The sequence below is a fragment of the Herpailurus yagouaroundi genome, unplaced genomic scaffold (genome assembly GCF_014898765.1).
Source record: "Herpailurus yagouaroundi ecotype Mexico unplaced genomic scaffold, PumYag 141, whole genome shotgun sequence".
Classification (NCBI taxonomy): Eukaryota; Metazoa; Chordata; class Mammalia; order Carnivora; family Felidae; genus Herpailurus; species Herpailurus yagouaroundi.
This window is the reverse complement of record NW_024412396.1, coordinates 67,835,180-67,891,765: the sequence shown is the minus strand read 5'-3', so window position 1 is coordinate 67,891,765 and position 56,586 is coordinate 67,835,180. Positions and strand designations below refer to the sequence as shown.

At 53.1% G+C, this 56,586-nt stretch overlaps 1 long non-coding RNA gene across 1 annotated transcript; it reads right to left on the bottom strand.

Annotated features, from left to right (window-relative positions):
- Positions 1 to 3,413: 3,413 nt before the first annotated feature.
- On the bottom strand, positions 3,414 to 51,988 carry LOC121032258 (uncharacterized). Its single transcript, XR_005791169.1, has 3 exons — positions 51,252 to 51,988; positions 50,644 to 50,982; positions 3,414 to 5,917 (listed from the first exon to the last, which is right to left on the bottom strand). It is a non-coding gene; the product is annotated as an uncharacterized LOC121032258 (long non-coding RNA).
- Positions 51,989 to 56,586: the final 4,598 nt, after the last annotated feature.

The following is a 56,586-nucleotide window of genomic DNA, read 5'->3' as shown; positions in this document are numbered from 1 at the left end:
TGGGGGGGCTGCTTAGAGGAGAAGGAGGAAAAGGGAGGAAACACAAGAGGGAGAAAGAGAAATACGGAGAGAAGGGGGCGGGAGCGGGGAAGGATGACGGCGAGAGACACTCTAACTGAAAGACTTCCTGCGAGGTCGTATACAGTTGGTGCCAAGACGGGGCACTTGTTCTCCCAGGCATTCTGCTGGGAGCTGTAGCTGCACTGTCTCATTGGACTTTCCTAATGACCTGGGATCGGGGTGTTACTGTCAGCTTTGGATAGATGAGGGAAGCCAGCTGAAGAGACAGAGACTACACCTAAGACCAGCACAACCACCTGGGTCCCGGGCTCCTGGCCCAGGTCGACATCTGGTTCCATCTGCCTCACTGCCTCCAAATATGCCTGATCACCTGGGAGGCCCTGTAAAGACGGGGGCCAGGCTCCACTCTGGAGCTGGGATCTGGGAGAGGGTGTATGTTTCCTGAGCATCCAGGGGTATCCCACCGTCTCTTTTGTTTGGGCAAGTGACTTCCGCAGATACTGTCCTTGTAGCTGTGGTGAAGGATACCACTGAGACCACTCAAAGGGGTCACGGGAAGGTAAGGGAAAAATGCTCGGGCTGCTTTTGAGAAGGCTTGGAGGTTGGTTGATAGCCAATACTGTTGACAACCTGACGGTCCAACAGTAAGAAAACAGGGACACGGGTGATGCTACATCTAAACAGCAGGATCCCAAGATTCATTGATACGCGACCATAGTCCGGATTGTTAATGACAACGTATCTGGGAGCAGTGTTCATAGCATGGCGCCATTTGTATAAATTATAGTTTCTACCTCCTCCCGAGGAAGTGTCTGGATGGCTGTTGACGATGGCCGTCTGGAACGCCTTTGGACCCAGCCAATACGAGGAACAGAGAAAGCTGTCCATTATAACAGGGAATGTGGGGACAATGACCTAAAGACTGTGCCTTGCCGGGGTGCCTGGGTGGCTCAGTCGGTTAAGCGGCCGACTTGAGCTCAGGTCACGATCTCGAGGTCCGTGAGTTCGAGCCCCGCGTCGGGCTCTGGGCTGATGGCTCAGAGCCTGGAGCCTGCTTCGGATTCTGTGTCTCCCTCTCTCTCTGCCCCTCCCCCATTCATGCTCTGTCTCTCTCTGTCTCAAAAATAAATAAAACGTTAAAAAATAACCATTAAAAAAGAAGACTGTGCCTTGCCTAAACGTGACACTACTTTAATATTTCAAGGAAAATGGTCTCTCCAAACAGATACACAGTCCACCTGGTCTATAATGTATACACTAAATATCATCTTGATTCTGGGTGGTGATCGCTGGAGATTATTTTAATTTTTTAAAAAATGTATAGAATGTTTTAAAAATTGCAATTCTTGGGGCGCCTGGGTGGCGCAGTCGCTTAAGCGTCCGACTTCAGCCAGGTCACGATCTCGCGGTCCGTGAGTTCGAGCCCCGCGTCGGGCTCTGGGCTGATGGCTCAGAGCCTGGAGCCTGTTTCCGATTCTGTGTCTCCCTCTCTCTCTGCCCCTCCCCCGCTCATGCTCTGTCTCCCTCTGTCCCAAAAATAAATAAACGTTGAAAAAAAAAATGAAAAAAAAATTGCAATTCTTTTCGGCTGGGACTATGCATGTGTGATTCATGGAAAGACAGACAAGGATGAAAGATAGGACTGGGCTGCTGGGTCAACTGGCCCCCTTCTGTCGCGGCATGAAGAGGTCTCAGCCCCCGCTATGCAGGAGGGCACCCCAAAGCTGTGCTCCTTGGGGTTAGGATGGCACATTATGGGCGATAAGGTGGGGGCAGAACTCAGGGTTCGCGGAGAAACCGTTTGCTTTGCACAGAAATCACAGAAACAGGCAGTGGGAAAGAGCTTTGTGGTCCATGTAGTATCCATGAAAGTCTTTTAAAAAGAAAAAACCAGTCTCTATAAACTTTCCCCAGACTTCCCTGGACATCGCTGGACTCGTGAGCTACGTGACTTGAGGGGACTTGATCCTGTCTGCGTTTCAGATGGTTTCCCGGGTTAAAAAAAAAAAAAAAAGGAAAAAAATCTTCGGGAAAGGGTCTCTGCCCTGGCCTTCCCCCATCCCGTAGAATCAGAGGGACCCCAAAGGCCTCCTCTGCCTTCCCAGGGTGTGGGTCCCTCTCACTGAACTTGGAAGGTCTTTGAGGCATCCTATGTCCTCCACTGAATCTCAGGCTCCCCCAGGGATCTTTCTTTCGGGGTCTCAATGCCGTTCTTGGGCTGCAGTGGGGAAGACCGCGCTTGGGACTTAGGCTCAGCGCCTTGCTGCGTGACCTCACAGTCCTCGTGCCTTTGCCAAGTCAACTCACCTTGCAGGCCACACTTTCTGCACCAGTTAAGTGAGGTAAACATATCCACCTGATGGGATTAGGGGGCTAGCATCACCCCCATTTCCAGGGGAGGAAAACCAGGGATCCCAGATCATAAGAGCCAGAAATGGGGGTCAAGCCACAGGCAAGCACCTCGCATCTCCGAACCTAGGCTTCCAGGATCCGGCTTTCGGCTTTCGGAGGTCCCCCCTGCAGGGGTTGAAGCGAAAGGCATCCATTCAGCTGTGCTGCCTGGGCCAGCTGTGGGGAGCTCAGAGCGAGGCAGGGCTGGTGGGAAGCGTTGGGCCCCGAGCCCGAAGTGGCCAGATTCCAGCAAGCTCACCCCCACACCTTGGGCCACGCGAGGTGTGGAGCCAGGAGGTCCGATTCCACTTTTCCCGACCGTGGTGCAACCTTGGTGGAATCAATTGGCTTTTTCGAGAGCCGCTGCCTTCATCGTGTAAAATGGGGAGAAGGATACACGTCTCATGGGGTGGTTGTGAGCCCCGCACCCCCCGCCCCCGCCTCCAGTAGCATGGGCGCAATGTGCTGGGCGTGGTTGTGATCACTGTTATTAATCCCCGGGCTGGGCTCTGTGCGCGCGTGAAACTGGAGACCCGAGGCCATGGTGGCCTCTCCCTTCCCCGTTCCCTGAAGATGCCCCTAGACCCTCGGGAAGCTGTGGGTTTGCCCAGTCTGCGCTCCTGGGTCCTGCTACATGAGGGTGGAAATAAGACCACGCAGGCCAGAGACACGGGCCAGAGCGCCTCCCCTCGGCCCGGCAGGCACTGAATGGGCAGCTTTATTTCCGGGCTCTGGATTACGATGATCTCGAAGAACCATCTGGAGGCTGATCCGAGGGCTGGAAGGGCAGTCCCCCCCCCCCCCCCAAAATAAATTTCAAATGAGTATACTTGAAAAATCACGGGGGCTTCTACGGCCCAAACCAAACAGGTCTGCTTAACAGAATCACATTCAGGTGTTTGGTTTTTTTTTTAAATAAAATAAAAAATAAGTATAGACAAAGGAATGACAGTGAATGACATTTGAAAATACCACAGTGTTAAAAAAAAAAAAGACGTTGGTAGTATTTTTTTTAATCCATTGCACCTTTATTGTTTACTCTGTTCACTGTTCAGAATTTTCATACAGTCTTTCCAGAATCACACACAACCTGGTAGATGGCTCCCTCCCCCTGACAGCCCATTTTATTCCCAACCAGCCGCCTCTTGTCCCTCGTCCTTACTTGTATGATATTCTGCCAGTGTCCAAGGAGTTCCCAAGGGTTATTTATTTTTATGGAGGAAGGGGGGGGGTGAGATGTGCAGAACTGGACTTTCACAAAGCCATCGGGTTTGTGAATGACCCTGAGGGCCCTTTCTTTCCTGCGTCTTCCCCTCCTGTGCATCATCTCTCTCTCCAGCAGCCCCGCAGCCCTCACTGGGCTAAGGAATCGGGCAGATCCGGGCAGATTCAGCCACAATGTCTCGGGGAAGTTTCCTGATCTCTCGGAGCTCTTTCTTCTACAAATGGTGGGAAAAGAGCCCCTCCCATCTCGCAGGGGGATTACAGGGTTATAGGGGGATTTCAGTGACCTAAGGAATATAAAGTCTCTGGCACACAGTGTGCCCTAAATGCATGTCTACTTCCTTCTGGGAGGGAAGAGAAGACACCTGATGAATACTGTCAGAGTCAGGTGCTCGGGGGCATCTGCTTTATAAAAGAACCTGGTCCCTTAAAAGAGCACAAGAAGTGACTCTCTAATGGTGGAATTTCAGACACCACAACAAGGAGAGGGAGAGATCTGGCGGTAGCGACCCCCTGGGCATCATTTGAACCCAACCAGGCGAGCTGCTGCTTCTTTCATCCACGGGCAAGTCTGGCACCGGCAAAAGGAACCGTGACCCTCTTTGTCAGGGTATGTCGCCACAGCCAGGCAAAGGCCCTTCTCAGGGAGCCAGGAGCAGAGGGCAAATTTGTATATATTCACCCATCCCTACCAGGGAGGAAGTAGCTTTGTGTGGCTGTAAACCAGGAGCTTTAAGAAGCACAGCAATCTTTTAGGGTGATCATTGCATCTCCTTCTAGTGCCCTTAAAAAGTCACCTGTCATGGGGGTGTCCTTGCAGAGCCCGAAAGAGCCACGTGAGCTCTCATGCTGGACAGCCCACGTGCCATTTACACCCCACCTCCTTTGAAAAAGGTCCCAGGCAGCTCGCTAACTAAGGAAGGAATTATGCCCCTGTGCTGGCCTTCCCTCCTCGTTCTCCCTAATGTGCACGGTATGTGGCCGCTAAAGTAAAAATCTGATCAATGTCACCAGAATGAAAAAATAATGCTGGCAATAAGAAGCCGACGATTCCGTCCTAGAGTTGATCTGTGAACGTAGCTGCCCTCTCCTCTTCAATGACAGTCCTTTTTACGTTTCTTCGAAGCTGATCTATCGCTCAGTCCTCGTTCATGCAAAATTCTCAGTAAGGATATGGTACGACTAAGGTCCACATGCCCACAATCGTTTTAGATCTCCCATATAACAACAAAAAGCCGCTCAACGGACAATCTTAAAACATGCATCCACCAGGACCAGGGCTGGTACTATGGAAAAATGTCCTCCAGACCAAAGAGAGAGAGAGAGAGAGAGAGAGAAGGGGGGGGGAAGGGAAAAGATTCAAGATGTTCGAAGCAGGACTAGAATGGCTATACCACACAACACCTGCAGTCTACAGGGCGAAGCAGATAAAACCAACGAAAGCTCGAGGACTCGAGGAGCGCCTCTCCAAATATTTGGTTCATGCTAAAAAATAGAGCACATTTATTAAAAATATATATTTATAAACGTTGATATGAACAGATACACACGTCAAGCCAATGAAAAAAGAAAAATAAGTTATCTCCCCAGTATCAAATAGTTAGCCACTTTTGATGGATGGGATTCTGTCAAAGGGTTGCCCCTGTGGTTTCTCGTCCCGAACGGCTCGTCGTCGAGTTAAGGTGAAGCCCGTGTCCCAGGAGATGCACCGACGAGCCTCGCCCGCCCTGTTCCTCCTTTCCAATGCGTGAAATCCATCAGAGACCCGGGATGAGGAGTTTCTGCACCCATCCGCTCACCCATGGCGTCAAAGGCTGGTCTTCTGAGTGTTCTTTCGGGCCCCGGGCCAAAGACGTTGAGTTCCTTGTTGCGTGAATGAGTTTTGTTGGGTTCATTGTGCTTTAGTGTCTGCTCTTTGTAGCAGGAGTGGTTTGTTTTTGTGACCTCTTCTACAGTTCGAAGGTGCATTTGCTTGAGCAGCGTGTGTAGGTCAGGCCTGCTCGCTTGCACGGCAGCGTCCGATCAGTCACCTGCCGACACACAGGACTCCCGTCATTCGGCCATCCCCGAGGCCCCTCAGCACCCTCTGAGCCATTCACAGAGTGGTGTATATGTATACAAATATGATAACAATCAGGTTCAGAATGGTCCCGATAATCCCCAGCATCGCCAAGACGCTCTCTTCCTTACTCTCTCTCTCCTGGCCTCCTCTGTCCTCATCATTTCCACTCGTGATTACCATCTTGGTGGCAAACGTCTTTATCTTCCGCCCCAGGCTAACCTGTAACGGAAAGAGGCAGCACAAAAGACGATCATTTATGAGCATCCTCTCCACGGCAGGGCAGAGCCGGGGCAGAGGGGAGGGGATTTCATGCCTGGGCACTAGACCGTGCGTGGGAGTGAAAAATCACCCAGGGATCCCATCCTGGGACACGCCGCTCTGAGCCACGGAGCAGTAGCAGAGCACGGCTTGTCAATTTCAAGGGTGACTGTCCTGACACTGGCTCGAAGAGATCGGCCCAGGAGTCCAGCCTGGGTCCACCTTTTCTACCAAGCTTGATCTCTCCCCTCTTCCTTGAAGCAGAGAACAGAAGCTACTGCACAGCAGTTGAACGAAAACACAGGCTCCCTCCACGGCAGCGGGAATTTTACGTGCATTCACGTCCTACATCACACCCCAGAAACGTCCCATCCTGCGTATGTACAAAGAGGCGTTCCTACACACGACAGGAGCGCTGGCTGACCACGTGGGCAGGGGTGGTCAGGACCCAGGGAAGGTGAGTCACTGGGACCAGAAGGACGGCAAGAGGCTGAGAAGACTACCGTAAGAAACTCTAGCAGGAGTCTGAGTTGGAAAGTTCCTTGGCGTTAAAGGGACACATCTTGTACAACAGGGCTGGGCACCTGTGCACTTGGGGACGTGGGCGAGACGCTCCTACAAGCTCCGTTTGTGACAGCAGAGGACCAGAAGCCACCCAAACGTGCATCAAGTGTAGAACAGATGGACCCGTGGTGGTCCGCCCACTAGACACGTCTGGACGTGATGGAATATTATACGGCAGTGAAATGAACAAGCTAAGGGCACCTGTGACAAGGTGGAAAAAGCCCCAGCATGTGATGCAGAAGACTTTGTGCAGCAGGAGTCAAACCACAAACGCTGAGAACAGGCACAGCCAAACAAGATAGTGTTTAGAGACGCGTACAGGAAAAAGCCTTGGTTTCCGAGCATAATTCGTTCCGGAAACATGCCTGTAATCCAGAGCACTTGTATATCAAAGCGAATTTCAAGAACCACTGGCTCAGTCGTGATCATGTGACGTCCCGCGTCACGTACTACGCGCGCTGCAAGACATCACTCGTTTACCAAGTTAACATTTGTGAGCAATGTCTGCTCGTCTTGCGGAACACTCGCAGAACACGTTACTTGCGATCCGAGGTGCTACCATGTTTGGTTTTTAGACAAAGCAAGCGAATAATTAACGCAAAATTCAGGAGAGAGGCTTCTCACAGGCGAGGACGAAGAGGGAGGCCATTTGGAAGGAGCACCAAGAACCTTCAATACACTGGCCACTTGCCCTTTGTTAAGCTGGGTGGGGGACACCTGGCTGTTCATTTTTTCCTCATTATCTTTTGAACTGTATTCATAGGTTCCAGATTTTTTTCTTGTATGAGGCATTTTGCAGTAACCGAAATCATTTCTTTTTTTTTTAATTTTTTTCACCTTTAATAGCTCTAAAAGCTAATTGTTTAGATTTTTAAAAAATATTATAGGGTTTATAACAAATGTAGAACTAAAATACATGTGATAAGAATAGCACAGAAAGTGGAGATAGTAAATCTGTTGTAAGGATCTTATATTTCAGGGGCACCTGGCTGGCTCAGTCGGTAGAACACGCGACTCTTGATCGTGGAGTCGTGAGTTCAAGAGCCACCTTGGGGGCAGAGTTTACTTAAAAAAATAATAATAATGATGAGCAAATAAATAATAAAAATTAACATTAAGGATCTTATATTTTATGTGAAGTACTTTAATAGGATTTAGAGATCGATGGTGGTAAGTTAACAAAGACTGGAGCAACTCCTAAAAAAAAGGAAAAAGTAGAAGAGCTAGTCAGCCAATAGTGGAGATAAAAACTGAACTGTAAGATATAATCAATTAGTCCAAAAAAAAAAACCCCAGGATAAAAGAAAAGAGGAGCAAAGAACAGATGAGACAAATAGAAAACCACTACAAGAAAACCGTTTTCCACCAGCCACTAATCTGAACCGTATGTAAAAAACGATCAGTGTGTGTGTCACGGCAGCAGCTTGTCAACTTGATGGGATGGGACTCAGACCAGGCCAGCACCCCACCTCACCCCGGGTGCACTTCCTCCTTTACAGCCAGGAAGTGTTTCAGGCTCCGGCACTGTGATGGTTAATTTTATGCGTCACGTTGCCTGGGTCGTGGGGTGCCCTGACATCTGTCAAACATTATTTGGGGCGACTCCATGAAGCTTTTTCTGGATGACATTCACATGCGAATGGAGAGACTGAGGATAGCAGATGGCTCCTCCTGAAGTGGGTGGGCCTCACCTAATCAGCCGAAGACCCAAAGAGAGCAAAAGGGCTGAGTAGGAGGCGTTTCTCCGGCCTGCCTGCCTTTGAGCTGGGGCATCACTTTCCCTGCCTTTGAATTCAAACTGAAACGCTGATTCTTCCTGGGTCTTGAGCTTGTTAGCCTTTGTCCTGAAACTAAACCCATCGGCTCTCCTGAGTCTCCTAGCTGCTGACTCACCCTGCAGATCTCGAAACTCGCCAGCCTCCATCATGACATGGGCCGATTCCTTACAATAAATCTCTTTTTAATACAGGGGTCAGAAGATATCTCAGGGCAAATACCCGGGAAGGATCACAAACAGGAATCCAGGAAGGTGGAGGGTGTGGCTGCAAAGCGAATTATCTACACATCTCTTCCCCTGGGCCTGCGAATCCCCAAAAGGGCTGGGTAAGGCAGTGTGGATCAAGTCTAGATTTGGAGCCCAGTACATGCGAACAGGTGTCTGTGTCAGGGACAGACAGACAATGAGTGAAGACAGGGGAATTAATGCAGCGTGAATGCATGCACAAATGAGTGGATAAATGTCTTGAAGCGAAGTCCCATTTCGTTCACAGCTTTAGTATAACCGGACAGGCTCAGGCTAGGCCAAGCTTCCGGCTGGATCTATTCGGTTGTCTTTCTTCTTTTTCCTAGTACGGTTTTTAATGATGCATAATACACACACAGAAAAGTGCACAGACTTTAAATGTATAGCTTGGCAAATGTTCCCACCTGTTTAGCTAGCATCAAGATCAAGAAATAGAACCTTCCAGAACCCCAGGAGGCCCCCGTGGCACCCTATTCCATTTACTATCTTTTCTGCCTTCTCCCCCCCCCTCCGCCCCCCCCCCAAAAAAACCCACTACCCTGGTTTCTACACCCTAGGTTAGTTCTGCGTGCCTATAAATTTTACACGAATAGAATCATACAACACATCCTTATTCTCCCCCTCAGTCCTATGCTGGTGAAATTCACCTGTGTTGCGTGTAGCTTGTGGCTCATTCATTCTTACTGAGAACAGTACCCCATTATATAAACAGACCCATGATTTATGTCTCTATTTACTGCTGATGGACATTTGGATTTCTTCCAGTCTGAAGCCACCATGCTGCTCGGAACGTTCTTGCACACGTCTGCTGGCAAACGTTAAAAGCGTGCATTTCCCCCAACGTTTTACATACAAGTTTTCAACATAAAGAAAAAAAAATTTCCAGCGAGCACCCACACACACACCATCGGAATGCCACCATGAAGAGGTTACTACACTTGCTCTAGCAAATATCTGTGCGCCTACCCGTCCATCTTCCTTTTTGGGTGTATTTCAAAATAAACTGCAAATATGATTACACGTCTGCTTAAATCCCGCAGCATGCATGGGTTAACTAGCGTTCAATATTTGCTTGCAATTTTCCTTTTGATGTAAAACTTGTACGTGTGCGATGTCCTACTGGCTACCTGAGCCCGGGAGAGGAACCGCTGAGGTATAGGGCGTGCACGTGTTGGGGTTTACTAGATGGTGCTCGACGGTCCCCCAAAGGGGTTGTGTCCGCTTGCTTGTTTGTGAGTGCTAGAGTGATGATCGTCTCTTTTCTTCTGGTCACTCCATAGCCCAGCCTCTGCACCAAGTCACGAGAAGGTGCAAGAACTTTAGAAACCCACTCCTTTCTCTGCTCTGGACAGACATCTAGCCAATGAGTAGCCGTTATCTCCTTAGAGGGTCTCTTGTGGCTTGGAGTCTCTTTAGCTGGACCTCGAGCCCCAAGAGAGCAAGCTGCTGAAAGTTCACCTCCAAGCACGGTGCCCGGCGTGGGCCGGGCGCTGGGAGAAGCGTGCAGAATGAATGTGTACTGCGGACGGACGGGCATCTCCCGGTCTCTGCAGGGCAGGGAATGCATCACCACGGTTGGTCTAAAGAGACGCTGTTAGTGTTGCCCTTAAAACCCAAGACTGATCATCACAGTCACTCAAGCAAAACAAAGTGCCTGTCAGGGAGGCAGCTTGGCTTCAAGGCTTAATTTAGCCTCTTCCCTGAGTTAACCCGAGATAACTCTGACTCAGGGGGAAGCGGAGGGGAATAATCAGGTCGACCATATTTACTTTCTGAGGGCTCTGCAGCAAACCAAGGCCTTCTCCGCCTCACAGAAGTCTGTTACACCCTGAAGTCTGTTTCTACAGTGCTTGACTCATCAGCCTGAACTTCCCCGTGGAAACCAGGCTGGGAGTGAAGCTCCCAGGGGAGCTACCGAGGGCTTCCTAGGAGAGAAGTGGTTGGAACGTTCTCTTCCTGGGACAAAGTTGTCTGGCCAGAGTGTGCAGGATGAAGAGAGGGAGATTAGCCTGGAAGCCACAGCAGTAATAAACGTGGGAGGAGAAACAAAACCAAAATAACACAGGAAGCAAAGTCTGGGGCTGAGCAACACGGGACATGAAGCTTACTTCCATTCCTTCACTCCCTCGTTCACTCGTCCCTCCCTGCCCGGGACTGGGTGGGAGGGGAATCAGAGAGTGACTGCCTGATGGATGCTAAAAGCACTTCTTTTGGGGTGAGAAAAATGTTCTAAAACAGATTTTGGTGATGGTGGCACAACTCTGTGTATATACTAAAACCATGGAATTGTACGCTTTAAATAGGTGAATTTTGTGGTTTGTAGAGTGTATCTTTTTTTTAAGTTTATTTATTTATTGTATGTGAGAGAGAGAGAGAGAGAGAGAGAGAGAGAGAATCCCAAGAAGGCTCTGCACTGACAGCACAGAGCCCAAAGCGGGGCTCAATCCCACGAACCGTGACATTGTGACCTGAGTGAAAAATCAAAGAGTTGGACGCTTAACCAACTGAGCCACCCAGACATCCCTTCTGTATCTTAATGAAGATTTATTTAAAATAATCACAAGCATGTGTAAAATCTTTATAAAGAATATCAGAAAACTTTACCGACAGACTTAAAATTAGACCAACATAAAAAGGGAGAGATAGACCATCTTCATGGAGTGCAAGATTCCACATCCCCAAATCATCAGTTCTTTCCAATGTGATCTACGGATTTGCTACCCTCCAGGCAAAAGTTCTTCAGGGTTTTTGGTGCTATTTGACAGGCTGGCTCTAAAATGTGTATCCAATTGAGAAGGGATAGCGATACCTAAGATCTTCACTAAAGAAGAATAAGGGAGGGGGATTTGCTCCAAAAGACCTCAAGAATCACCATGCTGCTTGACTAATGAAATCTTAGACGGACAGACCAAGAGAACAGAAACAGCTACATGTGCATGGACAATGCTGATCAGTGGGAGGAAATAGGCCTGTGGATAAATAGTGCTAGAGGAACTAAGCATCTGGTGGGGGGAGGGGAATGGAATTGAACCAGTATTTCATCAATTCCCGATGGATTAGAGACAGCTGTGGAAGGGAAAACTTAAGACCTTTTAGAAGACAATAGAAGTGACTATCTTCATGTCCTTTTGGTAAGGGATATCTTTTTTTAAATTTAATTTAATTTTTTTAATATGAAATTTATTGTCAAATTGGTTTCCATACAACACCCAGTGTTCATCCCAACAGGTGCCCTCTTCAATACCCATCACCCACCCTTCCCTCCCTCCCACCCTCCATCGGCCCTCAGTTTGTTCTCAGTTTTTAAGAGTCTCTTATGGTTTGGCTCCCTCCCTCTCTAACCTCTTATTTTTTTTTTCCTTCCCCTCCCCCATGGTCTTCTGTTAAGTTTCTCAGGATCCACACAAGAGTGAAAACATATGGTATCTTTCTCTGTATGACTTATTTCATTTAGCATCACACTCTCCAGTTCCATCCACGTTGCTACAAAAGGCCGTATTTCATTCTCATTGCCACGTAGTATTCCATTGTGTATATAAACCACAATTTCTTTATCCATTCACCAGTTGATGGACATTTAGGCTCTTTCCATAATTTGGCTATTGTTGAAAGTGCTGCTATAAACATTGGGGTACAAGTGCCCCTATGCATCTGCACTCCTATATGGATATCTTAATAAGATATATAAGATATATATCTTATATCTTATATATATCTTATATCTTATATCTTATATCTATCCTATATCTTATATGGCTATCTTAATAAGACATAAGGCTCAAGCTATAAGAGAGAATACTAATACAAGCAATCACATTAAATTTAATGTTTATCAAAAAAGACCATAAAAAAGTGAAGTTATTAAATCATAAACTGGGATGTACACGTGTCATATATACACCTTATATATACTCTATATATCACACAGATCTTGTTACAGTCAAGTCAGTGAGAAAACGATAAACTTCCAGTAGAAAACTGGGCAAAAACCATGTTCGGGAACTTCCCAAAAGAGTGAACGGCCATAAAGAAGCTAAACCTCAGTGATCAGAGAAACGCAAATTAAAATACAAGCTGCTACCCAACAGTCATCGGCTTCACAAGAGCTATAAGATCCAACCAACCACCCAACACTGACGACACAGCTTCTGAAGTGACAGGAACACAAGCTGGATGCCGTCACTCGGGAAAGCAGGATGACATCACCTTGTAAAGCTGAACATACGCAGGCCCTGTGACCCGCCATCCCACCTTCGGGCTCCCACCCTGAACACACCTGCGACGACCCACCAGGTTACACAGCCGTGAACGTTCACGGACAAGGTCACCTGCGGCAGCCTGGACCTACTGTCCCGTTTCACACATGGCACTTACGTACGGCGGGGAAAATGCCATCGCACACACGTATGGATGGCTAAAGCAGCGATGTGTGAAAAGGCTTGTGGCCAAAGAGCACTCGAAGGGTGTTTCCCTTTATAGAAAGTTTGGAAACAGCCCTACGTTATCCAGAGATACAAACGTGACAAAATTCCAAGGAAAAAGCGAGAGAATCACAAACACGAAGGCAGGCGAGCCCATACTAGTGAGTGGAGAGGGGCAGTGGATGGGGTCAGGGAACGGTGCTTGGGGGACCCCAGAGGTACTGGTGATACTCCTTAAGCTGGAGAGTGGGTACATGGGGGTTTGTTCTTTATACTTTGCATTTTGTAAGGATGCTTCTGGTATCTAAGAAACGATCAATCAATTAATTAATCGTCATTACAGTGGAGTAACTGTAAAACAATATCGATAACAAAGTAACAATAGCCACAGCGGTAACAACAGGAGTCGAAAGACCGGGGGCATCGAGTCTGCTCAATGTCAGAAGCAGCTCCAACCAGGAAGGGGGCCACCCAATTGACGGACAGCTCCGTTCCGAGCCCACCTGGGGGCCACCCAATTGACGGACAGCTCCGTTCCGAGCCCACCTGCCAGCTGGTCCTCTGCTGGGCCGCTTCTGAAAACCACGCTCATAGTTTGCCCAGTGGGGACGTAGGGCCTTGGAAAAGAGGCCACAGGAGTACAGGATGCGGGGTGCGGCCCGGGTGTGGGGGCTGCAGGGCCACGTGGGAGGGGAGCCCGGACAGAAGTCAAGGCCCCCGTGTGGCCCCTGCAGTCACAGCCCGTCAGGGCCAGCAGGCACTGCAGTCGCTGGCCACCCGGCCTGCCGGCGTCCACGCCCTTCTTTTGGTGACATTTCCACCCAGGCCGAGTCCATCAGAAGCTCCCAGAGCCCAACCCCGGGGTAGGGCGCTGAGGGCGGGTCGGCTCTAAATGCTGGGTCATCGCGGCCAGGGCTCCAGAAGGAGCCTCCTGTGGCTGGTGCCACCTGGGTGCCTGGAGCCAGCCTGACTTCTGCCCTTTTTCAGGTTCTGTTGCCCGTTTCCTTCTGTCCCATAAATGACCTTCTCTAACTACCCTGAAAAATGCTGTGTTTTTGCTGAAGGCAGTCAAACCCACTCCTTATCCATATCCGCCGCTTATGACCAAGGAACTTGTACTCGCACAGAACACACATTAAGTGCATTTTGTTTGCTTCCTCATCTGCCCTTCGAATCCCCCCCGCAGGAGCTCCACTGTTGTTTTCTGGGTACCTCCTGTCACTCGAACTCGCCACTGTCAGGCCAGCTTATTCCACCTGCCCACAGCTCAGTCCAGAACGCTCTCCCTTGCTTTCAAATGGCACATCCTCGGGGCACCTGGGTGGATCAGTCAGTTGAGCATCCCACTTCAGCTCAGGTCACGATCTCACCGCCCATGGGTTCGAGCCCCGCGTCGGGCTCCGTGCTGACGGCTCGGAGCCTGGAGCCTGCTTCGGATTCTGTGTCTCCCTCTCTCTTTGCCCCTCTCCCACTCACGCTCTCTCTCCCTCAAAAATGAACATTAAAAACAGTTTTTAAATGGCACACCCTCACGGTAACCTACATCCACTGGAACCACGTGTATGACTGGGAACTAAGCAAAAACAATCCCCATTGTCTTCTGCAAGGCGACACTCGGGTTTGGAAAAACTGATAGGAAGTGAGAAGCGTTGGCCTCAAAGACATCAGCCCTGACTCCGTAGTTCGCTAGTTGTGTGACTTGGCCAAGCTGCTTCAGCTTGATCAGTATGAAGTCAAAGGCAGGGAAAGTGATATCAAGACAAGGGGAGGCACCAGATCATCCAAATTCTTTCCACGACTCGCTGACCGTGTTCTCTGGAGTGACTCAGGCTCAGCCACCATTCCTAGTGTTTCTCGGTCTCGAGGAGCCTTCTGTATTTTGGGATGAGGAAGATTCACTCCGATCCACTCCTGCCTGGAAATTCAAAATCGCCCGAGTGGCCCATCGAAGGGATGCGGCGGAACCCGTCCCCAGAGAGAGAGACCTCCGGGGTCACCTAAGGACCGTGCTTCCAACAAATATGCCCAGAGCACCCGGCTGATCCAAGCTCCGGACTAAGCCACAGGCAAATGCCGAGAGACCAAGGCCTTTGGTGTTCAAGGACCTCATGACCCAGGGAGGGGGAAAGAGACCAGCAGATCATGGCGGCGATGTGAGCGCCAGGCACGGGGCAGCACGAAGAATGCAGCAGCCTCAACCTGCTTGGGAGGGCACATCGGGAACTGTCCCTGAAAGATGGGCAGCGTTGAAGCGGACGTGTGCAAGTCCAGTGGGACCAGCTCGGCGACGGCAGAGGAGGGGCGTGCAGTCAGCGGACCAGCAGGTGCAAAGGAAAAGCAGGAGGGTGGGAGGCTGCAGCCTGTCGGGGTGATGAAGCCTCCTGGCGAGCGAGGGAAGAGCCGAGGCTGCAGGTGCAAAAGAGGCCAGAAAAGCAGCTCTTGCAAACCACGCAAAAGAATTCTGGAATTCAATAGGTGCAACACACCCGACTCGTATTTACTTTCTCGACGGTCCATGTAGGCATGTATACTCTTTGGTATGCCCGAGATACCTCGTCATAAATTTAAAAAACCCATTTGACTCCTATAATCAGGCAGGCTGCATTAAGCGGAAGCTGGTGACCTGCTCTCTAAGTCAGATGGAACGTTCTAGATGGAACGTTTCCATTGGATGGCTCCTGGCTCTGCCACCATTTGAGGCCTTGCTCTTTGCCTTTTTGGGCTTTGGGAAACTCACTGGGAGCCTCTCTCCAAGGGGCAGGACCCCCGCACCCAGCTGAGGTCCTCGGCAGGGGCTGGGCGTGTCTCTAGAGGATGAACCCCTCTGCATATGCCCGTGCCCAGCCCGGGTGGCCACAGAACGGCCTGGGAGCCACGGATGGCCACTCAGTGGAGTGGCAGACAGGACAGCCCCAGGGACCGGAATTTACTCCGAGTCCCCAAGAGTCACTGAAGAGAAGGAACATTTGCAAAGCGTTTAATCTGCTCAACAAAAGTTCACGATTCTTCTCACGAACAAGTAGAGCACTGTCCCTCCTTAACCGCCAGAGGGTTGCCGGATCTGCCTTTGCACACGAGGCCCACCTCTGTCATGCTGTGGCTCGTAACTGCTCCTCTGGCTACACACGGCCATAACAATCACAGCTGCTAATTAGTCAGCACGACGTGTGGGCCAAGCCCTGTACCCTGTACCAGCGGCTGGCCAGCCGCTCAACACAGGTTTATCCGGCACCTGCTATACTCTGGGTCCTTTTCTAGAATAATGGGATACAGACAAACGGAAGTGTTATTCCTATTTTAGAGATACGGAATTGAGATTCAAAATAATTACTCAACACCTACAAGACGCCAGGCACCGTTGCAGGCAGGAGGGAGACAGCAGTGAGTAAAAGAAAGAACTCCTCAAACAATGGAGTCGGGATTGAACCCAGCAGCCAATTCTGCTACCCAAAGCTGCCCATCTCCTGCCCTGCCCCCGGTGCACCCCCCACGCGGAGCTCCTGCCACAGTGCTGCCTTTGCTCACGCTCCCTTCTTGGCTTGGACAACTGCCGCCCGTCCTTCCAGGCTCAGCTCGGTTGACAGTATCTCCAGGGACCCCCCTCTTGATGTCGGGAGGCCCGCTGTAGACCCCATCTGAGCATCTCCTGCCTGAGTCCGTAACTATCCCTTTATCTTCAGTCTCCCCCACTGAACTGTGATGCGAGTTCTTCAGGAGGGACAGGCCTGGGTCCCATTCATCTCCCTGCCCCTGCCCCCGCCCCCGCCCCTGGAGTTCAGATGGTGCTCAGTGTACCGAGTGAAAGGAAAGATGGACCTCAAGCGAGCCTGGGGAGGCCCAGCTTCCAGGTCAAGGGAGGGCAAGGCATGGGAGGCAGCTGAAGGTCCAGCCCAGCCGGCTAGAACTTACTAGAGAGAAACAGGCAGTGAGAAGAACCTACGGTCAAGAGGACACGCCCTCTTCCCTGACTCTCCAAGCAGGGGGCCCACCAGGGTAGGCAGGCTGGGCTAGTGAGTGTGTGTGTGGGTGGGGTGGTTGGGGACACCTGGTGGGGAGCCCAAGGGGTCCTCTGCTCTGGGACCGGGTCAGAGAGACCCCTCCTGCCCCAGCAGCTCCTGGCCTCTTCCTTCTCTTGAGTGCAAGTGCCACACTCAGAGCCCTGGACAGAGTGGGACCTGCCTTCCCTTCTCCTCCCTCTCGGGAGAAAGAGCCTGGGTATATCTCCCTGGGCTCAGTTTGGTCATGTGACCAGGGAGCGCAGGGACCCAGATGATAAGGTACAAGGGCCTTCGGTGGACTTCCTTCTTCCCTAACTAAGGAGGCTTAGTCTACTGTGTGTGGAGTAAGGGAAGTGTGAACACTGATTACAAAGAGAAAAAACAGCTCCCGGTACTAACACTTAAGGGTAAATTAATCAGTTATTTCCCATGTTCAGATGAGAGCGCATTCCTTAGTTTTGGGGAAAAGTAATTATAGTAGCCTAGATTTCCCCAAGGAGCCCAAGTCATGAGGTAGCTCTGTGATGAGGTGGCTTAAACCAAGAGGAGAAAATGAGACTCAGGCCTGTGGTATGGCCCACCAGCCCCATGGACAACATCACACCTACCTGCCAAGCACCCACTTGGCCACGGACCCCACTTGCCTGTAGACTCCACCCCCATTATCCAGGACCAGCGGGAAACAGGGAAGGAGCCTGGAACTCTAGAGAGCTAGCTTTGAGTTCCTGACTGGCCCCCGATGAGCTGTGTCACTGAAACACATGACCCGCCCCCTCTAATACTCGTCTGTGATGGACTCACGATGGAGACGAACCGTTGACTTGTAACAAGAAACAAGTATTTTCCAACAGCTGAGCAAAAAACTTCTCAGAAAGGCAACTTTGCAACAAATGCACTGGCTCACCAACGTAGCGACTCGACTCCTTGGACTCTACCATGAAGATAACCCCCAGCTCTACAAAAAATACACCTGCAAGTTCATTCACCGAAGCATCATTGGTAAACGCAAAACTATGAGAAGCAACCTAAGTGCCCGGACAGAGGGAAGTGGCTGAATAAACTCGGGTACCTGCACACGTGGAGCACTGTGCAGCTGTAAAGAAGGGAGGGGTGACGTGAACAGATGTGGAGAGAATCCCACAACATACCATCCCATTAGAAAAGCAAAGGGTGAAAGAATAGTATGGTCTGCTACCACTGGCGTAAGAAAGGGTTACAAACTACACAACCCGCTCTTTGGACAGCAGGAGTCAGATATGGAAGAGACGGGCTCTCTAGAGGGGTGGGCGCTAGAGGAATGGAGTGATGGGGATGGGATTGGGATGCAGAGGACAGAGGGAGTGACCCTTCTCGGAGTGGGTCTTTCAGGACAGATCTGACTTCAAAGCACTGTATTGTTCCACGCGCCCCTCATATACCCAACACACAAAAAATGACTGTAACCAACCAAGACGAGAGGGAAACCCAAAGTGGAGTATTCATACCAACAGATGGACCAAAACAGTACAAATACATAGCTTACCCACATAGAAGGGGATAGGGAAAAAACAAAGAACAAAACAAAACAAAATAAAACCACTCACCTAAGAGACTTTGGAAAACAGGGTCCTGACCAAACAGTGGAGAGCCAAAGACAAGACACCAAACACAGACGCTGTCACCCCGTCACCGACTGGGAAAGTGTTTCCCACAGGGGGTGTGGGTTAGCAATTCGGAACTCCTGTATACTTGAGTTAAGAAAATACATCCTAGCTACTGAGGACAGCCTCTCCCGGCTGGAGAAAGAAGTTACAAATAAGGAAAGGGGAGACGGGTAACGTGGAGCTCCTGCTGCTGCGACTAGAATTTGAGAGCTCGGAGCCGACTCATGGTTCTCAATGTACAGACAGGTGGGCAGAGCCAGAAACACATGTGATGTGTTAGTGCGCGCCCATGTTATCCCAGCGCTGTCCCCTGAAGGGGCCTAAAAGCAGTGATGCCCCAGAAGCAATGAGTATACTCGGCCTCCAGACCTTGGTTTCCAGGCACCTGCTCCAGGGACAGGACCCAGGGCTCCTTGGAGAAGGACTGATTGTAGGGCTGGGGAAGGGAAAACAGAGGCTGAACCCTGAACACCGTGTGATTCGAGAAAGCAAGAATGTGCCCCCGGAAAGACAGGGGGGCACAGGCTGGCCAAAAACACAAGCACAAAATTGAAGAAGATCCTAATATGAGGCTAAGTCTGACACAATCTGAGCCAGAAAATGAAAAAACCACCGTATCAGATTGTAATTCATAGAAGAAAAGAAATACCCGGGGGGTCTATACTGATGGAAATAATCACATGAATACACACATGGGGGAGGAGGGCTAGTTCTTTCTTACAGTAGAATTTCTAAGCAATAAATGTGGAAGGAAAGCAGGAATTAAGAAAATCACCGTTAGACAAACTTTGCAACAGTAAGTGCTGGAGACAAGATCCGCCGACAGATGCTAAAACTAACAGGTGGAAGTTTAAGGAGAAACCGGATTTGCATGGTCTCAAAGTACCTCTCCCAAGGAATTTGTAGGAAAGATGGCGACTTGAGGGTAGAGGAGCCTGGCAGACACCATCCCGGCCAGTGATCAAGGTCATCATCAGAGTGACAGGACATGGACACCATGACCAACCCCCCCCCCGCCTGCCCCCGGCAGGAGGCATGGTTCTCGCCCAGAATGCACACCTTCGAGCCACTCCTGACGAACCCAAACCTCAGACAAACCCAAACTGAGGGACATCCTACAAAATAACTGATCAGCACTTTCCAAAAGCACCAGGCGCGTGAGAAACAAGGAAAGTACAAGAAGCCCTTCCAGACGGGAAGGGACCAGGAGACCCAGCTAAAAATAAAGCCCTGTGGGGTCCCGATGGGGTCCTGGGGCAGAAAAGGACACGAGCGGAAACCCTGGTGACGTCTGGACAAGGTTCAGTCGGTCGTGTTGTACAAAGCTCCCTTTCTGGGTCTGGTGACCTCACTCTGGTCATGCATGCTGGGGACCTGAGGATAAGCTGGGTGAGGGGAACCTTCTCAACTATTTCTACACCTTTCCAGTCTAGCTCGGTGTCTTTGTTTAGAAATAAGAGGCCGTGTTTATTTTTATTTTTATTTTTTTAAATATGAAATTTGTCATCAAACTGGTTTCCATACAACACCCACTGCTCGTCCCAACAGGTGCCCTCCTCCATGCCCCTCATCCACCCTCCCCTCCCTCCCACCCCCCATCCACCCTCAGTTTATTCTCAGTTTTTAACAGTCTCTTATGATTTGGCTCCCTCCCTCTCTAACTTTTTTTTTCCTTCCCCTCCCCCATGGTCTTCTGTTAAGTTTCTCAGGATCCACATAAGAGTGAAAACATACAGTGTCTGTCTTTCTCTGCCTGACTTAATTCGCTTAGCATAACCCTCTCCAGTTCCATCCGCGCTGCTACAAAAGGCCACAGTTCATTCTTTCTCATTGCCACGTAGTATTCCATTGTGTGTATAAACCACAATTTCTTTTTTTTTTTTTTAATTTTTTTTTCAACGTTTTTATTTATTTTTGGGACAGAGAGAGACAGAGCATGAACAGGGGAGGGGCAGAGAGAGAGGGAGACACAGAATCGGAAACAGGCTCCAGGCTCCGAGCCATCAGCCCAGAGCCTGACGCGGGGCTTGAACTCACGGACCGCGAGATCGTGACCTGGCTGAAGTCGGACGCTTAACCGACTGCGCCACCCAGGCGCCCCAAAACCACAATTTCTTTATCCATTCATCAGTTAAGACGTCATGTTTAAATTCATCATTCAATTATTCCACTAACACTCATGCCAACCCACCAGGCCTTTGCTGGGCCCTACTTAGGATTTGTTTCAGTGGGAATCCTTTGTGGGGGAGGCAGGGGGACAGATGCTAAGGGGTCTGAGCTCTGAACCAGAGCTTCCGGGGACCTTTGGTCCCAGGTCCCAGGTTGGTCCTTGCTTACAGAGAGATCCCCAGAACCTAAGGGAACTTCTGGAACATTCTGCCCAACATCCTCAGTCAGAACCAGCATCCTGAAGGGAAGGGGTCCAGAGTTAGGCCCTGTGGGGTTCTCTCGAATTCCTGGATCCCCCTGCAGACGCTGCCCACCGTGGTTCTTAGAAACAGTTGGGATCCGAAGCCACCATCACTCAGGAGCTCCGTCTCAAGGGCCCCGGGTTCCGGTCACTTCGGATTCTGTGTTTGGAGCTAATCATACCCAGGCTCTGTCAGCACACACCTGTGGCTTTCTTTTTAGGACCAGCTTCTGACTGTGCAGGCTCTGTGAGTTCCTGTCCCGGAAGCCAGCTTGGCGACCCTGGGTCTGGGCTGTTGACTTCTGTGCCTGTCCCCACCCTCCAGGGGCAAGTGCCCTACTCGAGAGCCCCAGCTGTTCTGCTCCTGAGGCTGTGGGGGGTGGGAGAGAAAGATCAGGCTGCCTGCCTTCCTGAGTCCTGCCTGTGTTCACCTCGCCCCTCCTGCTCCTTGGCTCCTTAGTCTTCCATCTTTCAGCGGGTCCTCCACTGCCCGGTGCCCCACAGACCCTACATGCCGTCTGGCTTGTCTGGTCTCAGTGTGTGTGCCAGATGGGCTTTTCCCCAGCTCCCCAAAGAGGCAGATCCCAGTCTAAGCCAATCACCTGGGCCACGCAGCCTGTCTCCAGGTGTGGCAGGCCAGGCTCCCGATCTTTCCTGAGGGACTCAGCAGACGCTAGGTCACGTGGGAGTGAGCAGTCAAAGGCGTTCAGACCCCACAGAGCCTGCCAAACGCCTCCTCCCCAGCTGTGGTGATTACAGACCACAACAAACCTGCCATCCTCTCCCATCGAGACGCAAGCATCTGTGTCCCCTCCCCGTGGGTGACAGCCTACAGTGGCGGTGACCCTGGGAAGTCTCTGGGCCCAGCCCTAGGAGACTGGCCGCGTGCACCTCCCGTCTCTCGGAGCACACCGCTCCGGGGGGGAGCCAGTCACCAGGTCGGAAGTCCAGTGACCCGGGGACTGCCTGCTACGAAGAAGCCCGAGCGAGCCACCTGGAGAGGAGCGTGGAGACAGAGGCCAGCCGGCCACCAGATGTCCCAGTGGGGGGTCCTCAGCTCCAGCACAGGATGGCCCCACATCAGAGCTGCCCAGCTGAGCCCACCCACCCACAGAACCGCGACAGATAATAACGACTTTTGTCTCAAACCACTAAGTTGTAGATCGGTCTGTTACATACCAATAGGTAACAGGACCCTGGCCGAAAGAGGCTGGTGTTCGAGAGCCTGAAGGAAAGGTTTTTCTTCTTCAAGCAGAAGCAAGCGCTCCCGGCAAGATCTGATACACAGGCAGCCAGAGCCTTCCGCGGAACAGCAAAGATCATGAACATTCTCATTTGTAAAGTGAGAGTCATGGTTCCCTGGGGAATCAGATGAGCCCCGTGTCAGCCGGACAATGGACCGAGCTGGCTATGTCTGGGATTAGGTCCCTGCATGTCACTGTCTGTGTGTATGGGGACTAGGGGACGGGGGGGGGGGGGGAGAGCCAGTCACCTCAGTTACAAGTCTTCTGCAGATCCCAGGAATCAAGCAAAGTCTCTGCATTTCAGGTCTGGTCGCCCCTCACACGGACAGCCCTTGCTTGGCTACATACACGCCTCCCTTCCTGCTGGCCGAGCAACCCGGATGCTGGGAAGCCAGTTCGAGGAGCCTCTGGGCTACTGGGCACTTCCTGGGGGTCAGGCAGCGATCTGAGCACTTCAAATCCACTGGCAACTTTAATCCTCACAACAAATGACGTGGGGGTGGTGCGGTCGGTCTTCACATTTATAAATGAGCAAAGCGGGGCCAGCAAGGTGGACAGACTTGCCCTGGCTGGTCCCCCAGGCGGCAGGTGTAAGGGAGCTGGGATTCAAACCCACGCCTCGGACGGGGCCCACGCTCCCAGGGGCCCTGCTCTATGGTTTCCTGGCAGGCGGCCACAAACCTTCCTCCTTTCATCCCTGAACCTATCTCCTTGTCTGCAAAATGGGGTAACACTTACCTAGTAACTGCAGTGTCGGCGAAATGAGAGACTCATGGCGCCCGATGCACGTTTCTCCCTGTCTCTCCGTCAGCGCGCTTTATGGCTCAATGAGGCACATAAAGGGTATTTACTAAGAAAATGTACGTTCCCTTTTGTTTTCTCTTTCTTCCAAAGTCCCACAAGGGAAAGGAGAATTCTTTTTCAAGAAATCTCACTTGAAGATTTTGATCAGATCAGAAAGAGAAGCTGAACGAGTATGAGGGAAGGTGGGACCTCCCTGAGCAATACGGAGGTATCAGATTTTTTAAAAAAATGTTTATTTTTGAAACAGAGAGAGAGCGTGAGGTAAGGGCAGAGAGAGAGAGAGAGAGGAAGACAGAGAATCCCAAACAGGTTCCACGCTGTCAGCACGGAGCCCGCCGTGGAGCTCGATCCCACGAACCGTGAGATCAGGACCCGAGCCGAAATCAAGAGTTGGATGCCCCAGGGAGGCATCGGTTTTTATTCCTTCCCCCCAAGGTCCATGGTGAGAGGTCCAACTGGAAATATGGAAAGGATGTGGCCAGAAAGTCCTTCTAAGGAGCCCATCCCATGATTCCCCAGTGCCTGTGAGTCCCCACGTCTAAACACCACTGGGGAGACCCCAGGGTTTCCTAATAGCTCCTGTAACTGAGATTTCTTAGCAATTCCCATCTTGCTGAGCAAATGACTCAGCCCGCGAGCTGTAGCTCAATAGTGTGTATTTCATGAATATTTTTCTTTGGAGGGCTGTACCCATCAACATCTCACTTACTCAGGAACATCTGCATTTTAATGTGATTTTTTCGACACAACCAGACAGCTGGGTGGGTTTTACCCACTCCTGAGGTACAAAAATCTCATCTCTGCAGATGGATCTCTCCAAGTGTGTTTGTGTCCAGACTGGAAATCGCATCCATCTGAATGATAGCATTTTTTGCAGAAACTGTTACTGACACACCGAGGAAAGTCAGGGTTACAATTTTGATCCAATACTTGTCCAAAACGAACTGGGGGAAAAAATAGCTTAAATGGATTTTGCTACAAAGTGTCATCACTGAAAAAATTTACATGCTGTGGCTCCTGCCTGCCTCTCCAAATTCCTCCTCCTCCTTTTTCTCTCAGTCATTCCTGCACCAACTAGACCAGCACCCTCTATTTTTTTTTTTTTAAATATCACCCCAGAGCCTTTGCACTTGCTATCTCCTCTGTCGGAATTCACGTTGCTCTAACTTCTGTGCTCACTTGCTCTCTCACGGTGTCCAGGCTTGGCTCAGACCTCCCGTCGTCAGGAAAGCCTTGCTGGCCACCTTGTGGATAAATGCCTGACACTTCTCACTCACCATGCACATGCCCTACTTGATTCGCATCAAAGGGCTGATCACAGCCTGACCACTCCTCGCCACGTTGAAGATAAGCTACGCGATAGCAATCATGTCCTCCGAGGGAGCCCCCACGCCAAGAACAAAGCACCAAGAGTACTGCAGAGACAGTCAGTTGTTTCCGAATGAATGCGCTAAGCGCCCATTTTCCAGAAGAGGAAGTTGTGACTCACTGGGGGCATGTGATCTGTTCACAATGCCACGGCCAGGAGCCAGGGCGTCAACCCTTGGTTTGCCACGCGCTCAAATCTGCTGGACGAACTCCTACATTGTACACTCGCATAACTTACTTTTTCTGACTCGATCCAAGCACACGGGCTCGATCCCACGAACCATCTACATGAGGCCTGATGCCCAGCAGATACTCAGAAAATGCTCGCGGAAGGAGGTCTCGATGCATGAGCAGAACCCCTCGCCCCTGCTCCTCCCGTCCGGCCACTCATGGGACCCTCAACCCTTTGTGTAGCAGTCTTGCTGCGTGACCGCCCACCTTTCTGCTGGAGCCCCTCGGGGCTGCCCGAATCCTCGACTGCCTCCCGTAAGCAGGCTCTTGTCGGCGCCCACAGTGGGGAAGTTCTCAGCCCAGCCAGACGACGCCACTGGGTCATTTGGCTGATCGCCTCCTCCCATCTCCATCCAGCATTATTGTAGAAAACAAAAGAGAATCAATAAATGATCACTGAAATAAAAAAGAAAGTCAAAAATGCGCTCTTCAAAGACAGGTGAGGAAGGCGAAGGGAAAGAAAGAAAAAGAAAGAAAGAAAGAAAGAGAAAGAGAGAAAGAAAGGGAGAAAAAGAAAGGAAGAAAGAGAAAAAGGAAGGAAGGAAAGAAGAAAGGAAGGAAGGAAGGAAGGAAGGAGGGAAGGAAGAAGGAATCACAAAGCAATTGCAAAGCACATGCGGTCATTCTTGTCTCACCTAAACAAGCCCTATTTTCTTTCCATGAGCCTCTGTCTGCCTATCTGTGAAATGGGGATTTGGGCCAGGCGGGCTGACCCCTTACAAGCACATGCTGCTTCCCTCCCTTTTGCTACCGTTTGTTAATGCCAACAGCACTCGGAAATGCAGCAAACGACTCGCTAGGCTCCTCAGCCACCTCGTCGTATGTGGTAACGGCCCGCGTGGACTGAGCGCTTACTGTGTCCTCGGCACCTGCCACCTGCCCCGGCTGGCTCATTTACTCCCCGGCACAGCCCCGTGCACGAGGCAGGGACGGTGTCCTGCAGCAGACAAGCCACCCAGGCCTCCTCGTGGCAAATCCCCTGCTGTCCCGGGCTCCCACCCACCGGGGCCGTGCCCTGCCCCCTCGCCGGCTCCACCAAGAAACCCGAACCCCTGCTGGGCGCAGAGACTAAGACCCAGCTGAGAGCAGAAACTAGGTCTTAACCGCCTCTGCGTCCCCCACACCCCTGGCCCCGTGCGGCTCTGTGCTTACGGGAAGATTCCATGCACATTAGCTGGGTAGACGAGAAAAACACAGGATGAAGACCAACTCCTGGTGAGTGCCTCCGTCTCAGCTCTTGCGTGAGATCTGAGGGGCTCCCCGAAGCCGGGGGACTGTTGTGAGTGACTCTGCCGTCACCAAGTCGGAACGTTCAAAGGAGAAAGTCTGCAGTAGCGGAAGGTGAGGGGAGATGACCCGGAGTACCGACGGTTAATGTTTAGCCCACGTTTTCGGTTTTACACCTGTCTGGAGTCACACACCTGCTGGAATCCTGTATGCAGGTGGAAGTCCGCGCCCCAGGACCCAGGGGTCCCTCTTGGGTGTCCCTCCATAGGCAGCCAGTGAGCATCCTGGGCTCCTCACATAACATCCCCGATTGGAGGCTCTCCTGTCCTGCAGGGGACAAGCCCAGGTCTTCACTGGGGGCTGTGGAGAGCCCTTGGCAAAGGACCCCGGGCAGGGGGTTAGCAGCCATCTCAGGATGGGGCTGCAGGCCCCCTGACGACCCCAGAAGCACAAGGAACCCCGGCAAATCTCGCACTAGGGCAGCGGACACAGATGGGAGGGGAATGTGAAGCCGGTCGCAATGGAAAAAGAGAGACCCAAAAGGGGTCTGCACCAGCATGGGGCGTGGAGAGCACACGTGGTCTGCTCACTGGCCAGCAGTGTGACGGCAGGCACGGCACTCCCCCTTTCTGAGCTCGCTGTCCCCATCTTTAAATTGAACTGGAGGGGGCGCCTGGGTGGCTCAGCGGGTCGAGCGTCCGACTTCGGCTCAGGTCACGATCTCACGGGTCTGTGGGTTCGAGCCCCGCGTCGGGCTCGGTGCTGACAGCTCGGAGCCTGGAGCCTGCTTCGGACTCCGCGTCTCCCTCTCTCTCTGCTCCTCCCCCACTCACACTCCGTCCCACCACATCCACACCCCGCTTTCCTCTGGTACAGAACCCAGCAACATCCCCCATCTGTCCTGCACTTAGGGGTGGCTGCGTGGCTGAGGTCTTGACGGAGGAGTATGAGCAGAGAGCCGTGGGCCGGCCCGCAGCCAAGTTGCGCTCTTTGCGGTTCGTCCAGCCCGGAACAGATGACAACAGGGATGTCAGAGGATGCGGAGTGTGGCGGAGCCAGAGGCGAGGGAGCCCGGGTCCCCACATCACCCCACGGAGGACAGTTGTCCACCGACTGGGGAGACCCACTTAGGCTATTTACACGTGAGAAACTAATCTTGGGCTGGAGCCACTACCCTTTGGGGCGGTTTCTAACCTTTGCTGGTGGTTTAACCCCTCTGCTGGATCTAATTAATATGTTATTTCTACCCTTCAAAAATTTTAAAAGAGAACTGCTAAATTTTGAAAGGGGAATGTAGTAGTCAGAAAGCTTAACGGAGCCTCCTTTTCCCCTTGGAACTGGTGTTTCTGGGGCTTTGGGGATCAAATCACTCGTCCTCTTACTGACACACCAGGGCCACACTTGTCCCACGGCGTACTATTTGCGGAAAATTCCAGTCTTCATACAATCAGCAAAGCAGACGGATCTGGGCCTAACGTCTACCTAAAGTCAATCAAGTCTTTCAGAAAGAACACAGATACTGAGGGCCTACTATGTACAAAGCACCAGGAGGGATGCCCTAAATTTGCTGCCTGTTTCTCCAAACCCTAAAATCAGGCTATGCAGTCTGAGAAGCACAAGCCAGAAGCAGCAGAATAGAATAACTAGTTTCTGGAGAGTCCCAGAAACCTCCAAGATGTACGGTTGCCGGAGGAAGGGCATTTAGGCATGAAAGGACCCAGGCCGGCGCTGCGAGGGTCGGGCGGCCACCGAGATCTACGTGGGGCTCAGTGTATTGGCGAGAGGTGTTAGCCAGGTTTGAAAAGAAAGTATCCCCACGCTGCTGAGAAGCAGAACAGCCAGGAGAAAGGAGGCAGGTCAGAAATCCAAAGGTTGGGGTTCACCAGCTGTGTCATTTGTACTGTGTGACCCTGGCCAACGATTCAGTCCTTCTGAGTCTGATTGCTTACTGGCCAAGGAAGAAACCCAAAAGCCGCTAAACTTACCTCAACTCTGGATGAGCAGGCACACGAGGAAACGAGCAACACGGAGAAAAAGATCAAGATAAACACAAAAACTGACCTTAGAGAGGAGGGAAATAATTCATGAATGAAAGCAAACAAACAAAAACTCTAATATTTCACTACTCAGTACGTTAACAACTATAAAACAAAGTGAGATTCTAAGAAAAGGAGCAATCGGAGAATAAGCAAAAAGCTCTTAGAAATGAAAAATACTCGTGCTTTAGAGGCGCCTGGGTGGCTCAGTTGGCTGAGCATCGACTTGGGCTCAGGTCATGATCTCATGGTTCGTGGGTTCCAGCCCCGTGTCGGGCTCTGTGCTGACAGCTCAGAGCCTGGAACCTGCTTCCGATTCTGTGTCTCCCTCTCTCTCTGCTCCTCCCCCACTCATGCTCTGTCTCTCTCTCTCAAAAATAAACAAACACTAAAATTAAAAAAAAATACTCTTGCTTTAGCAATGTTTCTTTAAAAGTAAACAAACCGGGGCTCCCGGGTGGCTCAGCTGGTTAAGCGTCCGACCTCGGCTCGAGGTCCTGATCTCACGGTTTGTGAGCTCATGCCCCACATCGGGCTCTTGCTGTCAGCACAGAGCCTGCTTCAGATCCTCTGCCTGCCTCTCTCTCTGCCCCTTCCCCACTTGCACGTGCACTCTCTCAAAATAAATAAACTTTAAAAAAAGTAAACAAACAAAAAAGATGGACCAGAAAATGAAGTCAAGAAAATCTAGATAAGTAGTACAATAGCAGTGAAATGAGAAAACAGGAGAAAAATGCAGAAGTAAATAGGCCCATTCTGGAAGGTAGAAGAACCAACAAATAAGGGGTTCAGAAATGCAGAATGGGAAAAAAGTGGAGATATAAAAAAAAGTCAAATACATTAGGATCTCCTAGAGTTCAAGGTCTCATCTTCAGATTATGCTAAGTATCTGGAAGAAGGGATGGGGCCTCCCCCCTCAGTATCTTCATGTAATATATGAATGCCAAGGATAAAGAATAATTACTAAAATCTGCCAGAAAAGAAAAACAGAAAATAGAAAAGCTACAAAGGACCTAGAATCAGACTTCTCATCAGCAACATGGAAAGCCCCGAAGTCTTCAAAATTCTGAAGGAGAATGATTTTGAACCTGGAAATCTACCTTCAGCATGAATATAAAATACAGACATTTTCTGACGGTTTACTAGGCATGTAGCTTTTCTCTTAGGAAGCTCCAACCGAGGAAAACAATGAAGGATGAGCCCAGGATGACCTCTACGGAGCAGGTGTGCAGAGGAAGTACAGGAACAGAGAGGGTCTTGAAAGGACAACACACACACACACGGGGAGCTCAACAGACCAGGTGGTATGAAAAAAGGGAGAATATGATAAAGATAGATAAAGCAAGAAGAAAAAAAGAAAGGCAATTAAAAATTCCAGGAAACACACACACACACACACACACACACACACACACACGGGGAGCTCAACAGACCAGGTGGTATGAAAAAAGGGAGAATATGATAAAGATAGATAAAGCAAGAAGAAAAAAAGAAGGGCAATTAAAAATCCCAGGAAACACACACACACACACACACACACACACACACACACACGGGGAGCTCAACAGACCAGGTGGTATGAAAAAAGGGAGAATATGATAAAGATAAATAAAGCAAGAAGAAAAAAAGAAAGGCAATTAAAAATTCCAGGAAACACACACACAATCCTGCATAATCCAAACACCAATGAAACTAACAAATGGCATGATTTTAAGCAAAGGATGGAATGCAAGCAAACAGAATGCATTTGACTCAGTTACAGGACATTCTGCCTTGAGCGATCCAGGGGTTGTTAAACTGATCTCTGGAGAAGGAAATATAATCCCAACACATGGTTTAACACAGCATTAGACACTCCTGATACAGCAGTCACTCTACCAACGTCACCTAGCAGTTTTGATTCCTAGAGTCAAGCTCTGGACAAAGCAAATGGTAGAGAGTCCAGGACAGGATGTAAATATAACCAAGTCTGATGCAGTGTCAACCCTAATGCAGAAGGTGCACAATGCCGAAGGCAAGAGGAAAGGGAAAAACTCTAGGGCACTAATCACCTCTTCTTACAACATCAGGTGACAGAGTACCCCGAAAGGGTGATGGAGAAAGACACCGATTTCAAGATTAAAAAGAAACGGATGGAAGCACTTCAATAAAAACAAGAACGGGCAGGGGCACCTGGGTGCCTCCGTTGGGTAAGTGTCCGACTCTTGGTTTCTGCTCAGGTCATGATCTCACGGTTTGTGAGTTCAAGTCCCACATCGGGCTCTGCGCTGGCAGCATGGAACCTGCTTGGCATTCTCTCTCTCTCTCTCTCTCTCTCTCTCTCTCTCTCTCTCTCTCTGCCTCTCCCTCACTCATACCATCTCCACCTCTCTCAAAAATAAATGAACTTAAAAAAAAAAGAACGGGCAAAGGAGGAGTCAAATCTTCCTTTTTCGCTTTAGAACATCCACAGTTACAGTGTGCAGGTGACAAATTCACTGCCTGGATATGAATCCTGGCTCATGCAGAAAGTGGAAAAGGGTTGCACTAAGGATTAAATGCATTCACATGAGTAATATCCACGGGACAGTGCCTGGCACAAAGTAAGCACTCAAAATATATCACGTATTTTATTACGCCTACCCCTGCCTTACAATGTGCAAACACTGACTGGAGAAGAACTTTAAATGTTGCATAAAAAGATATGCCACACAGAGCGATTTAAAGAAATGTATGTAAAAGTGAACTTGAATCAGGACATAAAGTATGACGACTATTTTAGAGACTGCTAAGCAGGGTACAGCATTTGGGAGGGGAGCTTTGGTGAGGGAGGCTTCCCAGAGAGAGCCTGGAAAGAGATTCTGCTCTCTGCACTAGCCAAGTGTTTGCAAACTGCAGAGGTCTCTACCGCTGCCTTATACGGACACGGCCGAGTATTATCGTTATTATTATTTTTGGTTTTGCAAACGGAACACATGTCTGGATACACCTTTTGGGGGACGCTGGGCACTTTTTAAAAACTACTTGCCGGCAAATTCAGACTGCTTCTCTGTTGCTTACATTATTGTGCAGGGGAAAGCAAATGCTTGCAGAGGCTCTATGTCTCCGTAAAGGAGAGGAACGACTGAGGCTCAGAATGGAGGCCGGAGGGCGCGGTGCAGCTCCTGGCTTGACTCTGGACTCCCCCAGGCCTTTCCCAGAAGTCCCAGCTTTATTCTGAGCCAAACAGGGGAGGAGGTACCTCGTCCCAGGAGATGGGGCTGGAAGGAACCTTGGGCCCAGAGTAAGGCCTGCGTACTTCCCCAGTTAGCTGGACCAGCCCAACGCCTATTTCTGGACCTCTGCCTTAGTTTCCCCACAAAGCCCAAACCGGGCCCTGACACCGTACCTGGCTCATCCAGTGCCCTCCCTCCATGAGACCAGTCTCCGACCCCCTTTTCTCCCACCGTTGGCCACAGAACTGTTCGGGTTGGTGAGGGCAGCAGAGGCTGGGTGTGCTCCCCAAAGCCCACAGGCGTGGAGCCACAGAAAAGACGGTTCAAGGCCAGCTCTGCCACTTGCTGGCCATGTGACCTTGGGAACATTTCTTAACCCCACTGACCTGTGGCCTTCTCAACAATTCATTGATTTACGTAACGAATACTTTACTAAACACCTGTCCGGGGCCAGGTACCGGGCTAGGTGCACGAAGCTCGTGGCCGGCTTGCAAGGAACTCAGCAAGGACAAGGCCACTTTGCGTGGCTGCTTCCGGAAGCGAGAAATCTGCAGGAGAGCTGCCCAGAGGGACAACCCGTGGTGGGCGGGGCCGAGGGCAGGGAGAACGGGAGGCTGAGTTAAGATGTGAACCAGGAACAGAAGCAGAGAAGTGGTCCAGAGGAGCAAACAGCAGGTGCGAGGTTTGGGGCACAGAGTGGTGTCACTGAGGTCAGATCAGAGGCTCGGTTGAGCCCCTGATGGGACCTCGTAAGGATTCTAAATCATTGGTGAATGCAGACGATAATTCCCACTTTGTAAAAATGTGAAGTTTAGGGAGCCATGACCTGGGGGGGCGGGTCACTGGGCCCCGGGACCTCGCACGATCATGTACTGGGAGCCACCCTGTAAGTCACACGGACTAGCTGACTTGACCACCCCGCTGCCTGGATTTTGGCTCGCTTCATCCTACAACAGCCCTCCACCCGGACCCCTACACACACGCGCGTGCACACGCACCGAAGCAGGCACACGCTCGCACTTGGCTAGAACTGAGTTCTCTGGACGCTCCGCCTGACTGGGGTCCCAGCCCGTCTCCCACCAAAGCAAACCCGCATGCAAATCTGTCTTTCTCGCCCCGGGCTCAGCATCCCGCCTCTGTGCCTCTCTTCCAGGTGAGGACACAGAGCCCTTGCTCCCGCCCGGACTGTCCTCCTGCAGGAGGCTGACTGCTACTCCCTCCTGGAGACATAGCTCAGAGGCCCCCTCCTCCAGGAAGCCTCCTCTGACCCGCACCTGCTTTCAGGGCTGGTTCTGCGCTCCCCGCACGTACCTGGCTGGCTGCCAGCATTTGCCAGGAATCTCTAGGGACGCCGCTGTCTGACCCGACTCCCAGAGAGGGGACAGCGTTCCTGGTCCACGTCGCAGCTCGGCACGGCTGCACGTGGTCGGGCAGTCCGCCTAAAGGGGACGCCACACGGCACCCCACACCGCCCCGAATGAGGATGCCTGGGCGCCTGGGTCCTCTGGCCGTCCTCTGCCTTAACTACACCTGCGCCCTGGCTGCACCTCATGCCAGGGCCACCCGAGGCTCCCTGAGGGGCCGGCAGCTCCTCTCTGAAGAGGTCCTGAAGCTGACAACGATGCAGAGAGAAGCAGGTCAATCGTGAGAGGCTTGTTCTTTCTGGCATGGCCTTAGGGATTTTTTTTTTTTGTAAATGTAAAAACCGAATAATCCATAGACCCACAGCTCAGCACCTGCAGAAGGTCACTGGCTTGATTCCAAATCTCCTCTCGAGGCCGACTGAAAACGGTTTACACCAAGGTAAAAAAAAAAAAAAAAAAAAAAAAATTGTCTCCGTGATCAGGAGTGGTCCCCGGGGCCTGCATGCCGGGTCCCCGTCTCCCTCCCACCCGCCCCTCGCGGGGCTGAAACCCCGCTCCCCCCCCCCGGCTCTCCGGCGGCCGGGGGTTGAGTTGGGGGGGGGGCGGGGGGTGGGGGGGGGCAAGCACACGGGGCTCCAAACAGGGCACGACTTTGTCTAATGTGTCTAATTCGTTTAGAGGTCCCCAACCCCTTGTTCAGATGCGGCTTGTTAACAGGAACTGTGCACGGGAGACGATGACAAAATGGCACCGGGTTCTCCAAGAGGAGGCCCATTTCCCTCAAACACCCTTGACATATGGCAAAATCAGCTTCCTACTTGGGATCAAGAGTGGCGAGGGCATCTGTGTGCAAGGTGCGGCATTAGACCCACCACAGGCACCATGTGCATAAGGCCGCGCCTTGCGCCATCTTCCAACGATGAGCCAGGCCTAGCAAGGAGGCACATGGGCCCAGTGGTGCAACCGACGGGCCAGCCCTGAGCAGTGTCAGTGGGGAGCTTTTAAAAGTACCGGTGCCCAGGCTCCATCTCAGACCAGCTGAACCATAATGCAAAGCGAGGGGGCCCAGGCTTCAGCATTTTCCAAACGCTCCCAGAATTCTGGTGCTCAAGCGCGATGCCTCAGGCAACGAGAGGGTCTTCTCATCGTCTTAACTGCACCCCTGCTCTGCATCTCTGGGGCAGCTGGGGGCGTCCTGTTGGTCTTTCGGAAGCAGTCCCCCCCCCCCGCCCCCGCCCCGGCCCGACCTTCAGGGAGCATTCATGCAGCTTGGGAAATCAGGGTCCCACACGGAAGAGGGCAGATTTGTGTCCTCAAAAATTTGTGTAGGGAGTTTGTGCAGGACGGCCCCTTCTCTGCAGGCTCTGAGCCACTCCAGATTCTTCTTGGCAACAAAACTTTCCTGAAAGGGCCAGGCAGTTGATATTTTCAGATCTGCTGGAGCCGTGCCCACCCACGGTGCCCCAGAACCCCATCTACCAAGACCCTGAATCCCCATCCCCCGAACCTAACCTTGCAAGGGTGGCTTCTGTGCTACCCACAGGAAAGACTGCCCCTGCCCAAGCTCCTGCACCGCGTCCCCCCCCTTCCGCGGCCCCCCCCCCCCCCCCCCGGTCTCCTCCCGCCCTTGGCAGAAGACCCCCTAGCACAACTCTCAAGAGGGTGCCTGTTTCCCTCCCTCTGGGCTCCTGCGGTGAGAACATTTTCCCACAGTCACTGCAGGCCTGCCACATGGTGACCAAATCCGAAAACATGGGGCAGTTGCCATGTGTCTGAAACCATGCTGGAGGGAAGACAGAGATGGCCAGACGTCCCTGCCCTAGAGAGGTCTGCGGTCTGCGGGGGGAGAGGAACCAGACTGGCCCAAACGTCTAAGCTCTGCCCCACCTTCCCAGACTCGGCTGTTCCTTGGCCGCCCCGAGGTCGGAATGATACCTGACGGAATAACGTGCCAGGTGCGGTCAGAAGCCCTGAGGGAGGATGCTATCATCCAGCCGGGGGTGGCCCTGCTCCCCAGAACACGCAGTGTGCCCAAGCCACCGCCTACTTGCCCCTACGTGGGCAGCATCCCAAACAGATGCCAAAGCAGCACGACCCGCCCCCATGAGCTCGAAGCCGGCAGCAGCTGACTTCACGGCCCTCTCAGCAGAGGGGCCAAAGGACACAGGAGCCCAGTGGGGGGCATGTGCCAAGGCAGCCTGAGCAGGGGACGGGCGAGACCCCCCCTCCCATGGGCTGATAGAACTAATGCTCACAGAACCTTCTGGTTGAGGGCGTGGTCCACAGGGGGCCCGCCCCGGCACAGTCTCTCGGTGTGAATTGTGTCTCTTTAAGAGCTATGCCCAAGTCCTAACCGCTGGGACCTGTGACCTCATACGGAGATAGGATCTTTGCAGATGTAATCGAGTTAAGAAAAGGTTGTACGGGATTAGGGCGGGCCCTGCATCCAATGGGTGGTGTCTTTGCAAGAGGAAGGAAAGTGAGGTTTGTACAGAGGCAGGCACACAGACACACAGGGAGACATCTTCCCACGTGAAGGTGGGGGGGCGGTGTAGACTATAGGGGTGCAGCCACAAGCCCAGGAGCGCCAAGAAATTGCTGGCAGCCTCCAGAAACCAGGAAGAGGCATGAAACAGGCTCCTTCTAGAACCTTCAGAAGGGGACAACACCTTGACGTCGGACTTGTGGCCCCCAGAACAGCTGGAGAGGACGTTTCTGTTGTTTCAAGCCACGGAGCTTGTGGCTCTGTGAATGCAACCCGAGGAAGAAGCACTCGGCAAGGGCACATGACACCAGAGAGCTGAGATTGGAAAATCCCTCCCCCCTGCACACGTCCTGCGTAATGACAGGGGACGAAGTCCTCCGGGGTTAAGACCTGGCAGCAGAGAGACCCTGGTCCATTTTCCTGCCCCACCTGTGTGACCCTGGGCCCGCTCCCGAGGCAGCCTCATCTGTCATTTCGGGCCATTAAGCCCTGCCCCACTTACCCAGAGTTGCTGAACTTGACTGTGCCCGTGATAGGGCTTCAGACGGAAAACTGACCATGGGAGTCAGGGGACACTTGCAGAAGAGGACGGGAGTTAACTCTAAAAGCCAGTGTTTTCTCGGAGAAAGGAATCAACGTGAAGTCCGCTCTCGAGGTCACCCCCACCCCCCACCCCCCACCCCCACCCCCACCCATGCTGGTGGTGTCTTTGGAGCCGGGGAGGTGGTAACAGACAGGGCTCCACTCAAGCTCCACAGACGGCACAGACGTGGGACCTTCCAAACGGGAACGTGTTTTCAGAAATCAGTCGATTTGAGTGCATCTGCATTCGCCAAACATTTGCTCTCTTCAAAGTGTTTGCCAGCACAGATTTCTGATTCGTAAATGTTGGTTCAATCTCCACGTTGTGATAGGGCTGCCCTTCCAAATCCCAGCCTGGATCATGTGGCTTCCTCGTAGCCCAACCCTGCTCTGCCCCGATAGGAAAGTCCGGTCTGGGCTCTCTACGCTCGCTCCGAGCTGTGTCCGTGCCTCTGTGGCCGTCCCCGGCCCGGATGCCTCTGTCCTGTTCCAGGCCTGCCTAAGCCAACACCTCTTTGGGGAAATTTCCCGAGCCCCTCCCCCCCCCCACCTTACGGTCTCTGAACAGCTGGTGCATTCTGCCACGAGCACCCCCACATCACAGCTTGCCTTTGCTCTAAATGAGGGGACTCCACCCATCTCCCTCATCTAAAAGGACCCTTTTTGGGGCGCCTGGGTGGTGCAGTCGGTTAAGCGTCCGACTTCAGCCAGGTCACGATCTCGCGGTCCGTGAGTTCGAGCCCCGCGTCAGGCTCTGGGCTGATGGCTCGGAGCCTGGAGCCTGTTTCCGATTCTGTGTCTCCCTCTCTCTCTGCCCCTCCCCCACTCATGCTCTGTCTCTCTCTGTCCCAAAAATAAATTAAAAAAGTTGAAAAAAAAATTTAAAAAAAATTAATCAAATGAATTGATTAAAAATAACCGATTTCGAAAATTCTAGCACGAGGCTCTTCCTATTTTTTTTTTTTTTTGAGATTTGATTTTTAAGTAATCTCCATACCCAACGTGGGGCTCGAACTCACAACCTAGAGATCGAGAGTCACGCGCTCTGCCGACTGAGCCGACCAGGCGTCGCCCTATTTTTCTTATGATTTATTGCACCGTGGTGGGAACACGGGGCGACTTCAAGTCTGGCAGTCTCACGCAAGTCTTCGATTAAACAAACTTCCTCGCCTCTGTCCATCAAAAGGCCGGCAAGTACGACCCCGCAGTGAAGCGGTTTTGAGGCAGGGTGTTGCGACGTTGCCCCATCTTTCTCCCCCGCCTCCCCCCTCCCCTGGCACGCTCTTCCCGGGGAACCATCCCGACTGCCTCTGCGCGCAGCCGGCTCCGCAGACCTCGTGAGGCACCTGCTCAGCCACAGCTGTTTAGACGAGAGGAGCCCCCCACCCCGCACCCCATCCAGGCCGCTAGGTTCCCCTCCTGGGAATCCGGGGCCCCGGCAGAAGGAGCGAGTTGGGAGGTCGGTCACACGGTTGCAGGGCAGAGGCTGCCGCTCTAGAGTGGGCGTTATTTGGCCATGTGCTCCAAGGAGCAGGAAGAGACGGCCGGGGGTGGGTGGGGGCAGGGGTGGGGGTGGGCACCGCCAGGTGGTGGGACGTGGCATTCCAGAGGGACAGGAAAGAAGGTGTCCCGGCCGCTGCTGCGGATCGTCCTGTGACCGTTTCTCCTCTGTGAAGCCAGGCTGCCCCGCTCGCTTTGGCCTCCGTGAAATGCTGATTCCTGATTACAAATCTCCCATCGCTTATCAAATGCATGTGTTGATCTGTTTTTGTGCCCTTCTAAGCTCCAAGAGGACAGAGACCCAAGAGGTCCTGTTGGCACGGAGCAGGTGCTCGATGAAGCTTCTAGATGGATGAGAGGGCGATTACAAGCTGGCCGGGGGGTGTCTGATTCTTGCCACCCCACACGCGCCAGCAGCAGCCTGGGCGGGGAGGGTGCGGGAAGAAGTCTCCTCTCTCAAGCTTTCAGGGAAAAATGAAGTGAGGGGTTCCAGAGACAAGCCAGAAGCCAGACGGGGTGACAGCTCGAAAGCTTAGGGCAGCCTCTGCTGAAGTCCCTTCTCATAAGGAGGGTCCACCCCCAGGGAAGGGCCAGGAGAGAAAAGAGGCCCAGGGGCAGCGGGGATGCTCTGTGCCCAGTGTGGGTACCCGCCCAAGGGACACAGACAAGAGCCTGGAGTTCACAGTCCAGGAGAGGTGAGTGGCCTGCGACACGGGGAATGAAGAACTGGGTAGTGCAGGGGGAGGACTGACAAGGAGGGGGAGGTAGACAGGGGAGGAGGAAGAGAGAGAGACAGAGACAGAGAGAGACAGAGAGAATCCCAGGCAGGCTCCACACGGTCAGGGTACAGCCTGACTTGGGACTTGATCTCAGGAACCGCGAGATCATGACCTGAGCTGAAATCAGGAGTCAGACGCGGGGGGGGGGAGGGCGCGCGAGGCGAGGGAGACCGCAGCAGGGTCTGTACCTGCACCTCGCTGAACCACGGGAGCAGATGCTCTTACACAGCTCTGCTTGCTTCTTCAGGGGGGATGCCTGACAGGTGAACGGGAAAGGTGTGGGGGCTTCCTACGGGGCAAGATGGTCACTGTTTATCAATGTCTGAGGGTGACAGGATGTGCTCTGTCCGCCGGGGTCACGCTCTACTGCCCATCGTCTACCCTGTGCTACCCTGGCTTAGCACGCGCTGCAAATACCCCAACGCTCCCCCCCATCAAAAGACAGAATCCAAATGCCTCCAACGTGGGAGCCTCAGGAACTTGCTCCCAAGGAGCAGGGTATATGCCAGAAGTGACACTGTGTGGTTTCTGAGCCAGGGCCATACGAGGAGGTACAGACAGACCCCCCCTCCCCCCTCAGCCGGCTCTTTCCTGAAACTCCCACTGAAGCCTGTGTCACGATGTAGGAATCCGGGCTCGCTGGGCCAGCCGTGCTGGAAAGACCACACAGAGATCCGAGGAGCCTCCCCATGTCCCCAGGCCGTGTGCATCTTCCCAGCCTGGGTGCCAGACGTGTGAGCGAGGAAGCCTTCGAGATGATTCCAGCCCCAGCCACGGTCTGAATGCAATCTCACGGGAGGCCTCCATCCAGAACAACCGACCTGAGCCCAGGCAGCCCTGGACTCGTGAGCAAAATAAAGAGGGCTCATGTTTGAAGCCGCGATCTGGAAGCATTTCGCGGGCAGCAAGCAATGCTCTCTAAACCTGGGTTTCCTTGTCTGTAAAATGGGAACCATAAAAGCAACTACTTTATCGAGCCGTTGCTCCGATCAAATGAAACGGTCCCCACAAAGTCCTTATTTAGCACAGGGTCTCCACCCAGAGGAAGCTCCGAGGATAGAAACGCTCTGATTATCACTCACTGTTACCATCAGGGCCACTGCACAGAACAGAAACAAGGGCTCGGAAAGACCAACGCCAATTTTCCAGGAATCCCACGGGGCGTTAGATGCTCCACAGTCCGACCCTGAGAACAGCCTCAGATACAACGTGCGCGCTCCCAGCAGCGGCCGTGACCGTGATCACAATCTCGCCGAAGAACTGTCATTCCTATCTGGGAGGTGCTAGGTCCACGACCAGAAAAACAAGAGGGGCGGAGGTCAGACGCTCAACACATCTTCGTCTTTCTTCCTCAGCCCCTGCCTGCCTGGTTCCCACACGCTTGGCACCCGCTAAGGCTCCAGTCCCCACTCGCATCGACAGTAAATAAGGTAGCGGCATCTGTGAAATGTGCCAGCAGGCGGGTCCCTTCCTTCCCAAGCTGCAGTAACGTGCAGGCCTCCCAAGATTATTCGCCTAACGTGTGTGTTTACTAAGTGTGGGGGTGATAACCTGGGAAGGTCTGCAAACAATCCGTCCACAGTCGGCAGGGCCGTGACAGACGCGTTTTATGAACGGGAACCGCACGTATATTTCTACCTAATAAAGCCTTGAAGGTTTTACTGTTTCGGAGTCAGCCGGCAGCTTCTCTGGCACCTGGGAGAAGCTACTTGATAAGGCGAGAAGCAGCCAGGGAGCTCCGGAGGCTCGGCTGGGCTGGCGTTGGACAAGTCCCTTCCCACCCTGCACCCCTCGCTCAGCCACCCAGAGGTCTGCAGCGGCTCCTGGTGCTGAGCCAACTCTGTGCCCGGCGCTGGGGGGAGGGGAGGGCAGGGGAGCACACAGCTTCGAGGAGACAGACACGGACAGTGATGCCACAGGGCACTTTGTGCCACACCCAGGTATGTCGAGGAGCTTTGAGCCAGGGTGACTGGCTTTCCTGGGACATTTGATGGGGCTTTTTGTGATACTCAGAGCTCCAGGGACCTCATCCTCCTTTGCTTCCATGACCAGATCCTGAGAACTATTAGGATTTGCTCCAATTTTTTTTTTTTTTTTTTTTGAGAGAGACAGAGCACAAATGGGAGTGGCAGAGAGAGAGAGAGAGAGAGAGAGAGAGAGAAAGAGGGAGGGAGACACAGAATCTGAAGCAGGCTCCAGGCTCTGAGCAGTCAGCACACAGCCCAACACAGGGCTCGAACCCACGGACTGCGAGATCATGACCTGACCTGAAGTCAGACACTTAACCGACTGAGCCACCCAGGTGCCCCCCCCCCGCCCCAATATATTTTTTCTAAATTTTTAAATGTTTATTTATTTGTGTATGTGTGTCTGTGAGAGAGAGAGAGAGGGGAACAGAGAGAGAGGGGGCAGGTGAGACACAGAATCTGAAGCAGGCTCCAGGCTCTGAGCTGTCAGCACAGACCCCAGCATGGGGCTCAAACTCACGAACTTCGAGATCAAGACCCAAGCGGAAGTTGGATGCTCAACCGACTGAGCCACCCAGGTGTCCCAGTATTTTTTCACGTTTACTTATTTGTTTCGAGAAAGTGAGCGTGCGTGAGCAAGGGAGGGGAAGAGAAAGAGGGAGAGACAGAGAGAATCCCAAGCAGGCTCCGCACTGCCCACACGTGGCCCTATGCGGGGCTCGAACCCATGAACCGTGAGATCATGACCTGAGCCGAAATAAAGAGTCAGACGCTTAACTGACTGAGCCCCCCAGGCACCCCGATTCGCTCCGGTTTTGCTCTCTTCCTGCATTTAACATCCACATCAGCCTCAGAAATGAAAGAAGTGGAGAAACGGCCAGAGATACAGATGTCACGCCCAGCCCCCTCCGACTCTGACTGCCCAGGACCTTGGCTCTCGCCCTGGCAGCCCAGACAAAAGGCACAGGAACAAGGAGAAAGCCACATCCTCCGTGCCCGGTTGGTGGCAAGGCAGCGCGAGTACAAACTGTCCGTGGCCACGTGGATGCCTGCCAACACTGGGCGCTGGCCAGCCTCAGAGATCATGGCTGACTCCAGAATGATCTGATGTCCCGCTGGGCTACAAGCCCACTGTGCAACCTTGGGCCAGCAGCCTCTTGTCTCTGGACCTCGGTGTGCTGACCTATAAATAGGGCCAACTGGGGGGTGGAGTTGCATTCCTTCCTGGGCCCACGTTCCGGGGCACTGAATTCTCCAGCACACGGCAGCTCTTCAAACTGCCCGGGATGCTTTGCCCTTGACATGATTTGGCAGTCGGCCTGTCCCAAGGAAGGCCCTTTGCCAGGGCCAGACTCCCCAGAAACAGCTAAAAATTTACCCACTGGCCTGTGGAACACGCTTGCTCTCTCTCTCTCCCTCTCTCTCTCCTCCCCTTAGCAATGAGACGGCGGAGGTGAAGACGGGTGAGGTAAGCCTAGGGACCCCTGGAACCTTCTTCCCCGTGTCCCCTCTGCCCCGCCGGGTCTGCGCCCATCACCGCCCTGCCGAGCACGAGGACTTCACAGCAAATGGTCGCAGCACCCAGCGCCACACGCTTAAGTTCCTGACACGGACTCCCATTCCCGCCCATCGAGCCCGTCGCTGGGGGAAGCTCCGGGAAGCTGGCCGGCGAATGTCTGCCCTGGATCCTCTCAGCTGTGGATGTAGGTCCGGGAGCATTGTTTTCAGGCCAGGAGCAGCCTGAACGCTTCTGCAGAGGCGCAGGGAGACCCATGGCCCGGTGAATCAGGCTGGGACACTGCCCGCTCCATTTCCTGTTGGCCAGAGTCCACGATGGCTGGGCAGCGAGTGCCTGAGCCAGCGGCTCCCTCACCTTCCCTCCGAGCCCCAGCAGGGTCGCTGAAGCTGGGGTCTGGGCAGCAGGGGCCTGGAGAATCGCTCAGTAAATACAGACCAGTGGACACAGTGCAATCAAGAAAACGGCCTGGAGGTCACAGCCCGGACAGTCACGCTTACATCCACGCAGCACGTCTTCCCGAACATTTCATGTGTCTTCACTATGATGTGCAAGTTACGGAGGGAGCGTGAAACGGGACCACCAGCTGGCTTTTTAAAACCCACACCCTCACTCAAACACCTCCCGTGGCTCCCGTCACTTAGGAGACACGGAACACTCCTTATCCTGGCGTTTCAGACCCACACCCACCAGGCCGGGACTGATACACCTGCTTCCGCGGCCCGACGCTACAGCCCTCCGCCACCCCTGGTTCACCCACCCCCAGCGGTCCAGCGTCTGCAACGTCTGCTCGTGCTTCCCCTCCCCGAATGCCCTTCCGCCTCGCCGCGGCTTGGCGAATTGCCACTCATCTCTCAAGGCTGACGTCGGATGCCCACAACCTCCTCCGTCCAAACCCGTCTTTCCCACCTCTGCCCAGGCGCGCCGACCACTCTAACGAGCTACAGGTGGTTACACGACACGGTTCCCGACGGTCTCGGGGTCAGCTGAAGGCAAGGAACACCTTGTGTACCGTCATCCTCCCGCCTGCGGGGACTCTCCGTAAAGGCCTGGTCAGCGTACACAGAGCAGGAATCTGCAAGAGGACCAAAGCTGCGCGTGAAAACTCCCCCTCGTAGAAGATTCGAGAAGCGTCGACCGTGGGCAGGCAGGGCCCGGAAGGGTCCGAAGTTTTCGTGGCCTTCTCCGTGTTGACGCACTGCTGGGTAGGCTGTAGGCTTCAAGAGGACCCAAACTAGTGCCTCGTACTGACCACATGATCCTGCCTGCAAGACTCCTTGTATCTCGTGTGTCTCCACCCAGTTAGGTACTCAGCTTGCCTCGGAGGCAAATACTACAAGACGGTCCATCTCTCCCTCCTACTCACTACGCCATCGATATTTCTGGGTCCGGTTTGCTGTGCTTCCCCCAGGCCCCAGGAGAGCCACTCTTCACACACAGCCCACGGCTCGTCTTCTCTGGTGGGAGAAGATAAAGGCCAGAGGAATACTGTCTAGGCCTCACTGTTCCATCCGTAGGAAGGCCAGAGCAGGAGTCAGAGAGGAAACCAAGCCAGCTCTGCTCCTCTAGAACTCTCGTCTCTCTGGAGCATCACAGGGCCTAGAACGGAGCCTGGAGGTAGCTCTGGGTGTTCTGGGAGTGTTTGTGGAAGGAAGGGGAAGAGGGATGGCAGGACCGTTGGGATCGGTGGCCGCTGAGGGAACTTTCCAGCCCGAGGTGGGGGAGGAGGGAAATCTAGCCTATTTCTAGAAACTTCGTTGGAAGGAGATTTCTAGACCCACTTTGATAACCCCGTCTGCTGATGAGTCACCCTAAAATACAGTGCCCAGTTAAAGGGCTGCTCCTAAAACGACTTGTACTCTGGGGGAAGGCCTTTGAGATCTGTCCCAGTGAGCTTAAGCGTATCCATCTCATGGGTTTACACAGTAGTGCTGGGGCAGAAAATGGCAGCTCCTCAGGGCTATTCCCCACCCTCTGAGCACCCCGCCTCGTCAGTCCCCGGCCCCTGAGGGCTCTCGCAGAGTGAGCTGTGTGGTTTTAGGAACGACACAGAAACCAGTGTGGCTAGCAGGGCAGAAGCGAAGGCCAGGAGGCAGGAGAGGCAGTCAGACCCAGGGCCGGCGGGTGGCAGGGCCCGGGACCTTCCCAAAGTCACTGGCCACCGCCCTCGGGGACACAGCAAGTAATGGAGAGCTCTGAACAGAAGGCAGTCATGAGCCTGGGGCCCCGCTGGAAAACAAACTGTGGAGGGCAGAGGGGAAGCAGAAAGGGTGGCGAGGAGACAGGAGGGTGGCCTGGGTGAAGCTGAGGAGAGTGGCCAGCACGGGAGGGGGCGCCACAGTCTGAGGACTTTGCAGCAGGAAAGGCCATTAGTGATCAGCCAGCCGTGACAACCAGCGGGTCTAGAATTTCGCTGTGGCTGAGACAAGAATTACTTGGAGGGTGTTAAAAACACAGATTCTGGTTCTGATTCAACAGGTCTGCAACAGGGCTGGGACGTCTGTACTTTAGTAAGCTCCCGGGGGCGTGCATGGAGGTGGTCCCCCAAACCCACTGGGGAAAAACCCTGCACGGCCCCATCCTCGCACGGACAGCCCGGAAAGCCAAGGGAGGAACAGAGCGGGGCAGAGGCTCGTCCCCAGGCGCCCAGGTGAGACAGACAGAAGGCGGCCCCAATGGACAGGCCCCTGACTACCCCCCAGGGAGAGCCTGTATTCTGCTGCCATAGCCAAGTCTCCCAGATTGTGAATGGACTGCTGAAGAGCGGGGGGTGGGGAGGATGGGGTGCCATCCCAGGGCTCGGGCAGAACCAGAGGCGGGCCCGCCGATGGCAGGAGACGGTGCCAGGCCGGGGCAGAGGGACAGCACAGCTCTCAAACTCCACAGCCATGTCGTGGGGAGGGCCTGAGGACAACCGGCCCTTGGGTAGAAGCAGCATCAGCATCTACAGGGAATTTCGGGACCGAGGCGACACTGATCTTGTCAATAACACCGACCGAGGAGAGTCTCAACGTTTCCTTTTAGAAATCAAGTGTGCTGTTCCACTCCTGCCTTCTGGGTGGAGAATCCAGGGCCCCGACTTCCATTTCTGCCATTACATTTTCACGTCGCAAAGCCAGGCTTACTTTTTTTAGAAGTTATTCAATAAAGCCCTCTCAGCACATTAACGGCACTGTGTGCGTTCATAAATCATTTTCAGCGTGTGCGTTAGGCTCCCAAGACACATTCATTCTATTTAAAAATAAGAGACTTGTCAATGCTGATGATGAAAAAGAAGATGATTGTCGTTATCATCCACTTTCTGAATTAACAGCAATAGAGGATCCTCCGGCGGTCACGTCAAGGCCACTATGAACTGAAACAATGTAACCTGTGGCAGAATGAAGCAGTGTGTTGGTCGGGATCTACATTAGCAGAGAGAGGCTGAAAACCCGGGGTGACCAAAAAACCACAAGGCCCTAGACATTCCTTATTTGCTTTTCTGCTGCAGAATACTGAGTGCGGCACATATCAGCTCATCGCAGATCATTAAGAAACTGAGCCAACTGGGAAGGCTGCGACCCTCTAAACACCACCACCGACCCTGTGATTCAAATTTCAGTAACAATCACAGAAGCACGTAGCCTGGCAAATTACCAACACCCACCGCTCTGTGCCCACCAGGAGGGTTTGTGAAGGTATAGGCTCTACCCCTGCGTAAAGGTGCCCCTGCCATCTGTGCTCGTCCTAAGCCACAGACAGACAGCAGGAAAACATCTGAAATTCTTTAGTGAATTTATTCTAGGATCCTTGGTGCTGTAGATGGACATTCCATCATTTCCACGACCACGTCCTAAATTCTGTTCCTCGTAATCACAGAGCAAAAGTCGCAGACCTCAGGGGCGCCTGGGTGCCTCAGTCGGTTAAGCACCCGGCTCGTGACTTCGGCTCAGGTCACGATTTCACAGTTCGGGAGTTCGAGCCCCGCATCTGGCTCTGCGCGGGCAGCACGGAACCTGCTTGGGATTCTGTCTCCCTCTCTCTCTCTGCCCTCCCTCACTTGCTCTTTCTCTTTCTCTCTCTCTCAAAAAAAATTAAATACAAATAAACTTAAAAACATTTTTTTTAATAAAAAAGAAAAAAATAAATAAGTCACAGACTTCCGTGCCCTCCTGCCTTATCCCCCGATGCCTCTGCATGGCTGCTTTTGTGTTTTCTGCCATTTAATAGCTGTACATACTAGAAATCTGGCCCAGAGCTGAAAACCCTGGATATCTGTTCTCTCAAGGTTTGGGGGCAAGAGGTACCGACTCTATGGGTCTCATGGGGGCCATGCAATGCTATTTCTAAATCACCGAATCAAAAAATTGTGCTGGCTGCAGAGAGGTTTTGGTATCTTACAGATGACAGGTGAATCACAGTGGAGTTTTGCAACACACTGGGTCTCCTTTTTCTCATTAATCACCTCTCATGCAACTTGAAGCTCTTGGCAGATAAGCAGTTTAGTAATCCAGGGGAGGTAGAGGGAGGGTCCTGTTTGTTAAGAGGTCACTCGCATGACACAGGCAAGGCCGGCATCAGGGCTGGAAGGATTTTAAGCTGCGGTGGAAAAAAAGTAGCCTGGGTGTGGTTACTAGAATGTGAAGCCAGGTGACTTCAGTGACTCCCTTGCTGTCCGTACATCCGTGTGTCTGGAACCTCCCATCCTGGGTACGGATGACACTCATCCAGATCCGCTGGCCTATCAGCAAAGAACAGCAGCGGCTCTAGGAATGTGCGCCGACTTCCGCCAGCCGCTCAAAAAGCCTGTTATGATGGCATCTCTATTCAGTGGCTCAAAAAGTTCTTCAAAACCTGCATTTCCCCCAGCTTCCTGGAAGTTCTTAAAAGCTGCAGGTGAGCCTTGAAATTCTGGTATCTGTTCCTATTTCCTTCTGGCTTGTTCTTTCGGGAGGATTAACCCGTGTGGCAACTTGGAGAAGCAGTCACGCTCCTTTGGAAAGCTTCTTACATAACTTTGATTCTGAAGCCCTTTTAAGGGGTGCAGGCTAGCAACGCCTTCCAAAATGTCCCGCGTGCCAGCTTGTGATCACTTCCCCCAGAACCCCAGGGTGACACGGGATCTCGAGGGGTTATTTTAGCCTCCCCTGAAGGACTACCAATACTAACCCTTTTTGCGTGGCACTTGGTTTATTTATGAATATCTTCGGAATCTAATACATCAGGCACAGAGGGACAAGAAATCCAACGTCCTAACAAAAAATGCCGGTGAATTCAGAAATCTCTGCAGGAAAATCACCCCCCACCCCCCCGCCCAGGTCACCCACGTCAAACCGCCGAGACGCTTTCTCGGTGCCATGGTGTTAGTTAGAAATTTGGAACGAAGGACCCAATTTGGTTGCCAGGCACACTGCAGGGACAGCGGAAACGAGGTGTGGCACGGGTGACTTAATTTGAAATCCTCCCTGGTTCTGCCATTCACTAACTGCGCGGGTCTGAGTGACACATTCCAGGTGATGCTCTCTCGAGCCCCGGGTTCCTCATCTGGAACGGGAGGTTGGTGGTGTCTACAGAAGACAACGTGTTTAAGGACTGCTGGATCCCTTCCCCACCGTCTCCTGTCTCCTCCCGTACCCTCTGTATCTGCTGGTCACTGCGGCTTTGTCCGGAAAGCCGACCTCAGACAGCAGTGACTTCCAGGGTTGCAAGGAAACCCTCGCAGAGAACCCGGCAAAAATACCACTGCCAAATCCACGAACTTCTCACCACTTTTTCAGCTGCAGCCCAGTTCAAGGCTCTAATTAAAGCACTTTCCATTTTCAAAACAACTGCAAACTGTAATTACACACTTCCCCTCCCTACCTTCCAGGAACGGCCGGAGACGGAGGCAGAAGCTCCGAGTCCCCAGGACTTCAAGCTACACAGACAAAACGACATATTCTTCCTCCCCCAACGACCCAGAGTATACAAAGGCTCCCGCGCCTCTTGCCACATGGACCCTGGAGAGGGTCACGGCTCACTCTAGGCTTTTCAGACGTGCACCAAGACACTACCCTGCAAGGAACCCCGATCGGAGAGTTGGCATAATCGCCTTTAGGATGAAAGTCCCATCATCACACATTCAGAGCAGGGTCCCCACTTAGAGTAATAAACGGCATGTTTTATAATGACCGGTTCTCCTTACTGTTTATATGGATGTCTAATTGAAGATGTTACGTAACCTTAAAGTACAGAGCATTCCGGAGCTATTAATAACCGGCTGCATCCCAATCCGAGGACTCTTCAAGCTTAGAGTAGGAGAGATCACCTCCTACTAACACACACACACACACACACACACACACACACACACGCACGGAAACATACATACTCGCTGCAGGTGCCTGAACTGAGGCCTAGGGAACAGGAAGAATATGTCCAAAGTCACAGAGCCAATGAACAACAGAGGAACAAATCCCATGTTTCCTTGACTCTGGGGATGCTCCTTTCATCTGTGCCTCCCATAGATACCTCTGTCCATCCCTAATGTCGTAGAAAATCTCTGGCACTTGAACTGAGTTCTCAGGATGCTGGGCATGTCAGCTCCGAGCAAGACTTCAGGGTCTAGATCCCGGTTCAGAGACGGGATACCAACAAGGGAGAGCCTCGTTGTTATTATGCATTTGGGACACACGCCTGTCCCGTCATCTCAAAAGAAATCGAAGGCCCCCAAAACATATCTATCTGCACATGAGGCCACTAGATGTATGGTGTGCATGAGCTCAGTTTTAGAGCTCTTCCAAAAAGAGGTAGGTTCGAGACAAACCCAAAACTGAAAAGGGAGAATTTATTCCTCATTGTACGTTTTCATGCTAGAGATGGGGGGCAAAAGAAAACAGGAAAGAACTGACAAATTATAAACTAAATTATCAGGAACGGGAGTACTGTTTTACTGTGAGTCCTGTGGTTTCAGATTTCACAGTGTAAAAACTGTTCTTTCGTAATTACATTAGCATTTTCAAAAGTAACTCAACGAAGACTGTTTCTCTGCATTCATTTTTATTCAAAGCCTGACCAGTTAGCCATGAGGAGCCAAAGCACACAATGCTGGGACTGATACGCCCACAGGAGATGCTTTATTAGCTGCTCACAGGCCCTATGAGCTATGAGCATGTCGCAATGAAAGCTTTGCTCTGGTTTTATGAATTTCAAAGTCCCGAAACCTGGGAGCTTAGTTTCTGGGGAAAAGGTGAGACACATGCCCATTTCACTGGGGAGTCAGTAACACTTTAAAGGACTGTTAATCCACCTCTTTAAAAGACCTATGACAACCCCATTAAGGGCCCATAGGTCAAGTTGACGGATTTAGCTACAACAGGCGAAGAATAAGTCAGGGTCTCAACATCCCTGTGACCCACCTTCTTTTGTCACAGTCCCTCTGTGTCCCTGCTTAGGGATAGACTGCACCCATCACTAATATAACTGGCAAACAATGGGGGGGGGGAATCTAAACATCACTTTATTTACATGACTAATTGTTTAAGCTAAAAAAGCTTTACCTATGCAACTATGATGCATTCTTTCTGGAGGGCAGGCTCACCAGCTTGCCACTTTCTGGCCGGCTGGACATCTAATTGACGCATTGTATTTCATCAGTTTGTAGGGGCCAATGTCATTTCTCCCAACGAAAAGCCTAACCTCTCCCATAACCTCAATCTGGCACCTTGGGACATTTTACAGCCGCCATGCTTTAGACCAATAAATAATCCACCAAAGCACCGCTCAACCTTCCCTTCTTTCGGGTGGAACCCGAGTCTTGTGGGTCCCCACTTCAACCCCTGCTTAGGGATAGACTGCACCCATCACTAATATAACCGTGTCCTCTTCCTGGAGATCAACAGCCTATTCAGTGCAGAACTATCAGTCCAAATGCATGTGGCTGATGAGCTCACACACCCTGGCTCAGGCCAGTAACCCGCTCTCCTCCCGCTCACAGAATTGTTTAGTTGGAAAGGAATGGAGAGGTCGTCCAGTCGGACTCTGGGAATCGGGAAACTGAGGTTCCCCGCTGCTAAGGGCTTTCCCTGCCCTGACATGAACACTGTCCATGTCATGACAACCAAGCCTAACGCCTGGACACTCAATCGATTAACTAAGCCGCTCAGACCAGCACCAAAGGATTCCATGTGGCTTCCCCCTCCAGGATCGACCTAAGTGCACTTAAGCAAACAGTGAAAAGCTGCAAGCCTGAGAACTGGGGACAAGCAGACAGAGCCTCATGTCTACCGTAAACCCCCCCCCCCCCATCACCTTTCCTGCTAGGCTAGAAAGTGCGAAGTTCTGCTGAAAGGGAGGGTTGGCAAGCATGAGCCAGGATAAAATTTCTGACAGGGTCAGTTCCTGAACGGTGGCCATCTGGGATCAGCCCCAGCGCCTGTTAAATAACCATCTCCAAGACTTACACAACCAGGGGCGGGGAGCCTTGATCAGCCCTCACCCCACAGAAGGGTTTAGGTCACGGCTTCTGGGGCTGAGCATGTGCAGGCAGGCACAGCCTGAAAGGGGCTCAGGAGAGGAACCAAATACTGCCCTTGGCATCCTTGAAGAGGCCTGGGAGACACAGGACTGCAGAAAAGACAGCACCCCGGGGAACATTTTTATGCTCCCCTTTTAACTAAGGGAAGTAACCTTCCGCTTGCAAGTCACATTAGGGGCTAGCAGCCACGTGAGGGAGGAATGGACAAAAATGACATGCTACCGGCAATGTATTTCACCAGAGCAGATACTCACTGGCACAAGTATTTCCACACACATGCAAATGATTCCAGAAAGAGGCAGGTAGCAGAACTGGGACAAGAGTGTGTTTGCTACGAAACAGATCAGCTTGGTGGAGAAGCCGGTTTCCAATCTTGGTCTCTCACATGCTGGCCCTGTGACCTTGATTAAGTCATTCAACCTCTCTGGGCCTCAGTTTCCAAATCTGAGCCATGGAAGAAGAGGAACCGACTTACCCAGCTCGGCTTGGACACCCATTACGTAGTCACTATATAGGAGTCGTCTCCCTCCACCGATGAGTCTCCCCCACCACCGATGAGTCTGAACCAAGATGCATATATCCCTATCTGGACCAAACAGGTCTCCCGCCTGCGTGACAAGCCCGCATCTGCCTCCCCGATGGCAGAGGAAAGCCCCGCGTCTCGAAGGCGCCAGGGCTGTTCAGCCTCCCGGGCAAGGTTTGAGGGTGGAGGAAATGGAGGGGTTCCATCGGAAGCCCCGCTGGCTTCCAGGCTATCGGTGGGGGCCGGGAAGGGGGCTCAGAGGCAGCCTCCCGGCCGGAAAGGGCTTTGTTCCCGAGGCGGAGGGCCTGGCTTACCGAGCAGCGCATCCGGAGGCGGGCGGGGGGCGCGCGGGGCACGCAGCAGAGCCACAGCCCGGCCCGGGCCCGAGGCGCCGGAGCCGAAGGAAGGCGAAGAGGAGGAGGAGGAGAAGGAAGAGGAGAAGAAGGAGGAGGCTGCCGCGGGCTCCTGCCTCATTCTCCCGGGCAGCGCTGACCCGCTGGCCGCCGCCGGCTGGGGCTGGCCGCCGGGCGCCGGACCCCGCGCGCGCCGCTCATGTCCCCGTCCGCCGCTGGCGAGGTGTGCGCGCAGCCGGGTCGTCTCCGGGCGGCGCCCCGGGGCTCCTCATGCCCCGCGCAGGGGCTCGGCGGGAGGATCTCGGGGAGGCAGCGCGGGGGGAAAAGAGAGAAAGAGAGCGTGAGAGCGCGCAGAGCTGCACCCCGCCGGGGCCGGCGCCCCCGGCAGGACCGCGCCGCCCCACCCACCGTGCCGCTGCGCCCTGCGCTGTGCGCCCGGCGGGGCGCCGAGCCCCAGAAACTTTAGCACATGGCCGGGCCGCGGCCGCGGTGGCGGGAGCTGCCGGGCTCCGCGCGCGCCCACCCCCACTCCCTCCCCGCCCCAGCCCCGGCCTCCGAACCCAGCTTACCGGCGGCGACGGTGACCGCGGCGGTGGGGCGCCCACCCGGCCGCGCGCAGAGCGGTGCGCACCGGCTGGGAAGGAGGAGGGGGCCGGCGGCGTCGGGGTCCCTGCGAGGGAGGGGCACCTGGGCGGTGGCGATCCGCGCCGGTTAAGGCATCCTGGGAGGGGGGCCGCGGGCGAGTCGGGGTCTGCGGCCGGGATGCGGGAGGGTCCGTGCGTCCCCGCCCGCGCCCCGCGGCGCGGCTGCTGACGGCGCGCGCGGGCTTCCCCGGCCGCGGGTCTGCGGAGCCAGCCCCGTTACCTAGCGACTCGCTCCGGGGAGCCCAAGCTGACGCGCGCCACGAACGGGGCTGCGGCAGCCGAAGGGAAGGGAGGGGAGGGGGAGCGTAGGGGAGGGGAGGGCGGGCGGCTGCGGCCGGAGCTCCTCCCTCCCACCGCCTCCCCCTCAGCGCTGGAGAGGGGGCCCCGGGGAAGACGTGGCCTCAGCCTGGCCGGGGCCGGTGGGGGCCGGTGGGGGCCGGCGCCGGGCGGGAAGCGGATGGGGGAGGCACGGAGATGCTCCTTCCCCCTCACTGGGGACGCAGCAGCAGGTGGCGGCGGCGTGGCCGGCTGAGGCCCGGCGCCCACAGGCTCGCCGAGATGGGCCTGGCCGGGGCGGGAGCGCGGCGAGTGTGGCTGTGGGCGCGTGGGTGTGTGTGACACGCTCCCACCCACGTGGCGTACATGGGACCCGAGGACGCGAGTGAAGGAGGAGCCTCCTCCTTCCTTGGGCTCCCTCCCTCCTTCCTGGACATTCTGCTCCCTGCGATGACTGTCTTTCATCATGGAAGTACAGGTCGCTCTGCTCCCTGCTCTGAGCTCCTCCTACCTTCCGAGAACAGGAGGTCGCGGGCAGCTACGTGGTGATCAAACCTCCGCCACCACCTCCCCTCCCTGGCCCCACCTCATCTCCCCTGTCTCCTTGCCCACCTCGTCAGGGGACTTTCCTGTTTCTGCATTGGCGGCCTCTTAGACTGGGGTTCACATTCAGGCCCTTTCAGTTGTATGATGCTCCTTAAGTTATTTAACATCTTCACTAAAATGAAGTGCTTGTCCCCCAAAGTCCTAGCTAAGTACTAGCATCTAAGGGGTTCCGTGAATGTGCTCGGCATGTGTTTGCTGGAAGGTTTGCGGCCTGTCTCTTGAGCCTGTGGGACCTCACCAGAATACACCCCAGCACCCAGGAAACGGTGCTATGACATACGGAACATATGCTAGCAGCAGGGACCCCTGCTTTTACAGATGAGAGAGGTAACTTGCCCAAATCCACTGGGTGCTTCAAAGCCGAGCTGGGCCCGGAACGCAGGCTTCCTGGTTCCCAGGAACTCAATACCCCATCACTGCCCCCTCTTTAACACCTGAGAATAGCAACCGTCTGCCAGGTCACCCACAGGACCAAGGTCATGGCCCTTTCCCACCCTGCTCTCCTCTCTTCCTGTCTGGGATGGCTGTGGGGAGAAACAAGCAGAGGATGGGTCCTGCAGAGGACGAAGGGGATCCTACCTACCCTAGAACATTCCCCCCCCCCCCCCCGCTGTGGGTCTCCAGGGTGCAGATCCCCTCCCTCAAGGGGCTCCTGGAAATAGCAGGGCCTGAGTTTTGTTGACCCAGTGACAGGATATGTCCTCCAGCCATCATCATCATCATCATCATCATCATCATCCAGATGCCGTAACTCCTATTGAAAAGCCCTGCAAACACCACCAAACAGAAACCTGGGTCTTAAGAAACTGAGGTCAAAGGCAGCATTTTTCCCGGAAAACCACTTTGCATCTCAGCCCATGTGCAAGTGTTGAGATGTGACATCTCCTAGTGAAATTGGAGGCAATGCTCTTTAATCCCCCGAGTCCTCAACCAGATTTTATGGTTGACGACAGCCAGCTAGCTGGCCTACAGGAACTCTAGGAGAGCTGTGTCCTGGGGCCATGGCGGCCGCTGGCTCTGCCCTCAGCACAGACTTCCCGAGGTGCAGGGGGAACCGATACCTAATTTGGTCGGAGAACCCAGTGCTAACAGCAAATGAAACCTCAGGGCTCGTTTTCCGCACGCAACTGGTATCTGGGCCCTGCTCTTCCGGGAACCAAGGCAGCCCGGGGAGAAATGTGATTTGATGGGACACTCAACTCATTCACAGGACGCAAAGATTTGAAAAAGGCTAGCTTATGCGGTAGCCGAAGCCAGGGTGTTCCTTGGCCGCATGTGCGTGGGGGGGGGGCAAGGAGGCAGCGGGGAAGGCTTCCCCTACGTTGCCTTGTCATTCGTGAGCATCGAGATCGAGGAGGCCCGTGAATCCCTAAGGCCGCGTCTTGCCGAGATGTCCACCTGCAATGCGGTGGAGGAACGTGTCCCCAAGTTTGCAAGCGGCATCCACGCTGCTCGGCACTAGGGATGCAAAGATGTATCAGAGAAGCCCTCTGTCTTCCGGGTCCTCCTAGGGACATTTATGGGGGAGGGGGGGAAACCCATGCAGACACTCCAGGTACCAAGTGCTTTGCCTACAAGAGCTCATTTTAACGTCACCAAAGCATGTAACGTAGGTCCGTTATCCCTTCCCCGAGGGAAGATTTAAAGGCTTACTTACGTGGGTTCCCTAAAGTCGCACAGGTGACAAACGATGGACTTGCGAGTTGCAGTCTGGTCTCCCTGACCCCAAAGCCCACGGTCCTAGCCATTACCCTGTTTTGTCTGCTAAAGGAAAATGGGACAATGAAAATATAGAAAGTGCCTACCCGGCCCCTGAGGATTACAAATGATACGTGCGTGTAAAGTCCCCAGGAGAACAGATCTCCCATCACACCTAGGGACAATGGGAGTCGTGATCCCTGCCAGCCTCAGCACTTTGCAGTGCCACTGCGAGCGACATAGTCCACCACCAGGGGCGCTGGATGTGAGGCAAGGCTTGGAGACCTGTCATGGGTGCATCGCACACACGGGAGGCCTGACTAGTTCACCCACACGCAAGTTTTCTCGCCCAATTCAGTCATTCTTTTGTGCATTTGTTCATGTGATGAATGTGAACTGAGCACTTACTATGTGCCCAGCTCTCTGTTGGTTCTAAGCATTAAGCCAGAAACACGCCGTGGCCCCTGCCCTCATGTTGCTCACGGTCTAAGGCAGGGGGTGGGGAGAGACGAGCCAACGGGATGTGTAGCACGACCCGGGGTCAGTGCTGTGGTGCCTGCGGGCTGTGTGGTGGTGAGAGGGGCCCTTCCCTGGATTTCAGGGATCGGGGAGGACTTCCTGGTGGGGAATTTTCTAAGGTGAGTGGGAGTCGAGTGGAAGGGAATGTGTAGGGGGAGGAGAACTGAAGTAGCGTGGAATGTTCCATGTACAGGGATTACACTTGGCAGGGGCCTGCAGGTGAATTGTGGGGCACTCCAGACCCTGAAAAATGAGACCCACTGAGCAAAGTCAAACCTAGTTGTAACTCAGAGAACAACTATGGGTAGGCCAGCCAGATAAGCCTTTGATGTGGGGGTGGGGGAAGTGGGGTCTAGGAGGGAGGAAGGAAGGAATTCCTTAGAAATGGTACAGGAAAGTCAGAAGCCAACCTCCTCTTTAAAAATGGGCCTCTCTGGGGCGCCTGGGTGGCTCAGTCGGTTAAGCGTCTGACTTCGGCTCAGGTCATGATCTCACAGTTCGTGAGTTCGAGGCCCACATCCGGCTCTGTGCTGATAGCTCAGAACCTGGATCCTGCTTCAAATTCCATGTCTCCCTCTCGTCTCTGCCCCTCCCCCTGCTCACACACACACACACACACACACACACACATACACACACTTTCTCTCAAAAATAAATAAACATCTAAAAAATTGTTTTTAAATAAAAATGGATATCTCTGGAATGCCTGGGTGGCTCGGTTGGTTGAGTATCAAACTCTTGATTTCCACTCGGGTCATGATCCCAGAGTCGTAGGATTGAGCCCCGAGATTCTCTCCTGCCCCCCCCCCCGCCTATGCTTCTCTCCCCCAATTGAGAGTGTGCTCTCTAGAATAAAATTAAAATAATTAAAAATAAACAAATAAAAGTAGGTATCTTTGTTCATCAATGACTTCCCAGTTGTTTGCAGTGCTTTGCAGTTTTCCAGAACCTTCCACATCCCATGTCTCACTGGCCCTCATCACATGGAAGGGAGTTTGGTCAAGACAGTCCCTCAGCCTCAAAGCTGATAACTAGCAGACCCCACAACTTGAACCTGGGGTTTCCACGTGGCTGGTCTGGTCCCGATAATCCCTAATAATTTTATAGGACCAAGCATACCCACGTCCCGCAGTCCCTGTCACCTGACTGTGTTAGCATCTCCAGCTTCAAAGGAAGAAAATGCCAGCCCCCTGGTCAGCAAGAGGCCTAGAGGGGGGATTTTCTGGGCTCATGCAGAGGGGCTGTGGCCTCTGGGCTGAGCCACAGCGTGAACCATCTGCATTCTGCTAATAGGACCGCCTTGGTGGGGAGGGGAGGGTGACACAAAGGACAGGTAGAATGCAATGAAGACTCCAGGACCATTTTTGTGGAGGAAAAGAGGCTTTGGGGTCTGAAATCTTCCTTTGCGACACCCATGTTAAGGTGGTTATCAAAATAAGATAATTCAGGCGAGCACACTCAGAAGGGGGTGGGAGACTTGGCCAGGACAAGCTGAGGACAGACGAGAGAACTCGAGACGAGGAGACAGATAACTCAGAAAGAGGGTGTCGTCAGTTTGCAGAAGCTGAAGCGTTTCCTTAATCGAGACGGTTTCATCAGTTCTTAGGTGTGGCCCCAGAAGGTTGATCTAGGCTGCCCGGGGAGCCAGGGGCTTCTTTGGGACAAAAGAGAGTAACGCTTAGGAGAGCAATGATCGGCGAAATCAGGCCCTCTGGCTACTTTGGTCAGCCAATTACTGCCGGAACACAGCCTGCCCATTCATTCACGTATTGTCTACGGCGCTTTCCTGCTATAAGGGCAGAGTCGAGTATCTATTACAGAGACTGTATGGCTTACTAAGCCTGAAGTGTTTAGGGTCGGGCCTCGGCAGAACAGCTTGCCAACCCCTGAATTAGAGCAACCCAAATTCCAAACGGGCTGCCTCATTAGGTGGCGAGTTCCCCATCACTTGTAGTCTTCAAGCAGAAGTTGAAGTCCTGTGGGGCGCCTGGGTGGCTGTCGGTTAAGCGTCTGACTTTGGCTCGGGTCGTGATCTCACTCACGGTTTGTGAGTTCGAGCCCCGCGTCGAACTCTGTGCTGACAGCTCAGAGCCTGGAACCTGCTTGAGATTCTGTGTCTCCCTCTCTCTCTGCCCCTCCCCCCGCTCACACTCTGTCTCTC